Source organism: Phalangium opilio, unplaced genomic scaffold, assembly GCF_054372755.1.
Source record: "Phalangium opilio isolate 3A_F unplaced genomic scaffold, DU_Popi_V2 ptg001170l_1, whole genome shotgun sequence".
NCBI lineage: Eukaryota > Metazoa > Arthropoda > Arachnida > Opiliones > Phalangiidae > Phalangium > Phalangium opilio.
The window spans coordinates 4,425,129-4,490,391 of record NW_028324255.1 but is presented as its reverse complement, the minus strand read 5'-3'; the positions used below and the strand labels follow the sequence as shown (position 1 = coordinate 4,490,391).

The following is a 65,263-nucleotide window of genomic DNA, read 5'->3' as shown; positions in this document are numbered from 1 at the left end:
TTAAATTCTAAGCTTCCGTGGCGCAATGCTTAGTGCGTTCGGCTGTTAACCGAAAGGTCGGTGGTTCGAAACCACCCGGGAGCGGTGTTGTGAGGTCTCAGATGTGACGTCAAAAGTCAAAGTTTTTCTACAATACCTGACAACCATTGAATTTCTGAGCTTCCGTGGCTCAATGGTTAGCGCGTTGGGCTGTTAACCGAAAGGTTGGTGGTTCGAGCCCATCCGGGAGCGGTGTTGTGAGGTCTCAGATGTGACGTAAAAAGTCAAAGTTTTTCCACAATACCTGACGACGATATAATATTTGGGCTTCCGTTGCGCAATGGTTAATGCGTACATCTGTTAACCGAAAGGTTGGTGGTTCGAGCCCACCCGGGAGCGGTGTTGTGAGGCCTCAGATGTGACGTAAAAAGTCAAACTTTTTCCACAATACCTGACGACCATAAAATTTCATAGCTTCCGTGGCTCAATCAATACCGCGTTCGGCTTTTAAACCGATAGTTTGGTGGTTCGAGCCCATCCGAGAGCGTTATTGTGAGGTCACAGATGTAACGTAAAAAGTCAGAGTTTTTCAACAATACCTGACGACCATTTAATTTTTGGCCTTCCGTGGCGCAATGGTTAGCGCGTTCATCTGTTAACCGAAAGGTTGGTGGTTCCAGCCCACCCGGGAGAGGTGTTGTGGGGTGGGGTCTCAGATGTAGCGTAAAAAGTCATAAGTTTTCCACAATACCTGACGACCATTTAATTTTTGGGCTTCCGTGTGCAATGGTTAGTGCGTTCAGCTGTTATTCAAAAGGTTGGTGGTTCAAGCCCACCCGGGAGCGGTGTTGTGAGGTCTCAGATGTAACGTAAAAAGTCAGAGTTTTTCTACAATACCTGACGAACATTTAATTTTCGGGCTTCCGTGGCGCAATGGTTAGCGCGTTCAGCTGTTAACCGAAAGGTTGGTGGTTCCAGCCCGCCCGGGAGAGGTGTTGTGGGGTCCAAGATGTAGCATAAAAAGTCATAAGTTTTCCACAATACCTGACAACCATTTAATTTCTGAGCTTCCGTGGCGCAATGGTTGGCGCGTTCAGCTGTTAACCGAAAGGTTGGTGGTTCGAGCCCACCCGGGAGCGGTGTTGTGAGATCTCAAATGTAACGTAAAAAGCCAAAGTTTTTCCACAATACCTGACGACCATTTAATTTCAGAGCTTCCTTGGCTCAATCAATACCGCGTTCGGCTTTTAACCAATAGTTTGGTGGTTCGAGCCCATCCGGGAGCGGTGTTGTGAGGTCTCAGATTTAACGTATAAAGTCAAAGTTTTTCCACAATACCTGACGACCATAAAATTTCATAGCTTCCGTGGCTCAATCAATACCGCGTTCGGCTTTTAAACCGATAATTTGGTGGTTCGAGCCCATCCGGGAGCGTTATTGTGAGGTCACAGATGTAACGTAAAAAGTCAGAGTTTTTCAACAATACCTGACGACCATTTAATTTTTGGCCTTCCGTGGCGCAATGGTTAGCGCGTTCATCTGTTAACCGAAAGGTTGGTGGTTCCAGCCCACCCGGGAGAGGTGTTGTGGGGTGGGGTCTCAGATGTAGCGTAAAAAGTCATAAGTTTTCCACAATACCTGACGACCATTTAATTTTTGGGCTTCCGTGTGCAATGGTTAGTGCGTTCAGCTGTTATTCAAAAGGTTGGTGGTTCAAGCCCACCCGGGAGCGGTGTTGTGAGGTCTCAGATGTAACGTAAAAAGTCAGAGTTTTTCTACAATACCTGACGACCATTAAATTTTCGGGCTTCTGTGGTGCATTTTTTGGCGCGTTCGGCTGTTATTCGAAAGGTTGGTGGTTCGAGCCCACCCGGGAGAGGATTTGTGAGGTCTCAGATGCAACGTAAAAAGTCACAGTTTTTCCACAATACCTGACGAACATTTAATTTTTGGGCTTCCGTGGCGCAATGGTTAGCTTGTTCGGCTGTTAATCGAAAGGTTGGTGGTTCGTGCCCATTCGGGAGCGGTGTTGTGAGGTCCCAGATGTGACGTAAAAATTCAAAGTTTTCCCACAATACCTGACGAACATTTATTTTTTGGGATTCCGTGGCGCAATGGTTAGCGCATTCGGCTGTTAACCGAAAGGGTGGTGGTTCGAGCTCATCCGGGAGCGGTGTTGTGGGGTCTCAGATGTAGCATAAAAAGTCATAAGTTTTCCACAATACCTGACAACCATTGAATTTCTGATCTTCTGTGGGTCAATGGTTAGCGCGTTCGGCTGTTAATCGAAAGGTTGGTGGTTCGAGCCCACCCGGGAGCGGTGTTGTGAGATCTCAGATGTAACGTAAACAAGTTGGGAAAGCCAAAATATTACCTCTCCGAGTGGAGATGACTATCACTACCCCTTAAACAACCTAAATATATGCATCTATCGCTTTTTTTAATTCTTTGCAAGTGCAGGAATTCAATTTTAAAATAGTCAATTGTTCAAGCCTTTTCAATATCTCTCAATTGCTGTGGAAACTCTACTCTCTCGCTATACCTCAACCGTATTCTTAGTCTACCAGTATGATTTGTAACATTTGTCCATATCAAAGCTGAATCATACCTCGCCACACAAAAAGCAAATGTCCCCAAAACATGGAAGCCACAACCCAATCACACATAAGCTAGGCTCGTACTTGTTCATCGCCTTCGATTATTTCACTAATATTAGCATTATCATTTTGTACATTATTGGATTCCTCAATAATAGATATGCCTACGCTTACGGTACTTTCAATAGAGCTTTTATTTAATGCGTCATCTTTCGCAGAATCATGGCCAACTGGCCTCGCGGTAGGACCAACATTGGGTGTGCTAGAACCTGTTCCCGAAACAGCCTTTTTTTCAGCTGCTAACACTCTTCTCCTTTCATTTTCTCGTTTCCTAAATTCAGGATCTGACCTTTTTGCCCTCATTCTTTCCCTTGCTTTACGTTTCCTGATTTCCTCTTTACTTAAATTATTATCCTCCTCCATTTTATTATTCAGTTAAATACTCACAAAATCCGCAAAAGCAATCCCCTTGCAAGACTCTGTAACGTTTGAAATATTATTTTCCGAAGAAAGTTATTACAGAAGATTGAATTATGAAGTACTACCTTTGAAATTCAAATAAAGAATGATAAAAGTGCGTAAAAAAGGTCTTTCACAAATAGGGGGCGTATAAAATAAACAGCATTTTTTTATATTTAAAAAATATTCTTAGATTGTCAAATACTTTTTTCGCCGTTGAATTTTTTTTTAACACCAGCTTGTAATCTAACTGGGAGTAAGATGAAAGGAGTAGAAGCTTATCTGTCTTAGGAAATATGAAATTTTATCTTAACAGTTCGTTAAATCATAAGTTTATAACGAAAAAACGCGGAAGGGGAAAACGAGCAGACAACAGCGATTTTTGGGGGTAGAAGGTTAAGAGCGCCATCTGTCGTCCGTGCCAAAGTTGAACTTCCACTCGAAACGCAATGAGAAAGTGGATAAAATAATGCCATCAGCTATTTAACTGTGTCGATATAATTAACGACTAGACCCATGACATGCCCTTAACACTGGCTTCTATGAATCCTATTTATTCTTGGATACTAGGAAACTTGGTAGACGTAACAGTCTGTACCAAGTACCCAAGCATCCTTCAATAAACGTCTGGCAACATTGTGGTACGCATGGTACAACTAAAAAATAGGATGTGTATTTATCTTTCGACTCACTCCAAGTCGTGAAGCCCTCATTACAGAGGATTTGAAACACTACCATAATTCATAGTGTCTCGAATCTCGACGTTCCTGTCCATTATGAACAGTGCTGAAAGAATGATACATCAGAAAGAGCCATTCAAATCGAATTGCCGAAAATATTATCCATATTTTCATTTCATATAACAAAGAAATTAAATTATTATGGTTTTGAGAGGAGCTTCCCATTTTGGTTGTTATTTTCAAAAATATATCGCAATGCACGGGCCTTGAAAGATAGAGGAGGCAATGTAGGAAATATAACGCAATGCACGGGCCTTGATAGACATAGGAGGCAATGATTTAACGACTTCGGTACTTGGGTTTATCTTTAATATTTAAGTAAATATAATTATTTTTAATTATTTTAATCGCCAGTAAATAACTTTAAAAATAGTTAAATCGTTTAAAATAAAGTTGTTCATAATATCTTTCGAAACTTTGCTAATATTGACGTTTAAAGTGAAGGGTACCCTTCTTGCCCGCTTTCTTCAAATTTTGGGGTATATATACGATCCGTTTCCATTATAATAATAGATAAAAACGCATTCGCGTGAACCTTTGGTGGAAGCCCTGCCATTGGGAGGCTAGACGTTTCTCGTAACCCTAGCTGATCGCCGCGTATATCTTAAAACCAAATAATAGATAAAAACGCATTTGCGTGAACCGATGGTGGAAGCCCTGCCATTGGGAGGCTAGACGTTTCTCGTAACCCTAGCCGCTCGCCGCGTATATCTTGAAACCAAACGATGACGGTGGAAAAGAAGCCAGAATGTACTGACCGGCGTCCATGTGGAATGGACAAAAGACCTGAAGATGGTGGTGCATAGAAGCTGGTGTCAATGTGGAATTGACGAAGAACAGAAGATGGTGGTGCATAGAAGCTGGAGTCAAGGTGAAATTGACGAAGAACAGAAGTTGGTGGTGCTTGGAAGCAAGCAAGTACAGACTAGTGTCCATGTGGGACGGACAAAGACTAGCAGATTGTGGTCCTTAGAAGCCAATTAGTAAAGACTGGTGTTGGTAGATGAATGGCCAAATTTCCGTGAACCGCGAACGCGTTCCGGAAATCGGGTATTTGTTTGCTCCGATTTGTAAAGTGCGAACGCGGTCACGTGGGGTCTGACAGACAGACACACAGACACACAGACACACACACACACACACACAGACAGACACGGCCGGTGTAATACCTCTCCGTGACATACGTCACTCGGAGAGGTAAAAATCGAAGTTTTTACACATTACCTGACGATCATTTAATTTTTGGGCTTTTGTGGCGCATTGGTTAGCGCGTTCGGCTGTTATCCGAAAGGGTGGTTGCTCAAGCCCAGCCGAGAACGTTGGTGTGAAGTGTTATAAGTAACGTTAAAAGTCAAAGTTTTTCCAAAATACCTGACATCATTTTAAATTCTAAGCTTCCGTGGCGCAATGTTTTGTGCTTTCGTCTGTTAACCGAAGGGGTGGTGGTTCGAGCCCATCCGGGAGCGGTGTTGTGAGGTGTCAGCTGTAACCCAGAATATAAAAGTTTTTCCACAATACCTGACGACGATATAATTTTTGGGCTTCCGTTGCGCAATGGTTATCGCGATCATCTGTTAACCGAAAGGTTGGTGATTCGAGCCCACCCGGGAGCGGTGTTGTGAGATCTCAAAAGTAACGTAAAAAGCCAAAGTTTTTCCAAAATACCTGACAACATTTTAAATTCAAAGTTTCCGTGGCGCAATGTTTTGTGCTTTCGTCTGTTAACCGAAAGGGTGGTGGTTCGAGCCAATCCGGGAGCGGTGTTGTGAGGTGTCAGCTGTAACCCAGAATATAAAAGTTTTTCCACAATACCTGAAGACCATTTAATTTTTGGGCTTCCTTTTCGCAATGGTTATCACGTTCATCTGTTAACCGAAAGGTTGGTCGTTCGAGCCAACCCGGGAGCGGTGTTGTGAGATCTCAAATGTAACGTAAAAAGCCAAAGTTTTTCCACAATACCTGACAACATTTTAAATTCTAAGCTTCCGTGGCGCAATGCTTAGTGCGTTCGGCTGTTAACCGAAAGGTTGGTGGTTCGAGCCCACCCGGGAGCGGTGTTGTGAGGTCTCAGATGTGACGTAAAAAGTCAAAGTTTTTCCACAATACCTGACGACGATATTATTTTTGGGCTTCCGTTGCGCAATGGTTATCGCGTTCATCTGTTAACCGAAAGGTTGGTGGTTCGAGCCCACCCGGGAGCGGTTTTGTGAGATCTCAAAAGTAACGTAAAAAGCCAAAGTTTTTCCACAATACCTGACAACATTTTAAATTCTAAGCTTTCATGGCGCAATGCTTAGTGCGTTCGGCTGTTAACCGAAAGGTCGGTGGTTCGAGCTCACCCGGGAGCGGTGTTGTGAGGCCTCAGATGTGACGTAAAAAGTCAAAGCTTTCCCACAATACCTGACGAACATTTATTTTTTGGGCTTCCGTGGCGCAATGGTTAGCGCATTCGGCTGTTAACCGAGAGGTTGGTGGTTCGAGCCCATCCCGGAGCGGTGTTGTGAGATCTCAGATGTGACATAAAAAGTCTAAGTTTTTCCACAATACCTGACGACGATATAATTTTTGGGCTTCCGTTACGCAATGGTTATCGCGTTCATCTGTTAACCGAAAGGTTGGTGGTTCGAGCCCACCCGGGAGCGGTGTTGTGAGATCTCAAAAGTAACGTAAAAAGCCAAAGTTTTTCCACAATACCTGACAACATTTTAAATTCTAAGCTTCCATGGCGCAATGCTTAGTGCGTTCGGCTGTTAACCGAAAGGTCGGTGGTTCGAGCCCACCAGGGAGTGGTGTTGTGAGATCTCAAAAGTAACGTAAAAAAGCCAAAGTTTTTCCAAAATACCTGACAACATTTTAAATTCTAAGCTTCCGTGGCGCAATGCTTTGTGCTTTCGGCTGTTAACCGAAAGGTCGGTGGTTCGAGCCCACCTGGGAGCGGTGTTGTGAGGTGTCAGCTGTAACCCAGAATATAAAAGTTTTTCCACAATACCTGAAGACCATTTAATTTTTGGGCTTCCTTTTCGCAATGGTTATCACGTTCATCTGTTAACCGAAAGGTTGGTCGTTCGAGCCCACCCGGGAGCGGTGTTGTGAGATCTCAAATGTAACGTAAAAAGCCAAATTTTTTCCACAATACCTGACAACATTTTAAAATCTAAGCTTCCGTGGCGCAATGCTTAGTGCGTTCGGCTGTTAACCGAAAGGTTGGTGGTTCGAGCCCATCCGTTAGCGGAAAGCCGAACGCGCTAACCATTGAGCAACTTGAGCTCTGAAATTAAATGGTCGTCAGGTATTGTGGAAAAACTTTGACTTTTTACGTAACATCTGAAACCTCACAGCACCGCTCCTGGGTGGGCTCGAACCACCAACTTTCGGTTAACAGCTGAACGTGCTAACCATTGCGCCACGGAAGCCCAAAAATTAAATGTTCGTCGGGTATTGTGCAAAAACACTGACTTTTTAAGTTACATCTGAGACCTCACAACACCGCTCCCGGGTGGGCTAGAACCACCAACCTTTCGGTTAACAGCTGAACGCGATAACCATTGAGCCACGGAAGCTCAGAAATTAAATGGTTGTCAGGTATTGTGGAAAACTTATGACTTTTTACGCTACATCTGAGACCCCACAACATCTCTCTAGGGTGGGCTCGAACCACCAACCTTTCGGTTAACAGCCGAACGCGCTACCTTGGGCCACGTAAGCCGAAAAATTAAATGGTCGTCAGGTATTGTGCAAAAACACTGACTTTTTACGTCAAATCTGAGACCTCACAACACCGCTCTTGGATGTGCTTGAACCACCAAACTATCGGTTAAAAGCCGAGCGCGCTAACCATTGAGCCAGGGAAGCTCTGAAATTAAATGGTCGTCAGGTATTTTAGAAAAAGTTTGACTTTTTACGTAACATCTGAAACCTCACAGCACCGCTCCTGGGAGGGCTCGAACCACCAACCTTTCGGTTAACAGCTGAACGCGCTAACCTTTGCGCCACGGAAGCTCAAAAATTAGATGTTCGTCAGGCATTGTGGAAAAACTCTGACTTTTTACGTTACATCTGAGACCTCACAATACCGCTCCCGGGTGTGCTCGAACCACCAACCTTTCGGTTAACAGATGAACAGATGAACGAGATAACCATTGCGCCACGGAAGCCCAAAAATTAAATGTTCTTCAGTAATTGTGGAAAAACTTTGACTTTTTACGTCACATCTGAGACCTCACAACACCGCTCCCGGGTGGGCTCGAACCACCAACCCCTCGGTTAACAGCTGAACGCGATAACCATTGCGCAACGGAAGCCCAAAAATTAAATGGACGTCAGGTATTGTGGAAAAACTTTGACATTTTACGTCACGTCTGAGACCTCACAACACCGCTCCCGGATAAGCTCGAACCACCAACCTTTCGATTAACAGCCGAACGCGCTACCTTGGGCCACGGAAGCCCAAAAATTAAATGGTCGTCAGGTATTGTGCAAAAACACTGACTTTTTACGTTACATCTGAGACCTCACAACACCGCTCCCGGATGGGCTCGAACCACCAAAATTTCGGTTAACAGCCGAACGCGCTACCTTGGGCCACGTAAGCCCAAAAATTAAATGGTCGTCAGGTATTGTGCAAAAACACTGACTTTTTACGTCAAATCTGAGACCTCACAACACCGCTCCCGGATGGGCTCGAACCACCAACCTTTCGGTTAACAGCCGAACGCGCTAACCATTGCGCCACGGAAGCCCTAAAATTAAACGTTCGTCAGGTATTGTGGAAAAACACTGACTTTTTACGTTACATCTGAGACCTCACAACAACGCTCTTGGATGGGCTTGAACCACCAAACTATCGGTTAAAAGCCGAACGCGCTAACCATTGAGCCACGGAAGCTCTGAAATTAAATGGTCGTCAGGTATTGTGGAAAAACTTTGACTTTTTACGTAACATCTGAAAATTCACAGCACCGCTCCTGGGTGGTCTCGAACCACCAACCTTTCGGTTAACAGCTGAACGTGCTAACCATTGCGCCACGGAAGCCCAAAAATTAGATGATCGTCAGGCATTGTGGAAAAACACCGACTTTTTCGTTACATCTGAGACCTCACAACACCGCTCCCGGATGGGCTCGAACCACCAACCTTTTGGTTAACAGCCGAACGCGCTAACCATTGAGCCACGGAAGCTCTGAAATTAAATGGTCGTCAGGTATTGTGGAAAAACTTTGACTTTTTACGTCACATCTGAGACCTCACAACACCGCTCCCGGGTGGGCTCGAACCACCAACCCCTCGGTTAACAGCTGAACGCGATAACCATTGCGCAACGGAAGCCCAAAAATTAAATGGACGTCAGGTATTGTGGAAAAACTTTGACATTTTACGTCACGTCTGAGACCTCACAACACCGCTCCCGGATAAGCTCGAACCACCAACCTTTCGATTAACAGCCGAACGCGCTACCTTGGGCCACGGAAGCCCAAAAATTAAATGGTCGTCAGGTATTGTGCAAAAACACTGACTTTTTACGTTACATCTGAGACCTCACAACACCGCTCCCGGATGGGCTCGAACCACCAAAATTTCGGTTAACAGCCGAACGCGCTACCTTGGGCCACGTAAGCCCAAAAATTAAATGGTCGTCAGGTATTGTGCAAAAACACTGACTTTTTACGTCAAATCTGAGACCTCACAACACCGCTCCCGGATGGGCTCGAACCACCAACCTTTCGGTTAACAGCCGAACGCGCTAACCATTGCGCCACGGAAGCCCTAAAATTAAACGTTCGTCAGGTATTGTGGAAAAACACTGACTTTTTACGTTACATCTGAGACCTCACAACAACGCTCTTGGATGGGCTTGAACCACCAAACTATCGGTTAAAAGCCGAACGCGCTAACCATTGAGCCACGGAAGCTCTGAAATTAAATGGTCGTCAGGTATTGTGGAAAAACTTTGACTTTTTACGTAACATCTGAAAATTCACAGCACCGCTCCTGGGTGGTCTCGAACCACCAACCTTTCGGTTAACAGCTGAACGTGCTAACCATTGCGCCACGGAAGCCCAAAAATTAGATGATCGTCAGGCATTGTGGAAAAACACCGACTTTTTCGTTACATCTGAGACTTCACAACACCGCTCCCGGATGGGCTCGAACCACCAACCTTTTGGTTAACAGCCGAACGCGCTAACCATTGCGCAACGGAAGCCCAAAAATTAAACGTTCGTCTTTTATTTTGGAAAAACTGTGACTTTTTCCGTTACATCTGAGACCTCACAATATCGCTCCTGGATGGGCTAGAACCACCAAACTATCGGTTAAAAGCCGAACGCGAATTTCATTGAGCCACGGAAGCTCAGATCCTAAATGGTCGTCAGGTATTGTGGAAAAAATTTGACTTTTTACGTTACTTATAAAACTTAACACCAACGTTCCCGGATGGGCTGGAACCACCAACCTTTCGGTAAACAGGTGAACGCGATAACCATTGCGCCCCGGAGGCCCAAAAATTAAATGTACGTCAGGTATTGTGGAAAAACTCTGACTTTTTACGTTACATCTGAGACCTCACAATACCGCTCCCGGGTGTGCTCGAACCACCAACCTTTCGGTTAACAGATGAACAGATGAACGAGATAACCATTGCGCCACGGAAGCCCAAAAATTAAATGTTCTTCAGTAATTGTGGAAAAACTTTGACTTTTTACGTCACATCTGAGACCTCACAACACCGCTCCCGGGTGGGCTCGAACCACCAACCCCTCGGTTAACAGCTGAACGCGATAACCATTGCGCAACGGAAGCCCAAAAATTAAATGGACGTCAGGTATTGTGGAAAAACTTTGAGATTTTACGTCACGTCTGAGACCTCACAACACCGCTCCCTGATAAGCTCGAACCACCAACCTTTCGATTAACAGCCGAACGCGCTACCTTGGGCCACGGAAGCCCAAAAATTAAATGGTCGTCAGGTATTGTGCAAAAACACTGACTTTTTACGTTACATCTGAGACCTCACAACACCGCTCCCGGGTGGGCTCGAACCACCAACCTTTCGGTTAACAGCCGAACGCGCTAACCATTGCGCCACGGAAGCCCAAAAATTAATCCTTCGTCAGGTATTGTGGAAAAACACTGACTTTTTACGTTACATCTGAGACCTCACAACAACGCTCTCGGATGGGCTCGAACCACCAAAATTTCGGTTAACAGCCGAACGCGCTACCTTGGGCCACGTAAGCCCAAAAATTAAATGGTCGTCAGGTATTGTGCAAAAACACTGATTTTTTACGTCAAATCTGAGACCTCACAACACCGCTCCCGGATGGGCTCGAACCACCAACCTTTCGGTTAACAGCCGAACGCGCTAACCATTGCGCCACGGAAGCCCTAAAATTAAACGTTCGTCAGGTATTGTGGAAAAACACTGACTTTTTACGTTACATCTGAGACCTCACAACAACGCTCTTGGATGGGCTTGAACCACCAAACTAACGGTTAAAAGCCGAACGCGCTAACCATTGAGCCACGGAAGCTCTGAAATTAAATGGTCGTCAGGTATTGTGGAAAAACTTTGACTTTTTACGTAACATCTGAAAATTCACAGCACCGCTCCTGGGTGGTCTCGAACCACCAACCTTTCGGTTAACAGCTGAACGTGCTAACCATTGCGCCACGGAAGCCCAAAAATTAGATGATCGTCAGGCATTGTGGGAAAACACCGACTTTTTCGTTACATCTGAGACCTCACAACACCGCTCCCGGATGGGCTCGAACCACCAACCTTTTGGTTAACAGCCGAACGCGCTAACCATTGCGCAACGGAAGCCCAAAAATTAAACGTTCGTCTTTTATTTTGGAAAAACTGTGACTTTTTCCGTTACATCTGAGACCTCACAATATCGCTCCTGGATGGGCTAGAACCACCAAACTATCGGTTAAAAGCCGAACGCGAATTTCATTGAGCCACGGAAGCTCAGATCCTAAATGGTCGTCAGGTATTGTGGAAAAAATTTGACTTTTTACGTTACTTATAAAACTTAACACCAACGTTCCCGGATGGGCTGGAACCACCAACCTTTCGGTAAACAGGTGAACGCGATAACCATTGCGCCCCGGAGGCCCAAAAATTAAATGGACGTCAGGTATTGTGGAAAAACTTTGAATTTTTACGTTACATCTGAAACCTCACAACACCGCTCCCGGGGGGGCTCGAACCACCAACCCCTCGGTTAACAGCTGAACGCGATAACCATTGCGCAACGGAAGCCCAAAAATTAAATGGACGTCAGGTATTGTGGAAAAACTTTGACATTTTACGTCACGTCTGAGACCTCACAACACCGCTCCCGGATGGGCTCGATCCACCAACCTTTCGGTTAACAGCTGAACGCGCTAACCATTGCGACACGGAAGCCCAAAAATTAAACGTTCGTCAGGTATTGTGGAAAAACACTGACCTTTACGTTACATCTGAGACCTCACAACACCGCTCTTGGATGTGCTTGAATCACCAAACTATCGGTTAAAAGCCGAACGCGCTAACCATTGAGCCAGGGAAGCTCTGAAATTAAATGGTCGTCAGGTATTGTAGAAAAACTTTGACATTTTACGTCACGTCTGAGACCTCACAGCACCGCTCCTGGGTGGGCTCGAACCACCAACCTTTCGGTTAACAGCTGAACGCGCTAACCTTTGCGCCACGGAAGCCCAAAAATTAGATGTTCGTCAGGCATTGTGGAAAAACACTGACTTTTTACGTCACATCTGAGACCTCACAACACCGCTCCCGGGTGGGCTCGAACCACCAACCCCTCGGTTAACAGCTGAACGCGATAGCCATTGCGCAACGGAAGCCCAAAAATTAAATGGACGTCAGGTATTGTGGAAAAACTTTGACATTTTACGTCACGTCTGATCTGACCTCACAACACCGCTCCCGGATGGGCTCGATCCACCAACCTTTCGGTTAACAGCTGAACGCGCTAACCATTGCGACACGGAAGCCCAAAAATTAAACGTTCGTCAGGTATTGTGGAAAAACACTGACTTTTACGTTACATCTGAGACCTCACAACACCGCTCTTGGATGTGCTTGAATCACCAAACTATCGGTTAAAAACCGAACGCGCTAACCATTGAGCCAGGGAAGCTCTGAAATTAAATGGTCGTCAGGTATTGTAGAAAAACTTGGCATTTTTACGTAACATCTAAAACCTCACAGCACCGCTCCTGGGTGGGCTCGAACCACCAACCTTTCGGTTAACAGCTGAACGCGCTAACCTTTGCGCCACGGAAGCCCAAAAATTAGATGTTCGTCAGGCATTGTGGAAAAACACTGACTTTTTACGTCACATCTGAGACCTCACAACACCGCTCCCGGATGGGCTCGAACCACCAACCTTTCGGATAACAGCTGAACGTGCTAACCATTGCGCCTCAGAAGCCCAAAAATTAAACGTTCGTCAGGTAATGTGCAAAAACACTGACTTTTTACGTTATATCTGAGACCTCACAACACCGCTCCAAGGTGGGCTCGAACCACTAACCTTTCGGTTAACAGCTGAACGCGAATTTCATTGAGCCACGGAAGCTCAGATCTTAAATGGTCGTCAGGTATTGTGGAAAAACTTTGACTTTTAACGTCACATCTGAGACCTCACCACACCTCTCCCGGATGGGCTCGAACCACAAACCTTTCGGTTAACAGCCGAACGCGCTAACCATTGCGCCACGGAAGCCCAAAAATTAAATGGTCGTCAGGTATTGTTGAAAAACTTTGGACTTTTACGTTACATTTGAGATCTCGCAACACCGCTCCCGGGTGGGCTCAAACCACCAACCTTTCGGTTAACAGCCGAACGCGCTAACCATTGAGCCACGGAAGCTCAGAAATTAAATGGTTGTCAGGTATTGTGGAAAACTTACGACTTTTTACGCTACATCTGAGACCCCACAACATCTCTCCCGCGTGGGCTCGAACCACCAACCTTTCGGTTAACAGCTGAATGCGCTAACCATTGCGCCACGGAAGCCCAAAAATTAAACGTTCGTCAGGTATTGTGGAAAAACACTGACTTTTTACGTTACATCTGAGACCTCACAACACCGCTCTTGGATGTGCTTGAACCACCAAACTATCGGTTAAAAGCCGAGCGCGCTAACCATTGAGCCAGGGAAGCTCTGAAATTAAATGGTCGTCAGATATTGTAGAAAAACTTTGACTTTTTACGTAACATCTGAAACCTCACAGCACCGCTCCTGGGAGGGCTCGAACCACCAACCTTTCGGTTAACAACTGAACGCGCTAACCTTTGCTCCACGGAAGCCCAAAAATTAGATGTTCGTCAGGCATTGTGGAAAAACTCTGACTTTTTACGTTACATCTGAGACCTCACAATACCGCTCCCGGATGGGCTAGAACCACCAAACTATCGGTTAAAAGCCGAACGTGAATTTCATTGAGCCACGGAAGCTCAGATCTTAAATGGTCGTCAGGTATTGTGGAAAAACTTTGACTTTTTACGTAACATCTGAAACCTCACAGCACCACTCCCGGGTGTGCTCGAACCACCAACCTTTCGGTTAACAGATGAACAGATGAACGAGATAACCATTGCGCAACGGAAGCCCAAAAATTAAATGTTCTTCAGTAATTGTGGAAAAACTTTGACTTTTTACGTCACATCTGAGACCTCACAACACCGCTCCCGGGTGGGCTCGAACCACCAACCCCTCGGTTAACAGCTGAACACGATAACCATTGCGCAACGGAAGCCCAAAAATTAAATGGACGTCAGGTATTGTGGAAAAACTTTGACATTTTACGTCACGTCTGTGACCTCACAACACCGCTCCCGGATAAGCTCGAACCACCAACCTTTCGATTAACAGCCGAACGCGCTACCTTGGGCCACGGAAGCCCAAAAATTAAATGGTCGTCAGGTATTGTGCAAAAACACTGACTTTTTACGTTACATCTGAGACCTCACAACACCGCTCCCGGGTGGGTTCGAACCACCAACCTCAAATTCAAATCAAATTCAAATTCAAAAATGTTTATTTTTTTTTACTTATCATTACATATACAGTTTGCTACGGGGCTAAGTCACATTGTGACTTGTAAGCCCCGTGCCTATCTGCTTAATTTAATACAACAATTTTATTTAAAAAATAGATTTAACAATGGTGTATTATAATAATTAGTGTTAAAGATTCATGAAAAAAAAATTAATGAATTTATGTTATATCCACTTAAAATTGAACAGTGGCATGGTATATTATAAAAAATTTAACAATTGGTTATGCCAAAAGTGGCCTTATAAAAACAAATTAAATAAAAAAGTAAAGGTTTTATTATTTTTTTCTACTATTAGTGATTTTATAGTCTTTTTAAATCTAGTTAAAGTCGGTTTTGCTTGAATTTCAGGTGATATTGTGTTATATAATTTTATTCCCGTATAAAATATTGACGTGAATTTTTTTGAAGTGTTACATTTAGGTAAATCTAATAGCTCTAGTGATCTAGTATGTCTATTTTTCTGCTTCATTTTTATTAGGCTATTTTCCCGCCGAATGTTTGTGTATATGAAACATAAGCTATTATACTGTATACTCTCTTGTATGTTTAAAATTTTTGCCCTAGTAAAGTACTCTTGGGTATGGTCTCTAAAAGATAAATTATATATTTATCTAATTGCCCTTTTTTGTAGGATATGTATCCTATTTTTATTAGCTTTTGTTGTGTTGCCCCAGAATTGTATTCCATAGGAGAGCACCGAATTAAATAATGCGTGGTATATTTCAATTAGAATATTTCTGGGTACCATTTTTCTACAATGGTAAAGTAATCCATTCACTCGGGCTAATTTTGAGCTGGTTATATAAACATGACTGTCGCAGGTCAGGTGTTTATCAAAGTATAGGCCTAGATATTTGTATTTATCTACTATTTTAATTTTTTCCTTATTAAGTTCGATACCATTTAGTACCCTACTGACATCTGTACCCCTATTATGGAATATTATGCATTCCGTCTTTTTTATATTAAGGAGAAGCCCATTATCTGTGATCCACTTAAATATCTTATCTAGGTAGTGGTTTGATTGATCTATTGCATTTATTGGGTTTGCGGATTTATATAAAAGGAGCGCGTCATCTGCGTACATGAACATGTGACCAGACGGTGCCTGTTTAATGAGGTCATTTATAACTAGATTAAATAGGAGTGGTGATATTATAGAGCCCTGCGGAACTCCAGACATTAATTGACTTGGCGCAGATAAATCCCTTCCCACTCTAGTGTAGCATTGTCTATTTTCTAAGTAGCTTTTTAGCCACGCACTTGCAGTTCCTCTGATCCCTTGTTTGTATAGTTTGTTTAGTAGATGTTCGTGATCTACACTATCGAAAGCTTTTCGCAGATCCAGAAAAACGCCCACACAGATTTCACTTTGATCAAGTGCCTCTAGTATATACTTGTATGCTCCCCCTAATGCTTCCATTGTACCATTTCCACTACGGAAACCAAATTGAAATTCCGATAATATGTTAAATTTCTCCACGAAGGAGTTGAGTCGCACGTGAAAGGCTTTATCAAATATTTTTGCTATAATAGATAGAAGTGAAATAGGGCGATAATTTGACGGAGTTTTTGGGTCGTCTTTTTTAAAAATTGGAACTATTATGGTTTTTTTTAGATTTTCTGGATAGATACCTAGATTGAAGGATAAGTTAATTAGGTATTTAAGTGGGGTTATTATGCTTTCTATCACTATTTTCAGCGGTTTAGCTTTTATGCCGTCAAAGCCAGATGACGAGTTATTTTGGAGAGAGTTAATTATGGTTACCAGTTCTGCTTCGTCGGTTTCGTACAGAGCCATTGTGTTGGGGTTTAGTTCGAGAAAGTTTAATGATTTAACATTAACTGGTTTAGATTCGTTGCTAGTAAAATATTCATTTAATTTATTAGGGTGTAATGTAATTTGTTCTTGGGTCATTTGACCTTTTCCCAATAGTTGATTTACAATTTGCCATTTTTCTTTATTCGTTTTTGAACCATATAACTTACTCCTGAAAAACTCATTACGGCTATTTCTAATAATATTGTTTGCTCGGTTTCTAAGATGTAAGTATTGATCTTTGTTCATCTGTGAGGGCGATCTTCTAAACCTTTTTTGTGCTTTATGTTTATTCCTCAAAATTTCTTTTATATCGTCTGTTATCCACGAGTCTTTTCCTAATTTTATTGTCTTGTATGCAAAACTCATGTTATATTCGGCACTGATTTTTTCTTCGAAGAAATCGTAAGCAGTATTAATGTCAGAGTTATTGTAAAGTTGTTCCCAATTTATATTGTTGATTCTTGATTTAAATTTTTGTAAATTGGTTTTACTGTAATCTCTTAATCTAACTGTGTTGTCTTTTTTCAGAATTGTTGTAGAGGTAAGGTATAAGGGCATATGATCAGTTATATCCACGCTGGCTAGTACTTTGGTAATGCCCTCAAAATTTATAAAGATATTATCAATACAGGTGGCAGTGCTTATCGTTGTTCTAGTGGGAGTTTGGACAGTTTGTTTGAGACCATAGCTCAAACATAGTTCTATTAAGGCATTCGAGCATGGAGTGGTTTCTAGTAGGTTTATATTAAAATCACCTGCTAATATTTTCCTATTTTTATTATTTCCCAGTCCCTCCAATATGAATTCCAGGGCATTTAAAAAATTGTGAAAGTTCGAGGAGTGGGGTCTATATATTATCGCATAGATTTCGTCAGTTTCTAAAACCTTTATAACATAACACTCCACGTCTTGCGTACACATGCATAGGTTTGAAATTCTAAATATTTTTATATCTTGTTTACAGTAGAATCCCACCCCCCCACCTAGTCTATTCCCTATTCCAAAAACATTATAATTTTGCAAGTATAAAAATGTATTTTCTCTAAACCATGTTTCTGTTAAGGCTATTATATCCGGATCTATCTCTTTTGTCTCTAGCGTTGCTATCAGATTTGGTAAATTACATCTTGCGCTTCTGATGTTCGAGTAGATAAATTTCATTTTGGGTTATTATGGATAACAAATATAGAGTATTTTATTGGTATTTAATTTTAGTTCTTTACAAGAACTTTTTGTTCAAGTTCATTGTAATAATATTTTTCATCACCTTTTTGTTAACCTTTCGGTTAACAGCCGAACGCGCTACCTTGGGCCACGCAAGCCCAAAAATTAAATCGTCGTCAGGTATTGTGCAAAAACACTGACTTTTTACGTTACATCTGAGACCTCACAATACCGCTCCCGGATGGGCTAGAACCACCAAACCATCGGTTAAAAGCCGAACGTGAATTTCATTGAGCCACGGAAGCTCAGATCTTAAATGGTCGTCAGGTATTGTGGAAAAACTTTGACTTTTTACGTAACATCTGAAACCTCACAGCACCACTCCCGGGTGTGCTCGAACCACCAACCTTTCGGTTAACAGATGAACAGATGAACGCGATAAGCATTGCGCAACGGAAGCCCAAAAATTAAATGTTCTTCAGTAATTGTGGAAAAACTTTGACTTTTTACGTCACATCTGAGACCTCACAACACCGCTCCCGGGTGGGCTCGAACCACCAACCCCTCGGTTAACAGCTGAACGCGATAGCCATTGCGCAACGGAAGCCCAAAAATTAAATGGACGTCAGGTATTGTGGAAAAACTTTGACATTTTACGTCACGTCTGATCTGACCTCACAACACCGCTCCCGGATGGGCTCGATCCACCAACCTTTCGGTTAACAGCTGAACGCGCTAACCATTGCGACACGGAAGCCCAAAAATTAAACGTTCGTCAGGTATTGTGGAAAAACACTGACTTTTACGTTACATCTGAGACCTCACAACACCGCTCTTGGATGTGCTTGAATCACCAAATTATCGGTTAAAAGCCGAACGCGCTAACCATTGAGCCAGGGAAGCTCTGAAATTAAATGGTCGTCAGGTATTGTAGAAAAACTTGGCATTTTTACGTAACATCTAAAACCTCACAGCACCGCTCCTGGGTGGGCTCGAACCACCAACCTTTCGGTTAACAGCTGAACGCGCTAACCTTTGCGCCACGGAAGCCCAAAAATTAGATGTTCGTCAGGCATTGTGGAAAAACACTGACTTTTTACGTCACATCTGAGACCTCACAACACCGCTCCCGGATGGGCTCGAACCACCAACCTTTCGGTTAACAGCTGAACGCGCTAACCATTGCGCCTCAGAAGCCCAAAAATTAAACGTTCGTCAGGTATTGTGCAAAAACACTGACTTTTTACGTTATATCTGAGACCTCACAACACCGCTCCAAGGTGGGCTCGAACCACTAACCTTTCGGTTAACAGCTGAACGCGAATTTCATTGAGCCACGGAAGCTCAGATCTTAAATGGTCGTCAGGTATTGTGGAAAAACTTTGACTTTTAACGTCACATCTGAGACCTCACCACACCTCTCCCGGATGGGCTCGAACCACAAACCTTTCGGTTAACAGCCGAACGCGCTAACCATTGCGCCACGGAAGCCCAAAAATTAAATGGTCGTCAGGTATTGTTGAAAAACTTTGGACTTTTACGTTACATTTGAGATCTCGCAACACCGCTCCCGGGTGGGCTCAAACCACCAACCTTTCGGTTAACAGCCGAACGCGCTAACCATTGAGCCACGGAAGCTCAGAAATTAAATGGTTGTCAGGTATTGTGGAAAACTTACGACTTTTTACGCTACATCTGAGACCCCACAACATCTCTCCCGCGTGGGCTCGAACCACCAACCTTTCGGTTAACAGCTGAACGCGCTAACCATTGCGCCACGGAAGCCCAAAAATTAAACGTTCGTCAGGTATTGTGGAAAAACACTGACTTTTTACGTTACATCTGAGACCTCACAACACCGCTCTTGGATGTGCTTGAACCACCAAACTATCGGTTAAAAGCCGAGCGCGCTAACCATTGAGCCAGGGAAGCTCTGAAATTAAATGGTCGTCAGGTATTGTAGAAAAACTTTGACTTTTTACGTAACATCTGAAACCTCACAGCACCGCTCCTGGGAGGGCTCGAACCACCAACCTTTCGGTTAACAACTGAACGCGCTAACCTTTGCTCCACGGAAGCCCAAAAATTAGATGTTCGTCAGGCATTGTGGAAAAACTCTGACTTTTTACGTTACATCTGAGACCTCACAATACCGCTCCCGGATGGGCTAGAACCACCAAACTATCGGTTAAAAGCCGAACGTGAATTTCATTGAGCCACGGAAGCTCAGATCTTAAATGGTCGTCAGGTATTGTGGAAAAACTTTGACTTTTTACGTAACATCTGAAACCTCACAGCACCACTCCCGGGTGTGCTCGAACCACCAACCTTTCGGTTAACAGATGAACAGATGAACGAGATAACCATTGCGCAACGGAAGCCCAAAAATTAAATGTTCTTCAGTAATTGTGGAAAAACTTTGACTTTTTACGTCACATCTGAGACCTCACAACACCGCTCCCGGGTGGGCTCGAACCACCAACCCCTCGGTTAACAGCTGAACACGATAACCATTGCGCAACGGAAGCCCAAAAATTAAATGGACGTCAGGTATTGTGGAAAAACTTTGACATTTTACGTCACGTCTGTGACCTCACAACACCGCTCCCGGATAAGCTCGAACCACCAACCTTTCGATTAACAGCCGAACGCGCTACCTTGGGCCACGGAAGCCCAAAAATTAAATGGTCGTCAGGTATTGTGCAAAAACACTGACTTTTTACGTTACATCTGAGACCTCACAACACCGCTCCCGGGTGGGTTCGAACCACCAACCTCAAATTCAAATCAAATTCAAATTCAAAAATGTTTATTTTTTTTTACTTATCATTACATATACAGTTTGCTACGGGGCTAAGTCACATTGTGACTTGTAAGCCCCGTGCCTATCTGCTTAATTTAATACAACAATTTTATTTAAAAAATAGATTTAACAATGGTGTATTATAATAATTAGTGTTAAAGATTCATGAAAAAAAAATTAATGAATTTATGTTATATCCACTTAAAATTGAACAGTGGCATGGTATATTATAAAAAATTTAACAATTGGTTATGCCAAAAGTGGCTTTATAAAAACAAATTAAATAAAAAAGTAAAGGTTTTATTATTTTTTTCTACTATTAGTGATTTTATAGTCTTTTTAAATCTAGTTAAAGTCGGTTTTGCTTGAATTTCAGGTGATATTGTGTTATATAATTTTATTCCCGTATAAAATATTGACGTGAATTTTTTTGAAGTGTTACATTTAGGTAAATCTAATAGCTCTAGTGATCTAGTATGTCTATTTTTCTGCTTCATTTTTATTAGGCTATTTTCCCGCCGAATGTTTGTGTATATGAAACATAGGCTATTATACTGTATACTCTCTTGTATGTTTAAAATTTTTGCCCTAGTAAAGTACTCTTGGGTATGGTCTCTAAAAGATAAATTATATATTGATCTAATTGCCCTTTTTTGTAGGATATGTATCCTATTTTTATTAGCTTTTGTTGTGTTGCCCCAGAATTGTATTCCATAGGAGAGCACCGAATTAAATAATGCGTGGTATATTTCAATTAGAATATTTCTGGGTACCATTTTTCTACAATGGTAAAGTAATCCATTCACTCGGGCTAATTTTGAGCTGGTTATATAAACATGACTGTCGCAGGTCAGGTGTTTATCAAAGTATAGGCCTAGATATTTGTATTTATCTACTATTTTAATTTTTTCCTTATTAAGTTCGATACCATTTAGTACCCTACTGACATCTGTACCCCTATTATGGAATATTATGCATTCCGTCTTTTTTATATTAAGGAGAAGCCCATTATCTGTGATCCACTTAAATATCTTATCTAGGTAGTGGTTTGATTGATCTATTGCATTTATTGGGTTTGCGGATTTATATAAAAGGAGCGCGTCATCTGCGTACATGAACATGTGACCAGACGGTGCCTGTTTAATGAGGTCATTTATAACTAGATTAAATAGGAGTGGTGATATTATAGAGCCCTGCGGAACTCCAGACATTAATTGACTTGGCGCAGATAAATCCCTTCCCACTCTAGTGTAGCATTGTCTATTTTCTAAGTAGCTTTTTAGCCACGCACTTGCAGTTCCTCTGATCCCTTGTTTGTATAGTTTGTTTAGTAGATGTTCGTGATCTACACTATCGAAAGCTTTTCGCAGATCCAGAAAAACGCCCACACAGATTTCACTTTGATCAAGTGCCTCTAGTATATACTTGTATGCTCCCCCTAATGCTTCCATTGTACCATTTCCACTACGGAAACCAAATTGAAATTCCGATAATATGTTAAATTTCTCCACGAAGGAGTTGAGTCGCACGTGAAAGGCTTTATCAAATATTTTTGCTATAATAGATAGAAGTGAAATAGGGCGATAATTTGACGGAGTTTTTGGGTCGTCTTTTTTAAAAATTGGAACTATTATGGTTTTTTTTAGATTTTCTGGATAGATACCTAGATTGAAGGATAAGTTAATTAGGTATTTAAGTGGGGTTATTATGCTTTCTATCACTATTTTCAGCGGTTTAGCTTTTATGCCGTCAAAGCCAGATGACGAGTTATTTTGGAGAGAGTTAATTATGGTTACCAGTTCTGCTTCGTCGGTTTCGTACAGAGCCATTGTGTTGGGGTTTAGTTCGAGAAAGTTTAATGATTTAACATTAACTGGTTTAGATTCGTTGCTAGTAAAATATTCATTTAATTTATTAGGGTGTAATGTAATTTGTTCTTGGGTCATTTGACCTTTTCCCAATAGTTGATTTACAATTTGCCATTTTTCTTTATTCGTTTTTGAACCATATAACTTACTCCTGAAAAACTCATTACGGCTATTTCTAATAATATTGTTTGCTCGGTTTCTAAGATGTAAGTATTGATCTTTGTTCATCTGTGAGGGCGATCTTCTAAACCTTTTTTGTGCTTTATGTTTATTCCTCAAAATTTCTTTTATATCGTCTGTTATCCACGAGTCTTTTCCTAATTTTATTGTCTTGTATGCAAAACTCATGTTATATTCGGCACTGATTTTTTCTTCGAAGAAATCGTAAGCAGTATTAATGTCAGAGTTATTGTAAAGTTGTTCCCAATTTATATTGTTGATTCTTGATTTAAATTTTTGTAAATTGGTTTTACTGTAATCTCTTAATCTAACTGTGTTGTCTTTTTTCAGAATTGTTGTAGAGGTAAGGTATAAGGGCATATGATCAGTTATATCCACGCTGGCTAGTACTTTGGTAATGCCCTCAAAATTTATAAAGATATTATCAATACAGGTGGCAGTGCTTATCGTTGTTCTAGTGGGAGTTTGGACAGTTTGTTTGAGACCATAGCTCAAACATAGTTCTATTAAGGCATTCGAGCATGGAGTGGTTTCTAGTAGGTTTATATTAAAATCACCTGCTAATATTTTCCTATTTTTATTATTTCCCAGTCCCTCCAATATGAATTCCAGGGCATTTAAAAAATTGTGAAAGTTCGAGGAGTGGGGTCTATATATTATCGCATAGATTTCGTCAGTTTCTAAAACCTTTATAACATAACACTCCACGTCTTGCGTACACATGCATAGGTTTGAAATTCTAAATATTTTTATATCTTGTTTACAGTAGAATCCCACCCCCCCACCTAGTCTATTCCCTATTCCAAAAAAATTATAATTTTGCAAGCATAAAAATGTATTTTCTCTAAACCATGTTTCTGTTAAGGCTATTATATCCGGATCTATCTCTTTTGTCTCTAGCGTTGCTATCAGATTTGGTAAATTACATCTTGCGCTTCTGATGTTCGAGTAGATAAATTTCATTTTGGGTTATTATGGATAACAAATATAGAGTATTTTATTGGTATTTAATTTTAGTTCTTTACAAGAACTTTTTGTTCAAGTTCATTGTAATAATATTTTTCATCACCTTTTTGTTAACCTTTCGGTTAACAGCCGAACGCGCTACCTTGGGCCACGCAAGCCCAAAAATTAAATCGTCGTCAGGTATTGTGCAAAAACACTGACTTTTTACGTTACATCTGAGACCTCACAATACCGCTCCCGGATGGGCTAGAACCACCAAACCATCGGTTAAAAGCCGAACGTGAATTTCATTGAGCCACGGAAGCTCAGATCTTAAATGGTCGTCAGGTATTGTGGAAAAACTTTGACTTTTTACGTAACATCTGAAACCTCACAGCACCACTCCCGGGTGTGCTCGAACCACCAACCTTTCGGTTAACAGATGAACAGATGAACGCGATAACCATTGCGCAACGGAAGCCCAAAAATTAAATGTTCTTCAGTAATTGTGGAAAAACTTTGACTTTTTACGTCACATCTGAGACCTCACAACACCGCTCCCGGGTGGGCTCGAACCACCAACCCCTCGGTTAACAGCTGAACGCGATAACCATTGCGCAACGGAAGCCCAAATATTAAATGGACGTCAGGTATTGTGGAAAAACTTTGACATTTTACGTCACGTCTGAGACCTCACAAACACCGCTCCCGGATAAGCTCGAACCACCAACCTTTCGATTAACAGCCGAACGCGCTACCTTGGGCCACGGAAGCCCAAAAATGAAATGGTCGTCAGGTATTGTGCAAAAACACTGACTTTTTACGTTCCATCTGAGACCTCACAACACCGCTCCCGGGTGGGCTCGAACCACCAACCTTTCGGTTAACAGCCGAACGCGCTACCTTGGGCCACGCAAGCCCAAAAATTAAATAGTCGTCAGGTATTGTGCAAAAACACTGACTTTTTACGTTACATCTGAGACCTCACAACACCGCTCCCGGGTGGGCTCGAACCACCAACCTTTCGGTTAACAGCTAAACGCGAAAACCATTGCACAACGGAAGCCCAAATATTAAATGGACGTCAGGTATTGTGGAAAAACTTCGCCTTTTTACGTCACATCTGAGACCTCACCACACCGCTCCCGGATGGGCTCGAACCACCAACAGTTCGGTTAACAGCCGATCGCGCTAACCATTGCGCCACGGAAGCCCAAAAATTAAATGGTCGTCAGGTATTGTTGAAAAACTTTGGCTTTTTACGTTACATTTGAGATCTCGCAACACCGCTCCCGGGTAGGCTCAAACCACCAACCTTTCGGTTAACAGCCGAACGCGCTAACCATTGAGCCAAGGAAGCTCAGAAATTAAATGGTTGTCAGGTATTGTGGAAAACTTATGACTTTTTACGCTACGTCTGAGACCCCACAACATCTCTCCTGGGTGGGCTCGAACCACCAACCTCTTGGTTAACAGCTGAACGCGCTAACCATTGAGCCAGGGAAGCTATGTAATTAAATGTTCGTCAGGTATTGTAGAAAAACTTTGACTTTTTACGTAACATCTGAAACCTCACAGCACCGCTCCTGGGTGGGCTTGAACCACCAACCTTTCGGTTAACAGCTGAACGCGCTAACCTTTGCGCCACGGAAGCCCAAAAATTAGATGTTCGTCAGGCATTGTGGAAAAACACCGACTTTTTACGTTACATCTGAGACCTCACAACACCGCTTCCGGATGGGCTCGAACCACCAGCCTTTCGGTTAACAGCCGAACGCGCTAACCATTGCGCAACGGAAGCCCAAAAATTAAACGTTCGTCTTTTATTGTGGAAAAACTCTGACTTTTTACGTTACATCTGAGACCTCACAATACCGCTCCCGGATGGGCTCGAACTAACAACCTTTTGGTTAACAGCCGAACGCGCTAACCATTGCACCACGGAAGCCCAAAAATTAAATGGTCGTCAAGTATTGTTGAAAAACTTTGGCTTTTTACGTTACATTTGATATCTCACAACACCGCTCCCGGGTGGGCTCGAACCACCAACTTTTCGGTTAACAGCCGAACGCGCTAACTATTGAGCCACGGAAGCTCACACATTAAATGATTGTCAGGTATTGTGGAAAACTTATGACTTTTTACGCTACATCTGAGACCCCACAACATCTCTCCCGGGTGGGCTCGAACCACCAACCTTTCGGTTAACAGCTGAACGCGCTAACCATTGCGCCACGGAAGCCCAAAAATTAAACGTTCGTCAGGTATTGTGCAAAAACACTGTCTTTTTACGTTACATCTGAGACCTCACAACACCGCTCCCGGGTGGGCTCGAACCACCAACCTTTCGGTTAACAGCTGAACGCGATAACCATTGCGCAACGGAAGCCCAAATATTAAATGGACGTCAGGTATTGTGGAAAAACTTTGACTTTTTACGTTACATTTGAGATCTCGCAACACCGCTCCCGGGTGGGCTCAAACCACCAACCTTTCGGTTAACAGCCGAACGCGCTTACCATTGAGCCACGGAAGCTCAGAAATTAAATGGTTGTCAGGTATTGTGGAAAACTTATGACTTTTTACGCTACATCTAAGACCCCACAACATCTCTCCCGGGTGGGCTCGAACCACCAACCTTTCGGTTAACAGCTGAACGCGCTAACCATTGCGCCACGGAAGCCCAAAAATTAAACGTTCGTCAGGTATTGTGCAAAAACACTGACTTTTTACGTTACATCTGAGACCTCACAACACCGCTCCCGGGTGGGCTCGAACCACCAACCTTTCGGTTAACATCTGAACGCGATAACCATTGCGCAACGGAAGCCCAAATATTAAATGGACGTCAGGTATTGTGGAAAAACTTTGACTTTTTACGTTACATCTGAGACCTCACAACGCTTGTAGGTCAAAATAGCGAAATCCAAAATGTCGAAGGCACAATATCGACGGTCAAAATAGCGAAAAAAAAAACAGCGAAATGCAATAATAGCGAAATATCTTTATAGCGATAGCAAAGTTAGCGAATTACAATTACCTTGAAATCATTAAACGCTAAATACATTTTTAGCGAACTTAATAACAGCTAAATACCTTTACAACGAAACCTAATATAAAGTAGTAAAGATTCGAAAACTACCAAATTGAATGCACATGCGATGAAGATAGCATCGTTATTATAACATAATCAAAGCATTGCAGCCCGCCATTAATGGTCTAGACTGTTTCGAGAACCTTTTGAAATCATAGCTTAAAGACCGTCGAAAGCTTCTTCAGAGCTAAATCCCACCATAAGAGAAAAAATGGACATAATCCCCTCTCGTAGGCGACAAAATCCCCCGGACAATTCCCCCCCCCAGGCCACACTTCAAATGCCCCCGAGCCCCAGAACAAATTCCCACCAAACTGTGATTGACAGGGAGGGAAATCTCTATTATATTAAGTATATAAAGTAAAGAACATTATTATGCAAAAAGGAGAAATGTTATATCGGAAGGAAATATAAAATGTAAGTTTTTGGAAAAGGCATGTTATTATGGGAAGTCAATGAAGATAAACAACAATATTTTGGAAAGGCATATTATTTTGGGAAGTCAATGAAGATTCACAACAATATTTTGGAATAGGCATAATATTTTGGGGAGTGAATGAAAATAATCTACAATATTTTGAAAAAAGCATATTATTTTGGGAAGTGAATGAAGATAAAGAACAATATTTTGGAAAAGGCATATCATTTTGGAAAGTGAATGAAGATAATCAAGAATATTTTGGAAACGGCATATTATCTTGGGAAGTCCATGAAGATAAACAACAATATTTTGGAAAAGGCATATTATTTTGGAAAGTTAATGAAGATAAACCATATTATTTTGGAAAGGCATATTATTTTGGGAACTCAATGAAGATAAACAACAATATATTGGAAAATGCATATTATTTTGGGAAGTGAATGAAGATAAAAAACTATATTTTGGAAAAGGCATATTATTTTGGAAAAAGCATATTATTTTGGGAAGTCAATGAAGATAAACAACAATATTTTGGAAAAGGCATATTATTTTGGGAAGTCATTGGAGATAAACAACAATATTTTGGAAAAGGCATATTATTTTGGGAAGTCAATGAAAATAAAATACAATATTTTGGAAAATGCGTAAAATATTAAAGTTATTTATGAAATATTACTAACCTAACCTAACCAACCTAACCTAATCCAATCGAACCTAACATAACCCAACCTAACCGAACAAAACCTAACCTAATCCAACGTAAATATTGCATGTCGTTGACACTACCAATTAACCAATTCAAAGCAAAAAATGTTTCGAATTTGCAAATTTTCACCATATTTACGCTAATAACTTTTACGTACACCTATTTTTGCCCTAGAACTGAATGAAAGTCAAAAATTAATTTGAAATAAGTCAAATTGTATTTTAATAATATTTATTTACCTTCGGCGAAACGAACCCACCATCCTTCACTCCGCTGTTCAACGCCTTATCCACTATGCCACCAGATCGCTGACTCTGCTAGTGTTTTAGATAATTTTGATATTGTATTTTTACGACCTTTTTATTAAACACTGTCGGCGGATTATGACCGAAGGATTTTGTCTAGAGCGTGGGGGGATTTTGTACTCTTTCCTCGAATAGGGGGAAAAATGACCGGGGGATTTTGTCATGAGAGAGCGGGGATTTTGTAAGTTTTCAAAAATGGGGGATTATGACCGGGGTTCTTTTGTCTTGGGGGTATTTAGTCCGTATACCCTCTTTTTTGCATTTCCTGTTACGGGGGATTATTCGGTGTTTTATCTTTTAGTATAGAGTACGTATGCATTGTTAAAAATATTTTAAGGTACCGTATGAAATTCGCTATTGTTGTTCTCTTCAATATTTCATTTCGTTGTTTTTGTTCTCGATATTGTTGCACTTCGCTAACCTTGCTATCGCTATTATTGCATTTCACTGTTGTTGTTTTCGCTATTATTGCATTTCGCTATTGTGTGTTTCGACGAAATCAACACGCATTTTCAGCATTCGACATTTTATTTTCGATATTTTGACCTGATACCCTCACGCCACCGCTCCGGGATGGGCTCGAACTAACAACCTTTCGGATAATAGCCGAACGCGCTAACCATTGCGCCACGGAAGCTCAGAAATTCAATGGTTGTCAGGTATTTTGGAAAACCCTTGACTATTTAAGCTACATCTGAGACCCACAACACCTCTCCCGGATGGGCTCGAACTAACAACCTTTCGGTTAACAGCCGAACGCGCTAACCATTGCACCACGGAAGCCCAAAAATTAAATGGTCGTCAAGTATTGCTGAAAAACTTTGGCTTTTTACGCTACATCTGAGACCTCACAACACCGCTCCCGGATGGGCTCGAACCACCAACCTTTCGGTTAACAGCCGAACGCGATAACCATTGCGCAACGGAAGCCCAAAAATTAAATGGACGTCAGGTATTGTGGAAAAACTTTGACTTTTTACGCTACATCTGAGACCCCACAACATCTCTCCCGGGTGTGCTCGAACCACCAACCTTTCGGTTAACAGCCGAACGCGCTAAGCATTGCGCCACGGAAGCCCAAAAATTAAACGTTCGTCAGGTATTGTGCAAAAACAATGACTTTTTACGTTACATCTGAGACCTCACAACACCGCTCCCGGGTGGGCTCGAACCACCAACCTTTCGGTTAACAGCCGAACGCGATAACCATTGCGCAACGGAAGCCCAAATATTAAATGTTCGCCTGGTATTGTGGAAAAACCCTGAATTTTTACGTTACATCTGAGACCTCACAACACCGCTCCCGGATGGGCTCGAACTAACAACCTTTCGGTTAACAGCCGAACGCTCTAACCATTGCACCACGGAAGCCCAAAAATTAAATGGTCGTCAAGTATTGTTGAAAAACTTTGGCTTTTTACGTTACATTTGATATCTCACAACACCGCTCCCGGGTGGGCTCGAACCACCAACTTTTCGGTTAACAGCCGAACAAGCTAACCATTGAGTCACGGAAGCTCAGAAATTAAATGTTTGTCAGGTATTGTGGAAAACTTATGCGTTTTTACGCTACATCTGCGACCCCACAACATCTGTCCCGGGTGGGCTCGAACCACCAACCTTTCGGTTAACAGCTATACGCGCTAACCATTGCGCCACGGAAGCCCAAATATTAAACGTTCGTCAGGTATTGTGCAAAAACACTGACTTTTTACGTTACATCTGAGACCTCACAACACCGCTCCCGGATGGGCTCGAACCACCAACCTTTCGGTTAACAGCCGAACGAGCTAACCATTGCGCCACGGAAGCCCAAAAATTAAATGGTCGTCAGGTATTGCTGAAAAACTTTGGCTTTTTACGTTACATTTGAGATCTCGCACCACCGCTCCCGGGTGGGCTTGACCCACCAACCTTTCGGTTAATAGACGAACACGCTAACCATTGAGCCACGGAAGCTCAGAAATTAAATGGTTGTCAGGTATTGTGGAAAACTTATGACTTTTTACGCTACATCTGAGACCCCACAACACCGCTCCCGGATGGGCTCGAACCACCAACCTTTCGGTTAACAGCTGAACGCGCTAACCTTTACGCCACGGAAGCCCAAAAATTAGATGTTCGTCAGGCATTGTGGAAAAACACCCACTTTTTACGTTACATCTGAGACCTCACAACACCGCTCCCGGATGGGCTCGAACCACCAACCTATCGGTTAACAGCCGAACGCGCTAACCATTGCGCCACGGAAGCCCAAAAATTAAATGTTCGTCTGGTATTGTGCAAAAACACTGACTTTTTACGTCACATCTGAGACCTCACAACACCGCTCCCGAATGGGCTCGAACCAACAACCTTTCGGATAACAGCTGAACGCGCTAACCATTGAGCCACGGAAGCTCTGAAATTAAATGGTCGTCAGGTATTGTGGAAAAACTTTGACTTTTTACGTCACAACTGAGACCTCACAACACCGCTCCCGAATGGGCTCGAACCAACAACCTTTCGATTAACAGCCGAACTTGCTAACCATTAAGCCACGGAAGCTTAGAAATTAAATGGATGTCAGGTATTGTGGAAAACTTATGACATTTACGCTACATCTGAGACCTCACAACACCGCTCCCGGATGGGCTCGAACTAACAACCTTTCGGTTAACAGCCGAACGCGCTAACCATTGCACCACGGAAGCCCAAAAATTAAATGGTCGTCAAGTATTGTTGAAAAACTTTGGCTTTTTACGTTACAATTGATATCTCACAACACCGCTCCCGGGTGGGCTCGAACCACCAACTTTTCGGTTAACATCCGAACGCGCTAACCATTGAGCCACTAAGCTAAGAAAATAAATAATTGTCAGGTATTGTGGAAAACTTATGACTTTTTACGCTACATCTGAGACCCCACAACATCTCTCCCGGGTGGGCTCGAACCACCAACCTTTCGGTTACCAGCCGAACGCGCTAACCATTGCGCCACGGAAGCCCAAAAATTAAACGTTCGTCAGGTATTGTTCAAAAACACTGACTTTTTACGTTACATCTGAGACCTCACAACACCGCTCCCGGGTGGGCTCGAACCACCAACCTTTCGGTTAACAGCCGAACTCGATAACCATTGCGCAACAGAAGCCCAAATATTAAATGTTCGTCTGGTATTGTGGAAAAACCCTGACTTTTTACGTTACATCTGAGGACTCACAACACCGCTCCCGGATGGACTCGAACTAACAACCTTTCGGTTAACAGCCGTACGTGCTAACCATTGCACCACGGAAGCCCAAAAATTAAATGGTCGTCAAGTATTGTTGAAAAACTTTGGCTTTTTACGTTACATTTGATATCTCACAACACCGCTCCCGGGTGGGCTCGAACCACGAACTTTTCGGTTAACAGCAAAACGCGCTAACCATTGAGCCACGGAAGCTCAGAAATTAAATGTTTGTCAGGTATTGTGGAAAACTTATGCCTTTTTACGCTACATCTGAGACCCCACAACATCTGTCCCGGGTGGGCTCGAACCACCAACCTTTCGGTTAACAGCTATACGCGCTAACCTTTGCGCCACGGAAGCCCAAAAATTAAACGTTCGTCAGGTATTGTGCAAAAACACTGACTTTTTACGTTACATCTGAGACCTCACAACACCGCTCCCGGTTGGGCTCGAACCACCAACCTTTCGGCTAACAGCCGAACGCGCTAACCATTGCGCCACTTAAGCTCAGAAATTCAATGGCTGTCAGGTATTGTGGAAAACTTATGACTTTTTACACTACATCTGAGACCCCACAACACCTGTCCTGGGTGAGCTTGAACCACCAACCTTTCGGTTAACAGCTGAACGAGCTAACCATTGCGCCACGGAAGCTTAGAACTTAAAATGTTGTCAGGTCTTGTGGAAAACCTTTGAATTTTACGTTACTTATAACACTTCACACTAACCCTCCAGTGTGGGCTCTAACCACCTGCCTTTCGGTTAACAGCCGAACGCGCTATCCATCGTGCCAGGGAAGCCTAAAAATTAAATGGTCGTCAGGTATTGTGGAAAAACATTGACTTTTTACGTCACATCTGACATCTCACAACACCGCTCCCGGTTGCGGTTGAACCACCAACCTTTCGGTTAACAGATGAACGCGATAACCATTGCGCCCCGGAAGCCCAAAAATTAATTGGACGTCAGGTATTGTGGAAAAACATTGACTTTTTACGTCACATCTGAGACCTCACAACACCGCTCCCGGATGGGCTTGAACCACCAAACTTTCGGTTAACAAATGAACGTGATAATCATTGCGCAACGGAAGCCCAAAAATGAAATGGTCGTCAGGTTTTGAGGAAAACCTTTGACTTTTTACGTCACATCTGAGACCTCACAACACCGCTCCCGAATGGGCTCGAACCAACAACCTTTCGGATAACAGCTGAACGCGCTAACCATTGAGCCACGGAAGCTCTGAAATTAAATGGTCGTCAGGTATTGTGGAAAAACTTTGACTTTTTACGTCACAACTGAGACCTCACAACACCGCTCCCGAATGGGCTCGAACCAACAACCTTTCGATTAACAGCCGAACTTGCTAACCATTAAGCCACGGAAGCTTAGAAATTAAATGGATGTCAGGTATTGTGGAAAACTTATGACATTTACGCTACATCTGAGACCTCACAACACCGCTCCCGGATGGGCTCGAACTAACAACCTTTCGGTTAACAGCCGAACGCGCTAACCATTGCACCACGGAAGCCCAAAAATTAAATGGTCGTCAAGTATTGTTGAAAAACTTTGGCTTTTTACGTTACAATTGATATCTCACAACACCGCTCCCGGGTGGGCTCGAACCACCAACTTTTCGGTTAACATCCGAACGCGCTAACCATTGAGCCACGGAAGCTAAGAAAATAAATAATTGTCAGGTATTGTGGAAAACTTATGACTTTTTACGCTACATCTGAGACCCCACAACATCTCTCCCGGGTGGGCTCGAACCACCAACCTTTCGGTTACCAGCCGAACGCGCTAACCATTGCGCCACGGAAGCCCAAAAATTAAACGTTCGTCAGGTATTGTTCAAAAACACTGACTTTTTACGTTACATCTGAGACCTCACAACACCGCTCCCGGGTGGGCTCGAACCACCAACCTTTCGGTTAACAGCCGAACTCGATAACCATTGCGCAACAGAAGCCCAAATATTAAATGTTCGTCTGGTATTGTGGAAAAACCCTGACTTTTTACGTTACATCTGAGGACTCACAACACCGCTCCCGGATGGACTCGAACTAACAACCTTTCGGTTAACAGCCGTACGCGCTAACCATTGCACCACGGAAGCCCAAAAATTAAATGGTCGTCAAGTATTGTTGAAAAACTTTGGCTTTTTACGTTACATTTGATATCTCACAACACCGCTCCCGGGTGGGCTCGAACCACCAACTTTTCGGTTAACATCCGAACGCGCTAACCATTGAGCCACGGAAGCTAAGAAAATAAATAATTGTCAGGTATTGTGGAAAACTTATGACTTTTTACGCTACATCTGAGACCCCACAACATCTCTCCCGGGTGGGCTCGAACCACCAACCTTTCGGTTAACAGCCGAACGCGCTAACCATTGCTTCACGGAAGCTCAGAAATTAAATGGTTGTCAGGTATTGTGGAAAACTTATGACTTTTTACGCTACATCTGAGACCCCACAACACCGCTCCCGGATGGGCTCGAACCACCAAAATTTCGGTTAACAGCCGAACGCGATAACCATTGCGCAACGGAAGCAAAAAAATTAAATGGACGTCAGGTATTGTGGAAAAACTTTGACTTTTTGCGTTACATCTGAGACCTCACAACACCGCTCCCGGATGGGCTCGAACTAACAACCTTTCGGTTAACAGCCGAACGCGCTAACCATTGCACCACGGAAGCCCAAAAATTAAATGGTCGTCAAGTATTGTTGAAAAACTTTGGCTTTTTACGTTACAATTGATATCTCACAACACCGCTCCCGGGTGGGCTCGAACCACCAACTTTTCGGTTAACATCCGAACGCGCTAACCATTGAGCCACGGAAGCTAAGAAAATAAATAATTGTCAGGTATTGTGGAAAACTTATGACTTTTTACGCTACATCTGAGACCCCACAACATCCCTCCCGGGTGGGCTCGAACCACCAACCTTTCGGTAACCAGCCGAACGCGCTAACCATTGCGCCACGGAAGCCCAAAAATTAAACGTTCGTCAGGTATTGTGCAAAAACACTGACTTTTTACGTTACATCTGAGACCTCACAACACCGCTCCCGGGTGGGCTCGAACCACCAACCTTTCGGTTAACAGCCGAACTCGATAACCATTGCGCAACAGAAGCCCAAATATTAAATGTTCGTCTGGTATTGTGGAAAAACCCTGACTTTTTACGTTACATCTGAGGACTCACAACACCGCTCCCGGATGGACTCGAACTAACAACCTTTCGGTTAACAGCCGTACGCGCTAACCATTGCACCACGGAAGCCCAAAAATTAAATGGTCGTCAAGTATTGTTGAAAAACTTTGGCTTTTTACGTTACATTTGATATCTCACAACACCGCTCCCGGGTGGGCTCGAACCACGAACTTTTCGGTTAACAGCCGAACGCGCTAACCATTGAGCCACGGAAGCTCAGAAATTAAATGTTTGTCAGGTATTGTGGAAAACGTATGCCTTTTTACGCTACATCTGAGACCCCACAACACCTCTCCCGGGTGGGCTCAAACCACCAACCTTTCGAATAACAGCCGAACGTGCTAAAAATGCGCAACTGAAGCCCAAAAATTGAATGGTCTTCAGTTATTGTGGAAAAACTTTGGCTTTTTACGTTACATTTGAGATCTCACAACACCACTCCCGGTTTGACTCGAAATACCAACCTTTCGGTTAACAGCCGAACGCGCTAACCATTGAGCCACGGAAGCCCAAAAATTAAATGGTCTTCAGGTATTGTGGAAAAACTTATGAATTTTTACGCTACATCTGAGACCCCACAACACCTCTCCCGGATGGGCTTGAACCACCAAACTTTCGGTTAACAAATGAACGTGATAATCATTGCGCAACGGAAGCCCAAAAATGAAATGGTCGTCAGGTTTTGAGGAAAACCTTTGACTTTTTACGTCACATCAGAGACCTCACAACACCGCTCCCGAATGGGCTCGAACCAACAACCTTTCGGATAACAGCTGAACGCGCTAACCATTGAGCCACGGAAGCTCTGAAATTAAATGGTCGTCAGGTATTGTGGAAAAACCTTTACTTTTTACGTCACATCTGAGACCTCACAACACCGCTCCCGGATGGGCTCGAACCACCAACCTTTCGGTTAACAGCCGAACGCGCTAACCATTGCGCCACGGAAGCCCAAAAATTAAATGGTCGTCAGGTATTGTGGAAAGCTTATGACTTTTTACGCTACATCTGAGACCCCACAACATCTCACCCGGGTGGGCTCGAACCACCAACCTTTCGGTTAACAGCTTAACGCGAGGTCTCAGATGTAACGTAACAAGTCGGTGTTTTTCCACAATGCCTCTCGATCATCTAATTTTTGGGCTTCCGTGGCGCAATGGTTAGCGCGTTCAGCTGTTAACCGAAAGGTTGGTGGTTCGAGCCCACCCAGGAGCGGTGCTGTGAGGTTTCAGATGTTACGTAAGAAGTCAAAGTTTTTCCACAATGCCTGACGATCATTTAATTTTAGAGCTTCCGTGGCTCAATGGTTAGCGCGTTCGGCTTTTAACCGATAGTTTGGTCGTTCAAGCCCATCCAAGAGCGTTGTTGTGAGGTCTCATATGTAACGTAAAAAGTCAGTGTTTTTCCACAATACCTGACGAACGTTTAATTTTTGGGCTTCCGTGGCGCAATGCTTAGCGCGTTCAGCTGTTAACCGAAAGGTTGGTGGTTCGAGCCCACCCGGGAGAGATGTTGTGGGGTCCCAGATGTAGCGTAAAAAGTCATAAGTTTTCCACAATTCCTGACAACCATTTAATTTCTGAGCTTCCGTGGCTCAATGGTTAGCGCGTTCGGCTGTTAACCGAAAGGTTGGTGGTTCGAGCCCATCCGGGAGCGGTGTTGTGAGGTCTCAGATGTAACGTAAAAAGTCGGTGTTTTTCCACAATGCCTGATGATCACCTAATTTTCGGGCTTCCGTGGCGCAATGGTTAGCTCGTTCAGCTGTTAACCGAAAGGTTGGTGGTTCGAGCCCACCCAGGAGCGGTGCTGTGAGGTTTCAGATGTTTTTCTCAATAATAAATCGTTTTTATTATGTTATCAGAAATAGATAGACTTTTTTAAGACGGAATGGGTAACAGGGTTATTCGGGTGCGCGTCCTAGTCCACGACCCCCTTACCCGTGACGGAGGGGTATGAAAGAAGAGGCGGGTCTTATTTTTGTTATGGCGTTGTATGTATATCCGGGTCAAATAAACGTCGTCTGCCCCTTCGTCTGCCAAGTTAGAATGGGCTCGGATTGTAATTTTTGAAATAACATTGTTTAAAAATGGAAGTTACACAAGACATAGGACTTGCAACTGAAAAAAAAAAACGGGGAAGACCCAAGAAAATTAAAAGTGAGGTAGAATTGTGTAAAAGTCATCATAGATATTACAGCACGAACAGGTTTTAACCAAACACTAAGCTCACAAAACTCCTGACCATTCACTAAGCCTTGGTTAACTTCATCAAATTCGTTTACAAAATCATGAGGATAGTAGAAATTATTGGCTTAAGAAAGAATTAGCGAACACTTTTCACCCTTACAGATGTACCCCAAATCCAAAACACCGGCACCAAATTCACTAACTATCTTCTTAATTGCTATTAAAAACAATTCCCGAATAATTATCGGACCCTCGAATTTAGACGGCTCCATTTTGAACCCCTGTGAAGACGCTTATCTGTACAACCATAGCCCACTCGATCCACGCTCTATAGCTATAGCGCGAGCAGCTTGCGTCGTGACGCGCGTGATCGAGTGGGCTATGGTACAACGCAAGAGGGGTCGTAGTCATGGCGACAGAGGTAAACAGGAATTACGTATTTTTGGCCCTCCCCGTCAGCAACGTCACCAATACGTAGTTTTTGTGAGCCAATAAGATAATTTAATTTTTTGGTTACGTGATGAAGGAAGGGACTATATACTCGTCTATGAGTCGGACCGAAGCAAAGGCCAAACATTGTTTATTCCGTCTTAAAAAAGTCTATCTATCCCTGATGTTATTAAACGTTTAAAAACTATATTTAAACATGTAGTGTATTAAACTAAAAGCACTTTGAAAATGTTTCATTTTCGCGCAAAAAATCAAAAATAGAAATTTCTAGTTATGCGCCACACACATAGATGGCGCTACCGACGAATGATAAAGTATACTTGTTGAAAAAACCGGGCGCGCGAAGCGTAGATTTGATGTGTAATTCTAGGGGCTTACATGTTCCAAGCTCTTTGTTACTTATAACACTTCACACTAACGCTCCAGCGTGGGCTCTAACCACCAACCTTTCAGTTAACAGCCGAACGCGCTAACCATCGCGCCAGGAAGCCTAAAAATTAAATGGTCGTCAGGTATTGTGGAAAAACTTTTATATTTAGGGTTACATCTGACACCTCACAACACTGCTCCCGGGTGGGCTCGAACCACCAACCTTTCGGATAACAGCCGAACTAGCTAAAAATGCGCCACAGAAGCCCGAAAATTAAATGGTCGTCTGGTATTGTGTAAAAACTTTGGCTTTTTACCTTACATCTGAAACCTCACAACACCGCTCCCGGGTGGGCTCGAACCACCAACCTTTTAAATAACAGCTGAGCGCGCTAACCATTGCACCATGGAAGCCCAAAAATTAAACGGTCGTCAGGTATTGTGGAAAAACTTTGACTTTTTACGTCACATCTGGGACCTTACATCACCGCTCCCGGATGGGCTCGAACCACCAACCTTTCGGTTAACAGCCGAACGCGCTAACCATTGCGCCACGGAAGCCTAAAAATTAAATGGTCGTCAGGTACTGTGGAAAAACTTGGCTTTTTACGTCACATCTGAGATCTCACAATACCGCTCCCGGGTGGTCTCGAACCTCCAACCTTTCGGTTAACAGCCCAACGCGCTAACCATCGAGCCACGGAAGCTCAGAAATTAAATGGTTGTCAGGTATAGTAGAAAACTTATGACTTTTTTACGTTACATCTGAGACCCCCACACCTCTCCAAGTTGGGCTCGAACCACCAACCTTTCGAATAACAGCTGAACGCGCTAACCATTGCACCACAGAAGCCCAAAAATTAAATGGTCGTCAAGTAATGTATAAAAACTTTGGCTTTTTACGTCACATCTGAGACCTCACAACACCGCTCCCGGGTGGGCTCGTACCCTGGTCTCAGATGTTACGTAAAAAGTCAGTGTTTTTCAACCATACCTGACGACCATTTAATTTTTGGCCTTCCGTGGCGCAATGGTTAGCGCGTTCATCTGTTAACCGAAAGGTTGGTGGTTCCAGCCCACCCGAGAGAGGTGTTGTGGGGTGGGGTCTCAGATGTAGCGTAAAAAGTCATAAGTTTTCCACAATACCTGACGACCATTTAATTTTTGGGCTTCCGTGGTGCAATGGTTAGCGCGTTCAGCTGTTATTCAAAAGGTTGGTGGTTCAAGCCCACCCGGGAGCGGTGTTGTGAGGTCTCAGATGTAACGTAAAAAGTCAGAGTTTTTCTACAATACCTGACGAACATTTAATTTTTGGGCTTCCGTGGCGCAATGGTTAGCGCGTTACGCTGTTATTCGAAAGGTTGGTGGTTCGAGCCCACCTGGGAGCGGTGTTGTGAGGTCTCAAATGTAACGTCAAAAGACAAAGTTTGTCAACAATACCTGACGACATTTAATTTTTAGGCTTCCGTGGCGCAATTGTTAGCGCGTTCATCTGTTAACCGAAAGGTTGGTGGTTCAAGCCCACCCGGGAGCGGTGTTGTGAGGTGTCAGATGTAACGTAAAAAGTCAGAGTTTTTCCACAATACCTGACAACCATTTAATTTTTTAGCTTCCGTGGCGCAATGGTTAGCGCGTTCGGCTGTTAACCGAAAGGTTGGTGGTTCGAGCCCATCCGGGAGCGGTGTTGTGATGTCTCAGATGTAACGTAAAAAGTCATAAGTTTTCCACAATACCGGACAACCATTGAATTTCTGAGCTTCCGTGGCGCAATGGTTAGCGCGTTCGGCTGTTAACCGAAAGGTTGGTGGTTCGAGCCCACCCGGGAGCGGTGTTGTGAGATATCAAATGTAACGTAAAAAGCCAAAGTTTTTCAACAATACTTGACGACCATTTAATTTTTGGGCTTCCGTTTGTGCAATGGTTAGCGCGTTCGGCTGTTAACCGAAAGGTTGGTGGTTCGAGCCCACCAGGGAGCGGTGTTGTGAGGTCTCAGATGTAACGTAAAAAGTCAGTGTTTTTGCACAATACCAGACGAACATTTAATTTTTGGGGTTCCGTGGCGCAATGGTTAGCGCGTTCGGCTGTTAACCGAAAGGTTGGTGGTTCGAGCCCATCCGGGAGCGGTGTTGTGAGGTCTCAGATGTAACGTAAAAAGTCAGTGTTTTTGCACAATACCAGACGAACATTTAATTTTTGGGGTTCCGTGGCGCAATGGTTAGCGCATTCGGCTGTTAACCGAAAGGTTGGTGGTTCGAGCCCATCCCGGGGCGTTGTTGTGGAGTCTCAGATGTGACGTAAAAAGTCAAAGTTTTTCCACAATACCTGACGGCCATTTAATTTTTGGGCTTCCGTGGCGCAATGGTTAGCGCGTTCGGCTGTTAATCGAAAGGTTGGTGGTTCCAGCCCACCCGGGAGAGGTGTTGTGGGGTCTCAGATGTAGCGTAAAAAGTCATAAGTTTTCTACAATACCTGACAACATTTTAAATTTTAAGCTTCCGTGGCGCAATGCTTAGTGCGTTCGGCTGTTAACCAAAAGGGTGGTGGTTCGAGCCCTTCCGGGAGCGGTGTTGTGAGGCGTCAGCTGTAACCCAGAATATAAAAGTTTTTCCACAATACCTGAAGACCATTTAATTTTTGGGCTTCCTTTGCGCAATGGTTATCGCGTTCATCTGTTAACCGAACGGTTGGTCGTTCGAGCCCACCCGGGAGCGGTGTTGTGAGATCTCAAATGTAACGTAAAAAGTCAAAGTTTTTCCACAATACCTGACGAACGTTTAATATTTGGGCTTCCGTTGCGCAATGGTTATCGCGTTCATCTGTTAACCGAAAGGTTGGTGGTTCCAGCCCACCCGGGAGAGGTGTTGTGGGGTCTCAGATGTAGCGTAAAAAGTCATAAGTTTTCCACAATACATGACAACATTTCAAATTCTAATTTTCCGTGGCGCAATGCTTAGTGCGTTCGGCTGTTAACCGAATGGTTGGTGGTTCCAGCCCATCCGGGAGCGGTGTTGTGAGGTCTCAGATGTGACGTAAAAAGTCAAAGTTTTTCCACAATACCTGACAACCATTTAATTTCTGAGCTTCCGTGGCTCAATGGTTAGCGCGTTTGGCTGTTAACCGAAAGGTTGGTCGTTCGAGCCCACCCGGGAGCGGTGTTGTGAGATCTCAAATGTAACGTGAAAAGTCAAAGTTTTTCCACAATACCTGACAACATTTTAAATTCTAAGCTTCCGTGGCGCAATGCTTAGTGCGTTCGGCTGTTAACCGAAAGGTTGGTGGTTCGAGCCCATCCGGGAGCGGTGTTGTGAGGTCTCGGATGTGTCGTAAAAAGTCAAAGTTTTTCCACAATACCTGACAACCATTGAATTTCTGAGCTTCCGTGGCTCAATGGTTAGCGCGTTCGGCTGTTTACTAAAAGGTTGGTGGTTCAATTCAAAATGTTTATTTTATTTGCATTACAGATACAGTATACCACGGGGCTAAGTCACATTGTGATTTGTAAGCCCCGTGCCTATCTGTTTAATTTAATATAACAATTTTAATTTAATCAAATAAAAATAGATTTAACAATGGTGTCTTATAATAAATAATGTTAAAGATTCGTGAAAAAACTTAATGTATATATGTTATATCCACTTGAAATTAAACAATGGCATGGTATAACATAAAAAATTTAACAATGGGTTATGCCAAAGGTGGCTTTATAAAAACAAATTAAATAAAAAAGTAAAGGTTTTGTTATTTTTTTCCAATATTAGTGATTTTATAGTCTTTTTAAATCTAAATAAATTCGGTTTGGCTTGAATTTCTGGTGATATTGTGTTATATAATTTTATTCCCGAATAAAAGATAGACGTGAATTTTTTTGAAGTGTTACATTTAGGTAAATCTAATAGATCTAATGATCTTGTATGTCTATTTTTCTGGTTTATCTTTACTAGGCTATTTTCACGCTTAATGTTTGTGTGTATGAAAGATAAGCTATTATACTGTATACTCTCTTGTATGTTTAGAATTGTTGCCCTAGTAAAGTACTCTTGGGTATGGTCTCTAAATGATAAGTTATATATTGATCTAATTGCCCTTTTTTGTAGGATATGTATCCTGTTTTGATTAGCTTTTGTTGTGTTGCCCCAGAATTGTATTCCATAAGATAGCACCGAATTAAATAATGCGTGGTATATTTCAATTAGAATATTTCTGGGTACCATTTTACTACAATGGTAAAGTAATCCATTCACTCGGGCTAATTTTGAGCTAATTATATTAACATGGCTGTCCCAGGTCAGGTGTTTATCAAAGTATAGGCCTAGATATTTGTATTTATCTACTATTTTAATTTTTTCCTTATTTAGTTCGATACCATTTAGTACCCTACTGACATCTTTACCTCTATTATGGAATATTATGCATTCCGTTTTTTTTATATTAAGGAGAAGCCCGTTATTTGTGATCCACTTAAATATTTTATCTAGGTAGTAGTTTGTTTGATCTATTGCATTTATTGTGTTTGCGGATTTACATAAAAGGAGCGCGTCATCTGCGTACATGAACATGTTACCAGACGGTGCCTGTTTAATGAGGTCATTTATAAATAGATTAAATAAGAGTGGTGATATTATAGAGCCCTGGGGAACTCCAGATATTAATTGACTTGGCGCCGATAAATCCTTTCCCACTCTAGTGTAGCATTGTCTATTTTCTAGGTAGCTTTTTAGCCACGCACTTGCAGTTCCTCTGATCCCTTGTTTGTATAGTTTGTTTAGTAGATGTTCATGATCTACACTATCGAAAGGTTTTCGGAGATCCAGAAAAACGCCCACACAGATTTCACTTTGATCAAATGCCTCTAGTATATATTTGTATGCTCCCCCTAATGCTTCCATTGTACCATTCCCACTACGGAAACCAAATTGAAATTCCGATAATATGTTAAATTTCTCCACGAACGAGTTGAGTCGCACGTGAAAGGCTTTATCAAATATTTTTGCTATAATAGATAGAAGGGAAGTAGGGCGATAATTTGACGGAGTTTTTGGGTCGTCTTTTTTAAAAATTGGAACTATTATGGTTTTTTTTAGATTTTCTGGATAGATACCTAGATTGAAGGATAAGTTAATTAGGTATTTAAGAGGGGTTATTATGCTTTCTATCACTATTTTCAGCGGCTTAGCTTTTATGCCGTCAAAGCCAGATGATGAGTTATTTTGGAGAGAGTTAATTATGGTTACAAGTTCTGCTTCGTCGGTTTCGTACAGAGCCATTGTGTTGGGGTTAATTTCGAGAAAGTTTAGTGATTTAACATTAACTGGTTTAGCTTCATTGCTAGTAAAATATTCGAGCCCATCCGGGAGCGGTGTTGTGAGGTCTCAGATGTGACGTAAAAAGTCAAAGTTTTTCCACAATACCTGACGACGATATAATTTTGGGCTTCCGTTGCGCAATGGTTATCGCGTTCATCTGTTAACCGAAAGGTTGGTGGTTCGAGCCCACCCGGGAGCGGTGTTGTGAGATCTCAAAAGTAACGTAAAAAGCCAAACTTTTTCCACAATACCTGACAACATTTTAAATTCTAAGCTTCCATTGCGCAATGCTTAGTGCGTTCGGCTGTTAACCGAAAGGTCGGTGGTTCGAGCCCATCCGGGAGCGGTGTTGTGAGGCCTCAGATGTGACGTAAAAAGTCAAAGTTTTCCCACAATACCTGACGAACGTTTATTTTTTGGGCTTCCGTGGCGCAATGGTTAGCGCATTCGGCTGTTAACCGAAAGGTTGGTGGTTCGAGCCTATCCCGGAGCGGTGTTGTGAGATCTCAGATGTGACGTAAAAAGTCAAAGTTTTTCCACAATACCTGACGACGATATAATTTTGGGCTTCCGTTGCGCAATGGTTATCGCGTTCATCTGTTAACCGAAAGGTTGGTGGTTCGAGCCCACCCGGGAGCGGTGTTGTGAGATCTCAAAAGTAACGTAAAAAGCCAAACTTTTTCCACAATACCTGACAACATTTTAAATTCTAAGCTTCCATTGCGCAATGCTTAGTGCGTTCGGCTGTTAACCGAAAGGTCGGTGGTTCGAGCCCATCCGGGAGCGGTGTTGTGAGGCCTCAGATGTGACGTAAAAAGTCAAAGTTTTCCCACAATACCTGACGAACGTTTATTTTTTGGGCTTCCGTGGCGCAATGGTTAGCGCATTCGGCTGTTAACCGAAAGGTTGGTGGTTCGAGCCTATCCCGGAGCGGTGTTGTGAGATCTCAGATGTGACGTAAAAAGTAAAAGTTTTTCCACAATACCTGACGACGATATAATTTTTGGGCTTCCGTTGCGCAATGGTTATCGCGTTCATCTGTTAACCGAAAGGTTGGTGGTTCAAGCTCACCCAGGAGAGGTGTTGTGGGGTCTCAGATGTAGCGTAAAAAGTCATAAGTTTTCCACAATACCGGACAACCATTGAATTTCTGAGCTTCCGTGGCTCAATGGTTAGCGCGTTCGGCTATTAACCGAAAGGTTGGTGGGTCGAGACCACCCGGGAGCGGTGTTGCGAGATCTCAAATGTAACGTAAAAAGCCAAAGTTTTTCAACAATACTTGACGACCATTTAATTTTTGGGCTTCCGTGGTGCAATGGTTAGCGCGTTCGGCTCTTAACCGAAAGGTTGGTGGTTCGAGCCCACCCGGGAGCGGTGTTGTGAGGTCTCAGATGTAACGTAAAAAGTCAGTGTTTTTGCACAATACCAGACGAACATTTAATTTTTGGGCTTCCGTGGCGCAATGGTTAGCGCGTTCGGCTGTTAACCGAAAGGTTGGTGGTTCGAGCCCATCCGGGAGCGGTGTTGTGAGGTCTCAGATGTAACGTAAAACGTCGGAGCTTTTCCACAATGCCTGACGAAAATCTAATTTTTGGGCTTCCGTGGCGTAAAGTTTAGCGCGTTCAGCTGTTAACCGAAAGGTTGGTGGTTCGAGCCCACCCGGGAGAGATGTTGTGGGGTCTCAGATGTAGCGTAAAAAGTCATAAGTTTTCCACAATACCTGACAACCATTTAATTTCTGAGCTTCCGTGGCTCAATGTCTAGCGCGTTCGGCTATTAACCGAAAGGTTGGTGGGTCGAGCCCACCCGGGAGCGGTGTTGCGAGATCTCAAATGTAGCGTAAAAAGTCATAAGTTTTCCACAATACCTGACAACCATTTCATTTCTGAGCTTCCGTGGCTCAATGGTTAGCGCGTTCGGCTATTAACCGAAAGGTTGGTGGGTCGAGCCCACCCGGGAGCGGTGTTGCGAGATCTCAAATGTAACGTAAAAAGTCAAAGTTTTTCCACAATACCTGACAACCATTGAATTTCTGAGCTTCCGTGGCTCAATGGTTAGCGCGTTCGGCTGTTAACTGAAAGGTTGGTGGTTCGAGCCCATCCGGGAGCGGTGTTGTGAAGTCTCAGATGTGACGTAAAAAGTCAAAGTTTTTCCAGAATTGCTGACGACGATATAATTTTGGGCTTCCGTTGCGCAATGGTTAGCGCATTCGGCTGTTAACCGAAAGGTTGGTGGTTCGAGCCCATCCCGGGGCGGTGTTGTGGAGTCTCAGATGTGACGTAAAAAGTCAAAGTTTTTCCACAATACCTGACGGCCATTTAATTTTTGGGCTTCCGTGGCGCAATGGTTAGCGCGTTCGGCTGTTAATCGAAAGGTTGGTGGTTCCAGCCCATGCGGAAGCGGTGTTGTGAGGTCTCAGATGTGTCGTAAAAAGCCAAAGTTTTTCCACAATACCTGACAACATTTTAAATTCTAAGCTTCCATGGCGCAATGCTTAGTTCGTTCGGCTGTTAACCGAAAGGTCGGTGGTTCGAGCCCATCCGGGAGCGGTTTTGTGAGGCCTAAGATGTGACGTAAAAGGTCAAAGTTTTCCCACAATACCTGACGAACATTTATTTTTTCGGCTTCCGTGGCGCAATGGTTAGCGCATTCGGCTGTTAACCGAAAGGTTGGTGGTTCGAGCCCATCCCGGAGCGGTGTTATGAGATCTCAGATGTGACGTAAAAAGTCAAAGTTTTTCCACAATACCTGACGACGATATAATTTTTGGGCTTCCGTTGCGCAATGGTTATCGCGTTCATCTGTTAACCGAAAGGTTGGTGGTTCGAGTCCACCCAGGAGCGGTGTTGTGAGATCTCAAAAGTAACGTAAAAAGCCAAAGTTTTTCCACAATACCTGACAACAATTTAAATTCTAAGCTTCCTTGGTGCAATGCTTAGTGCGTTCGGCTGTTAACCGAAAGGTTGGTGGTTCGAGCCCATCCGGGAGCGGTGTTGTGAGGTCTCAGATGTGACGTAAAAAGTCAAAGTTTTTCCACAATACCTGACAACCATTTAATTTCTGAGCTTCCGTGGCTCAATGGTTAGCGCGTTCGGCTGTTAACCGAAAGGTTGGTCGTTCAAGCCCATCCCGGAGCGGTGTTATGTGATCTCAGATGTGACGTAAAAAGTCAAAGTTTTTCCACAATACCTGACGACGATATAATTTTTGGGCTTCCGTTGCGCAATGGTTATCGCGTTCATCTGTTAACCGAAAGGTTGGTGGTTCGAGCCCACCCAGGAGCGGTGTTGTGAGATCTCAAAAGTAACGTAAAAAGCCAAAGTTTTTCCACAATACCTGACAACATTTTAAATTCTAAGCTTCCATGGCGCAATGCTTAGTGCGTTCGGCTGTTAACCGAAAGGTCGGTGGTTCGAGCCCACCCGGGAGCGGTGTTGTGAGGCCTCAGATGTGACGTAAAAAGTCAAAGTTTTCCCACAATACCTGACGAACATTTATTTTTTGGGCTTCCGTGGCGCAAAGGTTAGCGCATTCGGCTGTTAACCGAAAGGTTGGTGGTTCGAGCCCATCCCGGAGCGGTGTTGTGGAGTCCCAGATGTGACGTAAAAAGTCAAAGTTTTTCCACAATACCTGACGGCCATTTAATTTTTGGGCTTCCGTGGCTCAATGGTTAGCGCGTTCGGCTGTTAACCGAAAGGTTGGTATTTCGAGTCAAACCGGGAGTGGTGTTGTGAGATCTCCAATGTAACGTAAAAAGCCAAAGTTTTTCCACAATAACTGAAGACCATTCAATTTTTGGGCTTCAGTTGCGCATTTTTAGCACGTTCGGCTGTTATTCGAAAGGTTGGTGGTTTGAGCCCACCCGGGAGAGGTGTTGTGGGGTCTCAGATGTAGCGTAAATGTCATAAGTTTTCCACAATACCTGACGACCATTTAATTTCAGAGCTTCCGTGGCTCAATGGTTAGCGCGTTCAGCTGTTATCCGAAAGGTTGTTGGTTCGAGCCCATTCGGGAGCGGTGTTGTGAGGTCTCAGATGTGACGTAAAAAGTCAAAGGTTTTCCTCAAAACCTGACGACCATTTCATTTTTGGGCTTCCGTTGCGCAATGATTATCACGTTCATTTGTTAACCGAAAGTTTGGTGGTTCAAGCCCATCCGGGAGCGGTGTTGTGAGGTCTCAGATGTGACGTAAAAAGTCAATGTTTTTCCACAATACCTGACGTCCATTTAATTTTTGGGCTTCCGGGGCGCAATGGTTATCGCGTTCATCTGTTAACCGAAAGGTTGGTGGTTCAACCGAAACCGGGAGCGGTGTTGTGAGATGTCAGATGTGACGTAAAAAGTCAATGTTTTTCCACAATACCTGACGACCATTTAATTTTTAGGCTTCCCTGGCACGATGGTTAGCGCGTTCGGCTGTTAACCGAAAGGCAGGTTTTTAGAGCCCACACTGGAGGGTTAGTGTGAAGTGTTATAAGTAACGTAAAATTCAAAGGTTTTCCACAAACCTGACAACATTTTAAGTTCTAAGCTTCCGTGGCGCAATGGTTAGCTCGTTCAGCTGTTAACCGAAAGGTTGGTGGTTCAAGCTCACCCAGGACAGGTGTTGTGGGGTCTCAGATGTAGCGTAAAAAGTCATAAGTTTTCCACAATACCTGACAGCCATTGAATTTCTGAGCTTAAGTGGCGCAATGGTTAGCGCGTTCGGCTGTTAACCGAAAGGTTGGTGGTTCGAGCCCAACCGGGAGCGGTGTTGTGAGGTCTCAGATGTAACGTAAAAAGTCAGTGTTTTTGCACAATACCTGACAAACATTTAATTTCTGAGCTTCCGTGGCTCAATGGTTAGCGCGTTCGGCTGTTAACCGAAAAGTTCGTGGTTCGAGCCCACCCGGGAGCGGTGTTGTGAGTCCTCAGATGTAACGTAAAAAGTCAAGGTTTTTCCACAATACCAGACGAACATTTAATATTTGGGCTTCTGTTGCGCAATGGTTATCGCGTTCGACTGTTAACCGAAAGGTTGGTGGTTCGAGCCCACCCGGGAGCGGTGTTGTGAGGTCTCAGATGTAACGTAAAAAGTCAGTGTTTTTGCACAATACCTGACGAACGTTTAATTTTTGGGCTTCCGTGGCGCAATGGTTAGCGCGTTCGGCTGGTAACCGAAAGGTTGGTGGTTCGAGCCCACCCGGGAGAGATGTTGTGGGGTCTCAGATGTAGCGTAAAAAGTCATAAGTTTTCCACAATACCTGACAATTATTTATTTTCTTAGCTTCCGTGGCTCAATGGTTAGCGCGTTCGGATGTTAACCGAAAAGTTGGTGGTTCGAGCCCACCCGGGAGCGGTGTTGTGAGATATCAATTGTAACGTAAAAAGCCAAAGTTTTTCAACAATACTTGACGACCATTTAATTTTTGGGCTTCCGTGGTGCAATGGTTAGCGCGTTCGGCTGTTAACCGAAAGGTTGTTAGTTCGAGCCCATCCGGGAGCGGTGTTGTGAGGTCTCAGATGTAACGCAAAATGTCATAAGTTTTCCACAATACCTGACAACCATTTAATTTCTGAGCTTCCGTTATGCAATGGTTAGCGCGTTCGGCTGTTAACCGAAAGGTTGGTGGTTCGAGCCCACCCGGGAGCGGTGTTGTGAGGTCTCAGATGTAACGTAAAAAGTCAGTGTTTTTGCACAATACCAGACGAACATTTAATTTTTGGGCTTCCGTGGCGCAATGGTTAGCGCGTTCGGCTGTTAACCGATAGGTTGGTGGTTCGAGCCCATTCGGGAGCGGTGTTGTGAGGTCTCAGATGTAACGTAAAAAGTCGGTGTTTTTCCACAATGCCTGACGAACATCTAATTTTTGGGCTTCCGTGGCGTAAAGGTTAGCGCGTTCAGCTGTTAACCGAAAGGTTGGTGGTTCGAGCCCATCCGGGAGCGGTGTTGTGAGGTCTCAGATGTAACGTAAAAATTCAGGGTGTTTCCACAATACCAGGCGAACATTTAATATTTGGGCTTCCGTGGTGCAATGGTTAGCGCGTTCGGCTATTAACCGAAAGGTTGGTGGGTCAAGCCCACCCGGGAGCGGTGGTGCGAGATCTCAAATGTAACGTAAAAAGCCAAAGTTTTTCAACAATACTTGACGACCATTTAATTTTTGGGCTTCCGTGGTGCAATGGTTAGCGCGTTCGGCTGTTAACCGAAAGGTTGTTAGTTGGAGCCCATCCGGGAGCGGTGTTGTGAGGTCTCAGATGTAACGTAAAAATTCAGGGTTTTTCCACAATACCAGGCGAACATTTAATATTTGGGCTTCCGTTGCGCAATGGTTATCGCGTTCGGCTGTTAACCGAAAGGTTGGTGGTTCGAGCCCACCCGGGAGCGGTGTTGTGAGGTCTCAGATGTAACGTAAAAAGTCAGTGTTTTTGCACAATACCTGACGAACGTTTAATTTTTGGGCTTCCGTGGCGCAATGCTTAGCGCGTTCGGCTGTTAACCGAAAGGTTGGTGGTTCGAGCACACCCGGGAGAGATGTTGTGGGGTCTCAGATGTAGCGTAAAAAGTCAAAGTTTTTCCACAATACCTGACGTCCATTTAATTTTGGGGCTTCCGTTGCGCAATGGTTATCGCGTTCGGCTGTTAACCGAAAGGTTGGTGGTTCGAGCCCATCCGGGAGCGGTGTTGTGAGGTCTCAGATGTAGCGTAAAAAGCCAAAGTTTTTCAGCAATACTTGACGACCATTTAATTTTTGGGCTTCCGTGGTGCAATGGTTAGCGCGTTCGGCTGTTAACCGAAAGGTTGTTAGTTCGAGCCCATCCGGGAGAGGTGTTGTGGGTCTCAGATGTAGCTTAAATAGTCTAGGGTTTTCCAAAATACCTGACAACCATTGAATTTCTGAGCTTCCGTGGCGCAATGGTTAGCGCGTTCGGCTATTATCCGAAAGGTTGTTAGTTCGAGCCCATCCCGGAGCGGTGGCGTGAGGGTATCAGGTCAAAATATCGAAAATAAAATGTCGAATGCTGAAAATGCGCGTTGATTTCGTCGAAACACACAATAGCGAAATGCAATAATAGCGAAAACAACAACAGTGAAATGCAATAATAGCGATAGCAAGGTTAGCGAAGTGCAACAATATCGAGAACAAAAACAACGAAATGAAATATTGAAGAGAACAACAATAGCGAATTTCATACGGTACCTTAAAATATTTTTAACAATGCATACGTACTCTATACTAAAAGATAAAACACCGAATAATCCCCCGTAACAGGAAATGCAAAAAAGAGGGTATACGGACTAAATACCCCCAAGACAAAAGAACCCCGGTCATAATCCCCCATCTTTGAAAACTTACAAAGTCCCCGCTCTCTCATGACAAAATCCCCCGGTCATTTTTCCCCCTATTCGAGGAAAGAGTACAAATTGTTCGTCAGGTAATGTGGGAAAACTTTGACTTTTTACGTCACATCTGAGGCCTCACAACACCGCTCCCGGGTGGGCTCGAACCACCGACCTTTCGGTTAACAGCCGAACGCACTAAGCATTGCGCCATGGAAGCTTAGAATTTAAAATGTTGTCAGGTATTGTGGAAAAACTTTGGCTTTTTACGTTACATTTGAGATCTCACAACACCGCTCCTGGGTGGGCTCGAACCACCAATCTTTCGGTTAACAGATGAACGCGATAACCATTGCGCAACGGAAGCCCAAAAATTATATCGTCGTCAGGTATTGTGGAAAAACTTTGACTTTTTACGTCACATCTGAGATCTCATAACACCACTCCGGGATGGGCTCGAACCACCAACCTTTCGGTTAACAGCCGAATGCGCTAACCATTGCGCCACGGAAGCCGAAAAAATAAATGTTCGTCAGGTATTGTGGGAAAACTTTGACTTTTTACGTCACATCTGAGGCCTCACAACTCCGCTCCCGGGTGGGCTCGAACCACCGACATTTCGGTTAACAGCCGAACGCACTAAGAATGCGCCATGGAAGCTTAGAATTTAAAATGTGGTCAGGTATTGTGGAAAAACTTTGGCTTTTTACGTTACGTTTGAGATCTCACAACACCGCTCCCGGGTGGGCTCGAACCACCAACCTTTCGGTTAACAAATGAACGCGATAACCGTTGCGCAACGGAAGCCCAAAAATTATATCGTCGTCAGGTATTGTGGAAAAACTTTGACTTTTTACGTCACATCTGAGACCTCAAAACACCGCTCCCGGATGGGCTCGAACCACCAACCTTTCAGTTAACAGCCGAACGCGCTAACCATTGAGCCACGGAAGCTCAGAAATTCAATGGTTGTCAGGTATTGTGGAAAAACTTTGACTTTTTACGACACATCTGAGACCTCACAACACCGCTCCCGGATGTGCTTGAACCACCAACCTTTCGGTTAACAGCCGAACGCACTAAGCATTGCGCCACGGAAGCTTAGAATTTAAAATGTTGTCAGGTATTGTAGAAAAACTTTGACTTTTCACGTTACATTTCAGATCTCACAACACCGCTCCCGGGTGGGCTCGAAAGACCAACCTTTCGGTTAACAGCCGAACGCGCTAACCATTGAGCCACGGAAGCTCAGAAATTAAATGGTTGTCAGGTATTGTGGAAAAACTTTGACTTTTTACGTCACATCTGAGGCCTCACAACACCGCTCCCGGGTGGGCTCGAACCACCGACCTTTCGGTTAACAGCCGAACGCACTAAGCATTGCGCTATGGAAGCTTAGAATTTAAAATGTTGTCAGGTATTGTGGAAAAACTTTGGCTTTTTACGTTACTTTTGAGATCTCACAACACCGCTCCGGGATGGGCTCGAACCACCAACCTTTCGGTTAACAGCCGAATGCGCTAACCATTGCGCCACGGAAGCCGAAAAAATAAATGTTCGTCAGGTATTGTGGAAAAACTTTGACTTTTTACGTTACATTTGAGATCTCACAACACCGCTCCCGGGTGGGCTCGAACCACACACCTTTTGGTTAACAGCCGAACGCACTAAGCATTGCGCCATGTAAGCTTAGAATTTAAAATGTTGTCAGGTATTGTGGAAAAACTTTGGCTTTTTACGTTACTTTTGAGATCTCACAACACCGCTCCTGGGTGGGCTCGAACCACCAACCTTTCGGTTAACAGATGAACTTGATAACCATTGCGCAACGGAAGCCCAAAAATTATATCGTCGTCAGGTATTGTGGAAAATTTTTGACTTTTTACGTCACATCTGAGATCTCATAACACCACTCCGGGATGGGCTCGAACCACCAACCTTTCGGTTAACAGCCGAATGCGCTAACCATTACGCCACGGAAGCCGAAAAAATAAATGTTCGTCAGGTATTGTGGGAAAACTTTGACTTTTTACGTCACATCTGAGGCCTCACAACTCCGCTCCCGGGTGGGCTCGAACCACCGACATTTCGGTTAACAGCCGAACGCACTAAGAATGCGCCATGGAAGCTTAGAATTTAAAATGTGGTCAGGTATTGTGGAAAAACTTTGGCTTTTTACGGTACGTTTGAGAACTCACAACACCGCTCCCGGGTGGGCTCGAACCACCAACCTTTCGGTTAACAGATGAACGCGATAACCGTTGCGCAACGGAAGCCCAAAAATTATATCGTCGTCAGGTATTGTGGAAAAACTTTGACTTTTTACGTCACATCTGAGACCTCAAAACACCGCTCCCGGATGGGCTCGAACCACCAACCTTTCAGTTAACAGCCGAACGCGCTAACCATTGAGCCACGGAAGCTCAGAAATTCAATGGTTGTCAGGTATTGTGGAAAAACTTTGACTTTTTACGACACATCTGAGACCTCACAACACCGCTCCCGGATGTGCTTGAACCACCAACCTTTCGGTTAACAGCCGAACGCACTAAGCATTGCGCCACGGAAGCTTAGAATTTAAAATGTTGTCAGGTATTGTAGAAAAACTTAGACTTTTCACGTTACATTTCAGATCTCACAACACCGCTCCCGGGTGGGCTCGAAAGACCAACCTTTCGGTTAACAGCCGAACGCGCTAACCATTGAGCCACGGAAGCTCAGAAATTAAATGGTTGTCAGGTATTGTGGAAAAACTTTGACTTTTTACGTCACATCTGAGGCCTCACAACACCGCTCCCGGGTGGGCTCGAACCACCGACCTTTCGGTTAACAGCCGAACGCACTAAGCATTGCGCTATGGAAGCTTAGAAATTAAAATGTTGTCAGGTATTGTGGAAAAACTTTGGCTTTTTACGTTACTTTTGAGATCTCACAACACCGCTCCGGGATGGGCTCGAACCACCAACCTTTCGGTTAACAGCCGAATGCGCTAACCATTGCGCCACGGAAGCCGAAAAAATAAATGTTCGTCAGGTATTGTGGAAAAACTTTGACTTTTTACGTTACATTTGAGATCTCACAACACCGCTCCCGGGTGGGCTCGAACCACACACCTTTTGGTTAACAGCCGAACGCACTAAGCATTGCGCCATGTAAGCTTAGAATTTAAAATGTTGTCAGGTATTGTGGAAAAACTTTGGCTTTTTACGTTACTTTTGAGATCTCACAACACCGCTCCTGGGTGGGCTCGAACCACCAACCTTTCGGTTAACAGATGAACTTGATAACCATTGCGCAACGGAAGCCCAAAAATTATATCGTCGTCAGGTATTGTGGAAAATTTTTGACTTTTTACGTCACATCTGAGATCTCATAACACCACTCCGGGATGGGCTCGAACCACCAACCTTTCGGTTAACAGCCGAATGCGCTAACCATTACGCCACGGAAGCCGAAAAAATAAATGTTCGTCAGGTATTGTGGGAAAACTTTGACTTTTTACGTCACATCTGAGGCCTCACAACTCCGCTCCCGGGTGGGCTCGAACCACCGACATTTCGGTTAACAGCCGAACGCACTAAGAATGCGCCATGGAAGCTTAGAATTTAAAATGTGGTCAGGTATTGTGGAAAAACTTTGGCTTTTTACGGTACGTTTGAGAACTCACAACACCGCTCCCGGGTGGGCTCGAACCACCAACCTTTCGGTTAACAGATGAACGCGATAACCGTTGCGCAACGGAAGCCCAAAAATTATATCGTCGTCAGGTATTGTGGAAAAACTTTGACTTTTTACGTCACATCTGAGACCTCAAAACACCGCTCCCGGATGGGCTCGAACCACCAACCTTTCAGTTAACAGCCGAACGCGCTAACCATTGAGCCACGGAAGCTCAGAAATTCAATGGTTGTCAGGTATTGTGGAAAAACTTTGACTTTTTGCGACACATCTGAGACCTCACAACACCGCTCCCGGATGGGCTTGAACCACCAACCTTTCGGTTAACAGCCGAACGCACTAAGCATTGCGCCACGGAAGCTTAGAATTTAAAATGTTGTCAGGTATTGTAGAAAAACTTTGACTTTTCACGTTACATTTCAGATCTCACAACACCGCTCCCGGGTGGGCTCGAAAGACCACCCTTTCGGTTAACAGCCGAACGCGCTAACCATTGAGCCACGGAAGCTCAGAAATTAAATGGTTGTCAGGTATTGTGGAAAAACTTTGACTTTTTACGTCACATCTGAGACCTCACAACACCGCTCCCGGATAGGCTCGAACCACCAACCTTTCGGTTAACAGCCGAACGCACTAAGCATTGCGCCACGGAAGCTTAGAATTTAAAATGTTGTCAGGTATTGTGGAAAAACTTTGGCTTTATATGTTACTTTTGAGATCTCACAACACCGCTCCCGGGAGGGCTCGAACCACCAACCTTTCGGTTAACAGATGAACGCGATAACCATTGCGCAACGGAAGCCCAAAAATTATATCGTCGTCAGGTATTGTGGAAAAACTTTGACTTTTTACGTCACATCTGAGATCTCACAACACCGCTCCGGGATGGGCTCGAACCACCAACCTTTCGGTTAACAGCCGAATGCGCTAACCATTGCGCCACGGAAGCCCAAAAAATAAACGTTCGTCAGGTATTGTGGGAAAACTTTGACTTTTTACGTCACATCTGAGGCCTCAAAACACCGCTCCCGGATGGGCTCGAACCACCGACCTTTCGGATAACAGCCGAACGCACTAAGCATTGCAAAATGGAAGCTTAGAATTTAAAATGTTGTCAGGTATTGTGGAAAAAGTTTGGCTTTTTACGTTACTTTTGAGATCTCACAACACCGCTCCCGGGTGGGCTCGAACCACCAACCTTTCGGTTAACAGATGAACGCGATAACCATTGCGCAACGGAAGCCCAAAATTATATCGTCGTCAGGTATTGTGGAAAAACTTTGACTTTTTACGTCACATCTGAGACTTCACAACACCGCTCCCGGATGGGCTCGAACCACCAACCTTTCAGTTAACAGCCGAACGCGCTAACCACACTGAGAGAAATTTATGTTATTTTTACAGAGAAAAATTACAGAAGCTATAATTTTATCTAATTTGCAGTATGTTCTGTAATTTTAAAATACAGATACAGTAGTTTTTTTGAACCGCTGAAAGGCTCTGTAACTTTCACATTAAATTTAGGGATTTTACAGTTTCAACTGTAAATTTTACAGGATCAATACAAAAATGAAATACAAACATTTCTGTTTTCTAAAATATCTGGTTTTATGTACTTCAAAAATACAGAATTTTTTTTTAATCGAAAATTGCACTGGCTCTGTATTTTCCACGCAAAAGACCTAAAATTCTGGAACTGTCTGAAAAGTTTACAGTTAATTTTTAAAAAGTCGAAAACTAACCGTTTCTGCTTCCAATCCTAAGAAACACAGAATTTTAACTTTTTCTTCAAAAATTTGACAAGTGATCTCAATTTTTATTCTAATGCCACACTTATTAAAGAGAAATGGAAATTGAGGTTTGTTAAAGAACATTCCTTAATGTGATAATATCAAAGCAACATTCCTAAAATTAACATTTCTGATAACTATTTTGTTTACACAAAAGAAATATTAGGACTTCACAAATTGTTTAAATATAAAGATTTACACGTCAAAATTTAATCTTCTCCTCTTTGCGGCAGCTATTAATTCGGTTTTGCTAGGTCTACGAATCGAAGCTATGTTTGGCATAACCACTGGTTCTTTACTATCATTGGCACATTGAATCTTCCTCTTAACTATATTTTCAATAATCTTGAATATATAGAAATATGTCTCAGCTTCTTTAATTGGGCGTACGTGCCACTCTGACGTAGCTTTTGAAAAGTAATATGTAAATTCCTCTTTATTAAGAGAGCCTACTTCTAAGCCTTCATTTAGTTCAAATAATGTTTGATGACCAACGTTGTTATTATGATCTAAAGCTGCTAATTGAATTCTGGCCTCCATTGTGTTATGATCAAAGTCCAACTGCTTTGGGCAGTACTTATTTACCAAGCTATGATAATTTTCTAATTCAGACGTGTGAGAATATTTGTTAATTTGTTTAAGATCCTTTAATAGCTTTTTATCCAAGACAATTTTCTCCAATTTTGCGTAGGCATCGCTTTCAATATCCAACCATTTTTTCACGTTTGGTTTTTCTGCGCTTAAAGGTTCATGGCCACAATTAGGATAATTTTCTAGGTCTGGAAATTCGTGGATGTTTCTGATGTGGTATAATACCGACTTCCACATATCGATCAACACTTCTTTATCGCCTTCGCAGTTTTCAGAACAGTACCAAAGATGTCTGTTTATAGTTTTAACCCAAGGCAATAATTCTTTTCCAGATTCTTTTTTTGCTGCGTTCAACAATTTAGATCGGATTCCTTTAGCAAGATGCCATATGTCAAATTGATGATAAATTGTTGGGTGATAATCTCTTAGATAGGCCTTGCACTGAATGTGTCTGTCAGTGGTTATTTGCTTGATTTCAATTCCTTTTTCTATCAGTCTTGTCAAACTCCTTTTTAATCCTAAAAGTTCCATGTTTCCAGAAATATAATTTTTTTCAGATTTATTTATTAGTTCAAAATGAATAATCTGATCACTCTCCTGATCCATTAGTGTGTAAACGGAATCTTTTGAGCAATAGCCAGATGAGCTGCATCTTCCATCACCAGAAACACTTAAATCGTTTTTTTCATTAATACTGCTTAAAACCTCACTTTGCTCTGCCACCCATGCGTTATTAATTTCTGGAATCACAAAGTTACGCTGTAGATAATAAAAAGTAGTTTTGCTAATCCCTCTCACGCCCATATATTCAAAAAACGAATTAATTCGATGATAAGTGGCCCCAGTTAACAAGATAGATGAAGCAATTAGAAGGTTTCCACATGGCATTTTTCCAAGGACTGGTTGCGATTTCCAAATATTAGTATGACCATCCAAACAATTAAAGGTAATGGTAAGCTGGCTTCCCTCATTTTGCGATTTTTTAATTGTATTTTTGTCAACCACACGGATGCATGAATCCCAACCGCATATAATTCGGCTTAGCAAATTATCCAAATGGCTTTCAAAAACCACAAACTTGGCCTCTTTTACAAGCCGTTCTGGAATATGTTCATTGTCAATTTGAGATGAAAATTCATCAGGGTCATATTCATCATCATCATCATCGGAGTTTGGAATGTATAACGAAGTTTCAGAGGCATTTTCAGTTATTGAAGTTTTGAAAGATTCCGAAGTAGAAAGGTTTTCCATAATTGGTGATAAAAAATCTGACTTTTTTCCCTTTGGAATAGGAGTAGACTGAAACTGTGTTATATTTTTTTTACGATTCATATCTTCCCAGACTTTTGTAGATAGACTAGGATTATCTACCGGATTTAGGGGATTTAAAGAAGCTTGAAAAACTGGATAAGAATGATCTCGTAACGCTGATGAAAGTTTAAGAGCTTTTGATTTCTCAATTTCAAGTTTAATCTGAGCCTCGCACACATCCGTAGAGAAATCTGAAGTTGTTACTGTTGTTTGAGTTTCAACTGAAGTTAATCTTGGTTTCAAAATTTTAATGAAAACTCCATCAGTTTGCGTTTCTTGATGTGACACAGCACGTGGCTGCGATAATTCAACAAATGAGTCAGGTATAAAATTAGCAGCTTCATTCCCATAAGATATGGAAGCGCTATCAGGAGTTTCAATGTTGAATAGTGTCGGAAAAGCACCTTCTATCAGTTTCTTCTTAATAACTTTATTCAAAAGCTTGCCTTTTAAGTCAATTTCGAAGCAATCTTCCTTAAAATGTACCTCACACACTTTATATGGGGTGTTCTTCAAAACAAACCCTTCTTCAAACTCCAATTTCCTATTATGTTTTGGCCAAGGCTTAGGTTTTGTTACCTCTTGATAGAAAGTTTTTACTTTATCTTCGGCATTTTCAGTCCATCGGAGAGCAAGCCGGGGATTTTTTACAAAATTCGGAACAGAGAAAAATTTTATATTTTTGTTTGAATACTTATTACGACAACCTTTAATGATGCAAAACGACATTTTAAAAAAATATTCGGATAACTAGTTTAGGACACAAAACAGAATCAAGTCAATCGTAACCATAGAGATAGGAACATATATACCTCTAGAGTCACAACATGGAAGCGTCCCCATAGACTTTAACCTTATCATTAGTGAATATACAACGTTAAAAACAGTATACTTTATCAAATACACCCAGCGCCATCTGTGCAAAAACGGAAGAACTATTTTGATATATTTTCAACGGCGTAGTCTGCTACCGTGTCTTGTGCGTGTATTGTATTCTAGCAAATTCGAGGGAAGTGATAATGAATTAATTAAACAAATTGATGGTGATTTGACAAGTTAGTTAAACAAACATTTTTTTTTGGAGTGAATGAACGAATCATGAATGCTGAATGTAAAATGTACGTATCAACTAATAAATAAATTCAAATTATAAATAGACTACTATTGTCCTTGGAATAAAATCAGTTTGGTCAGTCGCTTTCTAATATTCTCTTTTCATTTTCTCGATCATATTCTTTGCTATTTTCCTCAGCCAGATATCTGTGTAGATGTTTATTGCCTTTTTAACAATGTGACTTAAATGGTGGTTCCATCCCGTTAGAGTGGGAAATATGTTTTCATGCATTAAGCATCGTCTAACAAACACTTAAATATACTTTGGAAACATTTATTTAGATAGTTAAGAACAAATAAAATAATATAAGGTCCGTCAACTGAAAAAAGTTTGAAAAAGTTACAGATTTACCGCGAAAAGTTCATTTTTCCCGCCAAAAAGTCGTTTTTAGCGCGAAAACCTTTTTTAGCAACGCCATCTATTTGTAGCTCGAAAAATATTTTAGTTAAGAATATCGCCGATAGTGGCGCTGGTGTCGAATGATAAAGTTTACATGGTTTTAAAAAGTGCGGCCTGTCTCGGGATATACGTTGTGACTCTAGAGATATATATGTTCCTATCTCTATGATCGTAACTAGCAGACGAAGCGTATCAGTTGTTTTCTAAGAAAGACCGTCATTGGACGGAAAGTTTGGCCAATGAAAACCCGAAAAAAGAATGACGTTCAACAATTTAAAATTTTCTTAAAAATGGCGTGCAGCGGCGGGTTTCGGGATAGATTTAATTTCTATGTATTTATTAATGATTTCTTTTTTTAGTTGTTTTGAATCTTTTTATGTATTATGTATGTGTCGCTCTTCCGATTTAATAAGGTTTTTAACTAAGGTGAACTTTTCTTATTGTTAAAAAGACTTTCTGTATTGGGCGCTTTTTTGCAAAAACAAAATTTTTGTTTGGGCTGATTTCCGCTTGGGTTGGGCGAGATCTTCAAAACTGATCTGGCAACTCTGTGTAGAGTGTAGACTTGGGCGCCGCGTGTCAGGCTACAGACGTGTCGCATTCACGAAATTTTATCGTTCGCAACAGGAAAGGAAAATTAAGTTTGCCTATGTGAATATTCTGGTAAGTAATTTAACGCTGTCCATACAGTCATTTTAAATTTATATAAATATATACATTTCATAATCGTTTTACGTTGTTTAGTTGGAGTATATTCTACAAAAAGCTCGTGAATCGAAATTGGTAGATTAGATGATAACAAGTCTAAGGTGAGTTTAAAATGTTGTTAAACGCATTAACTGAAATCATCCGTTGCCAAGTCCCTATTCTACAGGGCCGGTAGGCCCTTGTAGATATGACATGACACCCTTCCGCAATGTTAAAGGAAAATTCGCAGTTTTTAGGGTTAGCGTCCCATAGAAAAAGCATTAAAAATTTTTCGTTTTTTTGAGGAATATTAGCTATGCACTTCAGTAATACCATAGAACAACAAGACCAAACAAACGATTGTAGTCATAAAATTCAGTTGGTTTTCTTTTTAATAGTATAGTCAAAGTTAATTCTTCAGATTCACATCATTTATTGATATCTCTTATTTCACTTTAAATTACGTTGTTCAAATAAGAAGAAATGGCGCCATTATGAACCGCCTTCTCTTCTCAACCGTTTTCGCGCCAAAATGTAGGGCGGGGCGCGAAACAGTCCTGCTAGTCGCTCTCTTTATGCGAACGTATCATATACAGGGTGTTTCTAGCAAGTCTAGCACAAATTATGGGGGCAATTTAGAGTTAATATTTGAGTATTTTTCGGATGACTCCTTAAAAGTAATTAAGAAACTGAATGACAATGCTAATTAAATGTAAGGGGTCAACCCTAAAACTTTCAAATCATAACTCGAAAACAGTGGCCCGGACGGCAAAATGTTCGACCAAAAATCACCCAGAGAATATCCCCCTTAGGTTGTCCCCGACTTGCCAGAAACACCCTGTATATATCTTTTATATTTAATTTTTGTTATCCAATTACGTAACATGGAGACAACGAAGGTGGATTTGATTAATTCTTACTTACTGTTACATGGGTAGTCTTGAAAATGTTACAAAAAATATTTTAGTACATAAGCCTCATTATAGTGTAAGAACATTGAAGGTATTTTCGTTAACTTTCCAACAACTAAAAGACGACGCGAGTGTAGTTTTGCTTATTTTCTAACGCTTCTTAGAAAAACGGATGATATTATTATTGTTTAGGTTAAACATTATTAAACAGGCTAAATTTTTCAGAATATAATACATGTTATTTATACAATTTTATCGACTTGAAACCGCATTTATTTTGAGCCAATGAGGAGGCCAGGGGGGGGGAGTTTGTGGCAATGACGCCGTGGGTTTTTGGTGGTCTTGTCTTTTCATCCATCCCAGAACTCCTCCGTGACCTTTGCGTTTTCTCTTGAGCATTGAAAGGCTTTGGAGGGGCTTTTGGGTAAATTTTTCTTGTCCCAAAAACTTCCCTTTACAAAGAAGGTCAAAGCCCTTCACGCTTTACAATTATAATGTTTCTTAAGGTTTAATACATTTGAATTTTGTGGTTTTAATACCATTACATTTTGAATAGTTAACAATTTTATATTTTATGTTTAAATAGTGTTTAGATTTTACATTTTTATTCTAGTTTATTCTTACAGTTTTATTAATTAATTACATATTTTTACACATTTTGAATTTTACGCTAAATAATTCTACACCCTGTGCCAGGGGTGTAATTGTAAAATTTTTTAATTTAGACAGACTTGTAAGGACGGTTTTCCTTCTTTTATTTATAATTTAGATTGCTTTTATGATACGTTACATTACGGCAAAATCAAAATGTACTTTAAATGCCCTGTAAAGGACTGTGAGGGCTTTTCAACAAACGAACTGGGTTTATATGTTAGTCACATCTCACTTCACAAACATGAACCGAATGTAAAATTTTCATGTGTCGTTCCCAACTGCGGTATGACGTACTCCTGTTTTGACTCCTTGAAAAGTCACACACAGCGTATTCATAGAAATAAAAGCGTTTGTATTAAATCACATAGACGCGTTCAAGTCCAAGAACAGTCACGTGGGAATTACACTTGCAACTTTGCGACTTGCCAAGCCATATTTTTTCACCCAAGACTTCTTATATCACATTTGATCAAAGAACATTTGAAGAAAGGCTACACACTTTTGTGTCCATTTAATCATTGCGACAAACAATATAATATACTCAGCTCTTTTACCTGCCATTTGAGTCGATACCACAAAAAGGATATTTCTAACATTCGACCAGAGCTCGTCACAGGAAATATAACTTCGGATATAAATCTTAATGACCAGACTGATATGTTGCAAGAAGAATGGGAGGGAGAAAATCTGTTAGAATTAGAAACTCAAGACAACCTGCCATTGAGCGAAGCAAGTGATGAGAATTCTGAAGATTATAACCTGTACATGAAAAATCTTGGGCTATTTTATCTGAAACTTCAAGCGAAAAAATTTGTTCCAAGTTCAACTATTCAATTGATAGCACAGGAAATGCATGAATTAAAAACTGTAGAGAACGCTTTCATTGCTCAAAATGTTTCTCGCATTCTAAAATCTTCAGGGGTGGATGATGAAACTATTAGTAACATCATGGCAAAACTACCAACCTCTAGCCTCGTGCAGCAGTGCAACCAAGAATTTTCATCCATTCACCGTCGTCATAATTATTATAAAGCTAAAATGAATTACGTGGACCCAATTCCGGTTTTCTTGGGCTATTCGGAAGGTGTTAAAATGTTTTACCATTATGTCCCCATTAAGGAGTCCCTTTCCGCACTATTATCAAATAATGCTGTCCAAAAAATTATTCAGTTTCCAAAGCCGACTTATAGAACTGGTGAAAATCAAGTTCTTAGAGATATAAGTGATGGAAAGATCTTCAAAAAATCTTGTTCAGAAAATGGTGAAAAATCCATTCAGCTTCTTATTTTTCAAGACGCTTTTGAAACTGTTAATCCACTTGGATCAGCAAAATGCCAACACAAAATTGTGGGTGTATACTACACCCTTGTTAACATTCCCCCAGAATTTCGTTCGTCGGTTGATCACATTCAGCTTATTTCGCTCAATAACGACAAAAATATAAATACTTTTGGGATTAGAAAATGTTACCAAAAACTGGTGAGCGATTTGAAAAAATTAGAAGACGAGGGACTCCATCTTAAGCAAGGACAAAAGTTGAAATTAAATCTTGTTAGCCTTCTTGGAGACAATCTTGGTAATAACGAGATCGGTGGTTTTCAAAAGAGTTTTGCTAATGGAAATTTTTGTCGCTTTTGCTTAGTATCGGCTGAAAACCTAAACGAATTCATGTCATTTGAAAAAAGAACCAAACGTTTATACGATGAAGATCTTGAAGTACTTAATCGTAATTCGTCTTTGAATGTGAGCCGCGGTATTAAATTTAATTCCCCTTTCAATGACTTGAAGAATTTTCATGTATGCGAACCAGGACTAGCGCCGTGTTTAGCGCATGATCTTTTCGAAGGCGTGGTTTCCTATGATCTTTACTTATTTATATCATATTGGGTTAAAGAAAAATGGTTTTCTTGGTGTTATTTTAACTGGCTTCTGCGCAGGTTTCCTTATCAAGGAAAAGATGCTGGCAATAAGCCAAGTCCTGCAAAACCAAACTGTAAGAAACTGAATGGGGATGCTTCACAAATCTGGTGTTTATTAAGGCTCTTGTCTCTAATATTAATAGGCAAAGTTCAAGACTATAAAAATCCTGTTTGGGGGCTTTACCTGCAACTAAAGCAAGTTTTAGAAATTGTAACTGCTCCAGCAATTTCGAAAAATCAAGTTGCCGAGTTAATGATCCTCCTTCAAGATTACAAAGCGGATTTATTAGCTTTATTTCCGGATTACAAACTAAAACCCAAACACCACATATTTTTTGAGCATTATCCAGAACTTATATTACATTTCGGCCCGCTAATTCGTTTATGGACTTTAAGATTTGAGAGCAAACATGATGTTTACAAGAAATACGCTAAACACACAAAAAACTTCATTAACATTACCAAAACACTGAGCGAGAAACATCAACTGCAACAAGCATATCTAAGCTCAGGTTCGCCATTTCCACCCGATATTCAAGTTTTACATTCCAAGTATTTTGATTTGAAAATGTTTGATAATGATGTGCAAAGAGAAATTCGGAGACTTAAGATAAACACTAATGCAGCAACTTCTATGAAAAAAGTTGACTATAAGGGAACTACGTACGAAGAAGGTCTTTGTTTATGTGTGGACGCTAATGAAGACAGTGTTAACTTCGGTTTAATTGAATCGATGCTGTTCGAAACGAATTTATACAGCATAGTTTCCATGTATAGCTCTAAATACCTTCCTAATTTGCACTCATTCGAATTGGTAAAAATGAACAAGTCTAAGATAATATTAGTGTCAACTTTATCTGATTATTATCCTCTTCCATTGTACAAAATTGACGGGAAAGATATAATTACGTTAAAACACTCAGTGTATCACCATTAGACTCGTATATCGTATAGCCATTAATAATACTCCGTTTATATTTGAAAGTATATTTAAGTCGATGCTATTTCGCGTAGCATGAATTAATTCATATCTTCACACGAGTAAAGAACACCTTAAGAACAATTGGTTGCTGTATCTGTCCATAAAAGGTTGAGCCCCTAAAAATCGAGATTCAAGGGAATTAATTCCAACCAATTTATGACAGTGCGGTTACCATTGCAAAAGCAGAAGGGTCTTTTCTCATGTACATACATGGAAAAATTCATGCAAATAGTTATGTTGCAAGTATACGCACACGCCATAGATTAACTAATTTCTTTCAGATGGCTGAATTTGAAGCAGCTCAAACTATGGAAGGATCTATAACTTCTCAACCCTTTACTCAGTTGGTTCACGATCTGACAGCGATCAACCCTGTGACATCTGAAAACAATAGCTATGTTGGCCTTAAATCTTTGGTTATAGGTGCGTTGCCATCAGCACCTTCAAACCTAGTTGATCAGATTGTTAATCATTTAATCGAGCTCGGAGTTGAAAACTTGAATGACATGGAACTAGTAGATGAGAATATGTTAAAATGTTCGTTTTTAAAACCAGTCCAAGCTAGAAAAATTTGTACTTATGCCAAAAAACAGCTGGAAGAATGTTTGAAAAAAGGTATAAGGCTCGTTTCCTTTGCTAGTACACAAACCAAATTTTGAGAAATGGCATACAAACGTTTATGATTTTATTTATCCAAAGCTTCGTCATTATCCATGGATAAAGCAATGCCACTCATTGACGTAGATTCGTTTGACTTATCTATGCACTCGAGGGAAACTCCCTCTGGAAACTCTGAAAAGGCTTCTCAAATTACCCCGGTAAGAATACTAGAAATTGGTTGTTTTCAAGTCGAAACTGTTGTATTTTCGTGGAAATATAGACCAATACGAATATTACCTATGGGAAGAAACAAACTTCCAGGGGCACGCCTACATACTGGATAATTTCCCTGTCGCCACAAGGCAACACTAGAGGCAGCCCAAGCTCACTGCGTCTGA

General features: G+C 42.3%; 3 protein-coding genes, 1 long non-coding RNA gene and 10 other non-coding genes across 14 annotated transcripts in view; 9 read left to right on the top strand and 5 right to left on the bottom strand.

The window, feature by feature from the left end:
* Positions 1-2,285: 2,285 nt before the first annotated feature.
* LOC149584375 (uncharacterized) lies at positions 2,286-3,162 on the bottom strand. The gene is made up of 2 exons (XM_089863427.1): positions 3,122-3,162; positions 2,286-3,055 (listed from the first exon to the last, which is right to left on the bottom strand). The coding sequence occupies exon 2, from the start codon at positions 2,997-2,999 to the stop codon at positions 2,649-2,651; it is 351 nt and encodes a 116-aa protein (XP_089719553.1). The 5' UTR covers positions 3,000-3,055; positions 3,122-3,162; the 3' UTR covers positions 2,286-2,648.
* Positions 3,163-28,721: 25,559 nt separating this feature from the next.
* TRNAN-AUU (transfer RNA asparagine (anticodon AUU)) lies at positions 28,722-28,794 on the bottom strand. Its single transcript has one exon. It is a non-coding gene; the product is annotated as a tRNA-Asn (tRNA).
* Positions 28,795-31,070: 2,276 nt separating this feature from the next.
* On the bottom strand, positions 31,071-31,143 carry TRNAT-GGU (transfer RNA threonine (anticodon GGU)). Its single transcript has one exon. It is a non-coding gene; the product is annotated as a tRNA-Thr (tRNA).
* A 1,983-nt stretch (positions 31,144-33,126) lies between these two features.
* On the bottom strand, positions 33,127-33,199 carry TRNAT-GGU (transfer RNA threonine (anticodon GGU)). Its single transcript has one exon. It is a non-coding gene; the product is annotated as a tRNA-Thr (tRNA).
* A 1,103-nt stretch (positions 33,200-34,302) lies between these two features.
* Positions 34,303-34,375, bottom strand: TRNAT-GGU (transfer RNA threonine (anticodon GGU)). Its single transcript has one exon. It is a non-coding gene; the product is annotated as a tRNA-Thr (tRNA).
* A 9,687-nt stretch (positions 34,376-44,062) lies between these two features.
* TRNAN-AUU (transfer RNA asparagine (anticodon AUU)) lies at positions 44,063-44,135 on the top strand. Its single transcript has one exon. It is a non-coding gene; the product is annotated as a tRNA-Asn (tRNA).
* Positions 44,136-44,209: 74 nt separating this feature from the next.
* Positions 44,210-44,282, top strand: TRNAK-CUU (transfer RNA lysine (anticodon CUU)). Its single transcript has one exon. It is a non-coding gene; the product is annotated as a tRNA-Lys (tRNA).
* A 515-nt stretch (positions 44,283-44,797) lies between these two features.
* On the top strand, positions 44,798-44,870 carry TRNAN-AUU (transfer RNA asparagine (anticodon AUU)). Its single transcript has one exon. It is a non-coding gene; the product is annotated as a tRNA-Asn (tRNA).
* Positions 44,871-48,026: 3,156 nt separating this feature from the next.
* TRNAT-GGU (transfer RNA threonine (anticodon GGU)) lies at positions 48,027-48,099 on the top strand. The gene has a single exon. It is a non-coding gene; the product is annotated as a tRNA-Thr (tRNA).
* An 809-nt stretch (positions 48,100-48,908) lies between these two features.
* Positions 48,909-48,981, top strand: TRNAN-AUU (transfer RNA asparagine (anticodon AUU)). Its single transcript has one exon. It is a non-coding gene; the product is annotated as a tRNA-Asn (tRNA).
* Positions 48,982-49,789: 808 nt separating this feature from the next.
* On the top strand, positions 49,790-49,862 carry TRNAN-AUU (transfer RNA asparagine (anticodon AUU)). The gene has a single exon. It is a non-coding gene; the product is annotated as a tRNA-Asn (tRNA).
* A 9,821-nt stretch (positions 49,863-59,683) lies between these two features.
* LOC149584364 (uncharacterized) lies at positions 59,684-61,507 on the top strand. The gene is made up of 3 exons (XR_016380206.1): positions 59,684-59,775; positions 59,857-59,921; positions 61,480-61,507. It is a non-coding gene; the product is annotated as an uncharacterized LOC149584364 (long non-coding RNA).
* Positions 61,508-61,649: 142 nt separating this feature from the next.
* LOC149584363 (uncharacterized) lies at positions 61,650-64,220 on the top strand. The gene has a single exon (XM_089863478.1). It carries the CDS (start codon positions 61,650-61,652, stop codon positions 64,218-64,220), a length of 2,571 nt encoding a protein of 856 aa, XP_089719604.1.
* A 739-nt stretch (positions 64,221-64,959) lies between these two features.
* Positions 64,960-65,263, top strand: part of LOC149584362 (uncharacterized) — a 2,613-nt gene continuing 2,309 nt past the window's right edge. Inside the window, exon 1 of the mRNA XM_089863477.1 lies at positions 64,960-65,083. Coding sequence (XP_089719603.1) covers positions 64,979-65,083 — 105 coding nt within the window. The 5' untranslated portion in view covers positions 64,960-64,978. The remainder of the gene's footprint in view (positions 65,084-65,263) is intronic.

Bases quoted from the DNA above. Each gene is read 5' to 3' on its own strand.
- LOC149584375 (XM_089863427.1), bottom strand. From the start codon at position 2,999: ATGGAGGAGGATAATAATTTAAGTAAAGAGGAAATCAGGAAACGTAAA.
- LOC149584363 (XM_089863478.1), top strand. From the start codon at position 61,650: ATGACGTACTCCTGTTTTGACTCCTTGAAAAGTCACACACAGCGTATT.